Source organism: Microcebus murinus, chromosome 5, assembly GCF_040939455.1.
Source record: "Microcebus murinus isolate Inina chromosome 5, M.murinus_Inina_mat1.0, whole genome shotgun sequence".
Classification (NCBI taxonomy): Eukaryota; Metazoa; Chordata; class Mammalia; order Primates; family Cheirogaleidae; genus Microcebus; species Microcebus murinus.
This window is the reverse complement of record NC_134108.1, coordinates 111,317,660-111,387,568: the sequence shown is the minus strand read 5'-3', so window position 1 is coordinate 111,387,568 and position 69,909 is coordinate 111,317,660. Positions and strand designations below refer to the sequence as shown.

The following is a 69,909-nucleotide window of genomic DNA, read 5'->3' as shown; positions in this document are numbered from 1 at the left end:
AAGGCAAGGTCCTCTCACAGCTGGTGTGTTGGGATCTGCAGCCAAACTCAGTGTAAACGCTGCAAAGACTAAATGCCACCACTAGAGCAAATGCTCCGCGTGTGCTCAGAGAAAAGCTGAGAAGGTCTTAGCAGGGGGTTCGGGAGGACAGAACTGGGTGGGGTCTGTGCAGCAGCCAGGGGCATTCAGAACCACAGCCTTCCACACACACGACTTTAACCCTCATGGGTCTGGTGCCCACAGACAGGGCTGTGTCCTAAGGCAGCCGCAGGGTTGCCTGGGGAGGCGGAATCCTGGGGTGCTGCCTCCACTCAGTGCCCCTCTTAGGGGTGGGGGCTCCTGAGGGTTACAGCCACTGGGCATCGGCATGCACTGATCCCTGTGGATGATTGTGCCCACGTGCCCCCCCGCCATCCCCAGGATTGCCGGGGCTGTGCTGCCCTTTGCCTGGTCCACTGCCACGTCCTGGGAGGAGGGACTGTCCCCAGTGCACCCCAGTGGGGTCCAGCTGCCGGGCCTGGGGCTCCCCTGACATTCTGTGTTCCCCAAAGGGGCAAGAGTGCTGGGTCACAGTGGTGTCTGTCACCAACTCCAGGGATCCACGTGAGCCAAGAAACTGGGCGACACACAGGAAACAGGAAGGAGGCAGACACTGCAGCACAGAATCGGTGAAAGGACACATGGGTCACTGAGGCTTCCACAGCCCTAGTCTGCTACTGAGAGCACAGGCAGGGCGTGTCCTTGACAGAAACACAGGAAAAGACCCTGCTGAGCGTGACACCTGTCTGGCGGGGGCAGGAAAAGGACTCACAGAGACCAGGGGGAGGGCCTTGGTAACTCCTCCCTCTCTCCTGAGATCAGGGTCTGGGGCCTGGGCAGGGGATGAAATGCCACTCCCTTCCAGATGCTCCACTGGCTGTGCGGGCTCAGCCGTAAGGGGCCCTTGATTCTGGGGCCGCTTGCCAGGTGCGAGTGCCCTGGGGACGCTGTCAGGGGGTATTTAATGGGCAGACACACCTGTGGAACGGCGCTGTGAGTGTGCAAAGGTGCACTGAGGGAGGACAGAGACCTCCTTGGAGCAGAGGGGAAGGGCTTGTGCTGATATTCACTAAGGACAGTCCATGAGAGAGGTGTCACACTGCCCTGACCACGACTCCTCTGAAGGGACCCGAACCCAGTCGCCCTCGTCCATTTGCCTCCGCTTCATACAAAGGAAAGTAACTGCCTTTCCCCCAAACACCAGAGCCCCTGGGGAGGGGGCTGAGGCCCACAGTGGTGCCACCACCCCCTTCCTGGGATCAGGGTGGCCAGGAGGCCAGGGGTGAAAGGGGAGAGGGCACGTGCCTGACACCAGGGCTCTGTTGTGAACACCGGGGGGAGGGGCCAACCACACCCCACCCTTAAGCACAGGGTTGGGAAGAGAGGGCGTGAGAACCAGCGCAGCCCCCGCGGAGAAGGAGGGTACAAAGCCCAGGGAGGGGCACAGCCGTGGGTGGCCTCTGCCAAAGGCTCCAGACTCGTCACAGGTCTGGGCCCCCAGGCCAGCTGTGGGGGGCTATCGCTCCCCACAAAGGCTTCTGTTGAGAGCGACTGTCAGCGGATCAGCGGGAGCACATTCAGGGTCTCATTCAGGAGCCCAGGGCCCTCTCCCAGCAGGACTGGGCGGCCCCACCCGCCGGCAGGGCGCCCCAGTGGGCTGCTCCTTCCTCCAGCTGCAGGCTCAGGGCTCAAAGCGGGTTCCTGCCACAGATAGTTCTGGAAGCTTCAGCGCCTCTTGTGGTTTTCACAGGCCTCCAGCACCTCTGTAAATCCTGCCTCCCCCCAGGCTTCCAGCTACCCCCTGACTGTGCCCTCCCTTTCCTGCCAGGACCCCGCTGATCACAGTGTGTTCATGCAGAACTGCTGAGAATTTACACATTTATGTCACGGGACTGACATGTCTCTTCCCTTTGCTAATTCCAAAATCTGGCTACTCCAGTCAATGTGGGGAAGGAGGAGTATTCCACAAACAAAGCAGGAAAGTGGGCGAAGGTGGGAACAGTCAACTCGGGCATCTGGGAGCCCCATGTGCAGAGGCTGCCCTGGGCCTTGAGGGGACAAGAGAAAGACGCGGGTCAGTGTGAGAGGCAGCACGGCCAGAGCAGAGTGATGGCAGCTCTCCTAGGAAATAGCACTCAGATAAGGCCCCCAGAGGGATCACATCTGAATATAAAATACACAGAAGGAGGAGCGCTGAGGGCAGGACCGAGACCTGCCATTCTCTGCCCTTGACCCCCGCGGGTTTGGAGAAGGCTCAGCCCTCGGGGGCGTGAGGATCTGACCCGGAGCATACCTGCCCCTAAGAACTGGTACCAGTCACGGCGCCCGAGGGATCCAGACCAACTGCAAATGACAGCGCAGGAACTGTACTGAGCACAGAGAGAGGCGCCCCCCACTCACGCCTGCCCTCCCCGCCCCTGTCCCCACCCGCCCCGCCTCAGAGCAGCACATGCTCAGAATCCAGAGAGAGAGTTTGCGCTCTTATCCTACCACCGCTTCAAAGAGAGGAAATGAGAACAGTAACTGACAGAGCAGGATGGCTGTTTAGGGCAAGGACATCACAGGGAGATCTGGGAGGGAGACACTTTAACCCTTTCATTCCCAGAAAAGGCAGGTTGATCCAGGGAGGGGACCCACAGCCTGGACACTGGGTGTATGTGGAGGGGGACTGGGCCCCTGTCCCGACACCCTCCCACGAGCTCTGCAGGGAGGAGACAGACTCAGCAGCTGAGCAGCTGGAGGAGAGGAGTGAGGGGCCACAGAGAGACAAGGGGCAGCGGGGCAATGTCTGTCTTGCTGGTCCACACAAGGCAGGTCTCAAGCTGTGGACAAAATGACAATGACTAGATTCAGCTCAGCCACTCTGTGTTGTGACACCCTGAGCATCCCCTACCCTCAAATCCGAAAGCCCCCTGCAGCCCAAGCTGTCCCCACTGCCACAGCCCCTGCTGGCCTCAGGCCCTAGGAGCACATTGCAGGAGCCTGTGAGCAGCACACCAGCCTCTGAGACCTGTCACTTCCTGGAGAATAACAACGAAGAGGGCCCAGCACGGCCTGCAGGAGGAGACAACATTGAAGGCAGGATCGTGGAGGGGACAGGCACGGGACTATGCTCCCTCCCTCTTCTGTCCCAGGGGTGAGAGGGTGAGCTTCCCTGGCCACCCCTTCTGTGCTGGTGTTTACAGAGCAGACCCCTCCCGGAGCTCCTATGAGGACAGAAGACCCCGAGAGGTGTCATGCTGGAGAGGGGCCCGAGGGTCTTGCATACCTGGTTAATGTCGCTGCTCAGCTGAGATTAGGAAGTTAAACCCAGGACATAGGGCAGGAGGAAGTGGCAGTGCAGGACCATGCAGTCACTCTCCTGGGTGTCTGTTTGCAGCAATGGTCTTCCCATCAGGGTCCGGAGCACCCAGTATCATGTCCTGAGTGTGCTACCCTGCCGTTGTCACCTGTGAATGGGGCTGGACCTTTTCCTCCTCCCATGCGAACAGCTAGAGGGATCCGTCCACACATACCTGGTACCTACATGTTAATTTATCCTGTATGATTATTTCGTTTAATGTTTTAAACCAAAATCTTGCAAGAAATGAAAAAAAATGGAAGCATGACTCTTTAAAATCTGACTTCATGACTTCATTTTGTATCAAAAAATGTGCAGCAATTTCAGGCTTGGAAATTGTGTAAAGTCAAAAGATAGGAAGATTCTGAAATAATAAGTAAACAAAGATCAGGAAACTATATATATATATATATATATATATATATATATATATATATATATATATTTGTTTTTTTGTTGTTGTTGTTGCCCAGGCTAGAGTGAGTGCCGTGGCATCAGCCTAGCTCACAGCAACCTCAAACTCCTGGGCTCAAGGAATCCTCCTGCCTCAGCCTCCCCAGTACCTGGGACTACAGGCATGCGCCACTATGCCCGGCTAATTTTTTCTATATTAGTTGGCCAATTAATTTCTTTCTATTTATAGTAGACATGGGGTCTTGCTCTTGCTCAGGGTGGTTTCGATCTCCTGACCTCGAGCAATCCGCCCGCCTCGGCCTCCCAGAGAGCTAGGATTACAGGCGTGAGCTACCTCGCCCGGCCTATATATATGTTTTTAATCAAACCTAAAGTGCTGATATCTTTAATAAAGGAAATCCGATGATGCGAGACTCCGATCTGGGTGTCCTGGGCACCTCATCTGCACTGTCCAGAGTCCTCACGGAGGATCGGGGCATGGAGTGCAGAGATGGCCACAAGGGCTGAAGCTCCCTGGTGAAAAGGACCTTCCCTACCCTAGGGCTCGGTGCGAACAGCACGGCTGACTCAGCAGGTCCCCTGCCTCCGGCCTCTGCTGTCACCTGCATGTTCTCGGCCTTCCTGGCTGCCACACTTCTGGTTCCCAGCAGCCTCTTTTCTCACCATGAAGCTCTCCTGATCTGGGACACAGGGATACTTGGCCAGGCAGTGGGCTCTCTGCCAGTCTGCCTGGTCCCCTCGCAGGGTCTTTGGCTTGTCCTCAGCCCACCAGGAACGGGGAGGAGTGACATGCAAGTCATCCACTGGCAGTGGGATCCCTAAAGGTCAGATGGCCCAAAGCCAGATGTCCAGCCCCTGCCACAGCTGAGAATTCCTTCCGGCACATCACAGCGCCAAGGACCAGAGCAGCAGGCGGCCGCAGCCACAGGGGCTGCAGGGCGGTTGGGACGCACTGGGAAGGTGGCTCTGAGAAGGGGATGAAAGGGGCCTGGGCCTTCAGGGCAAACTGACCCTGCTGCAGGGTCCGGAAGAGTCCTTCTGTGCCAGTCCTGGGCAGGGGTTTCCACGCTGCCCCCCCACCTCAGCATAAGTGGCCTGGGCAGCCCCGGTGCCGCACGTGGGGGGTGGGGTGTCTCTGCTCCTCCCCAGAAGGCACCACCACGGGCTCCTGCTGCGGGAGGGGCCTGCTCCCCACAGGCCTGGGGGCCCCATGCTGTGTGTCTGGGCCTGCCCCCCCCCTTGCCGCCAAGTCAGCGTGATCTCTGCTGGGGAGGAGCCCAGGCCCAGCACCTCAAGGTGACCTCCCCTGGGCCTGAGTGACGGTCACATGTGCTGATGGCTGGTCTGAGGGGGAGGCGTGTTGAGACACAGACAGTAGGCTCTCGTGGGTGAGAAACTACATGCCAATCCTGGATCTCAGCCTCCTTGCTAGAGTGCAGCAGCAATTTTCAAAGTTGAAAATAGGTTCCAAGAGAAGCGATTTTCAAAATCACTAATTCTCATTTTATTCAAATGTGTCTCATCTTCTGCTAAGTCACTATTTTGGTTCTAACTTCTGAAATATTATTTTTGAGTTTTAAAATTTCTGTGTCTTTTCTAATTTGGAATCAGATGTATACTTTTCTGACACCTGTGAGCTGCTGTGTTCAGGCATTGGAACCCGCGGCGCTCTGTGAGCGACTGTCATTCCCTTCGTCTCCATGGATTCCACCCGGTGCCTCAGCTTCTGGCTGGGCCAAAGGTTCCCTTTACTCCTGGGGCCAAGGACCAGGGACGCTGCACAGGTGGGCCCAGCACGTCGCTGGTGACACAGGTCACTGCTGTCTTTTCCTGTTTTCCTCCCGACACTCCTCCTCCCTGTCCTCCGCCCCTCACCGCCAGGCCAGCCTCAGTGGCCTGGGCAGAGCCCCAGCCCCGCAGAGAGAAACACGGAGGAGGAGGATGGGGGAGGGGGAGGGGGAGGAGGGCGCTGGGTTCGGACCCCTCTTCTCTGCTATGGGGACACCTCCAGGGGACAGAACTCCAGCTGGGGGAGGTCCTGACGTGCCTCCCCGGGGTCCCCAGTACCTGCCGGCAGTGGCGTGTGGCTGCCTTGCTCCAGGTGCCTGAGCCGCCACTTAGCACCGTGACCCACCCGCGTTCCCGGGCGGCCTCCAGATCCGGAACGTCTCCAGGCCTGTGGTCTTCTGAGCCGCGGTTTGCGCCGCTGCCCAGGTCTGTGGGTCCCGGTTCAGGAACACGAAATCCTCCCCGTCGTGGGCGGACTGAAAGTGTCCCCCGAGGAAGCTCCTGTCCCCGCCACTGCGCAGCCGCGCGGCATCTGCAGGTGAGGGGCCTGGGTCGGGTCAGCGGGAGGCTGGGCGGGGGAGGGGAGGCAGGCCGCTGTGGCCCCGCCCGCCCCCCGCGCCCGTGTCCTCCCTAAAACGCTAAAGTCAGTCTAGTTTGAAAAGAAACCTGAAGCAAAATGTCACTTGCCCTGTGAGGGGTCCGCGTGAGGCCCGCCCTCCCACACCTGGGGGACACTGGCCCGTCCGTGTGCTGTGAGGGGCGATTCCTGTGCCCGCTTCCTGATGTCACTCACCGGCCCTGGCGGCTGTACCTGCCCGGGACCCTCGGGCGCGTGGTGTCCATCCCCTGTGGTCCTCCTAGCGCCCACGGCCCTGGCCCACCCTGTCCGCCCGCGGCTTCACGCTCGGATGCTTGTGGTCGCAGCCGAGTCCCAGGCAGGCGACGCCAGGACTCCAGGGGCGCCTGGCTGAGCCGGCCCGAGGACTCGGTACTAGAGGGAGTGCTGGCCCGGGGCCACCCGGAACCGCCAATTCCGGGGGCGGAGGAGAGGACAGGGAGCCCGTGACCCGGCCCTGCTCCCCTCGGGTCTCCCCACCCGCCACCCCTGTCGGCGCTGGAGACGCTCAGATTTGAGCCAGAGACTGCGCTCGTCTTCCTGACGGTGACATGATCTGTCCGCGAGTCTCCCGGAAACGTGGGCCAGTGATCCCCCGCCCCCGCTTCTCTCCGCCCGGCCTCTCTCCCTGGGCTGCCGGCCCTCCCGCGCTGGAGGAGCGGCGGCGAGCAGGGGCGCTGGGGCGGACCGTGGGGCGGACCGTGGGGCGGACCGTGGGGCGGCACCGTGGGGAGGACCGTGGGGCGGCACCGTGGGGCGGGACCGTGGGGCGGCACCGTGGGGCGGGACCGTGGGGCGGCACCGTGGGGCGGACCGTGGGGCGGCACCGTGGGGAGGACCGTGGGGCGGCACCGTGGGGCGGGACCGTGGGGCGGCACCGTGGGGCGGGACCGTGGGGCGGCACCGTGGGGCGGACCGTGGGGCGGGACCGTGGGGCGGACCGTGGGGCGGGACCGTGGGGAGGACCATGGGGTGGCACTGTGGGCCGTGACCGTGGGGAGGACCATGGGGCGGGACGGTGGGGCGGGTCCATGGGGCGGGCTGGGGGGAGGACCATGGGGCAGCACCGTAGGGAGGACCGTGGGGCGGGACCGTGGGGCAGACCATGGGGCGGACCGTGGGGCGAGACCGTGGGGCGAGACCGTGGGGCGGGACCGTGGGGCGGGACCGTGGGGCGGGACCGTGGGGCAAAGCCAGCTCCATCGCCAGTTGTCATGGCACCCTCCTTCCTTCCTATCCCATCATCTGCGGAAGGGAAGAATAACGGTCGGCCCCACGGACGGGTCCTGGGGTAAATGAACTAGTGTGCTTGCAGTGCTAAGGGCGCTGGCTGACACACAGCACAGTGACGGTGTCAGATGTGATCGCTACTGTCGTTTCTTTAGTCCTTTTCCCTGAGCCCTTCCCCTTCTCTTTGGGGTCCCAAAGAGATTCACCCTGTGCGAAGGTGAGGTCGGCAGGAGCCCGGCACCTGGGGCTCGCGGTGGGTCTTCCTTCCAGAAAAGGGAACCAACCCCTGGAGGAGCCGTAGCTAGTGAGTCGCTCCGAGCCGTTCGTTTACTGTAGAAAGACCCCGGGCGGGAGCGACTGCGTGGGAGTAGGACACGCACGGCGCGCAGGGTCCATTTGCTCTGCAGAATGTTCCTCACTCTCTGCCTTTCAGACAGCCTCGCGACAGACCGCAGACCTCCGGCTCTCCTTTGACGCCCTCGGGCTCTGGAGTGAAGGGGTGAGACGCTCTTCCTCCTGCCCTCCCAGCTCTTATGTCGCATCACAGTCGCATGTGGCATATCCGGATTGTTTCTTAGAAGTTACATCTATTGACGGATAACTTCATCATGGGGCAGAGATTATCCAGCATTTTGTTTTTATTCCCTCTATAAATACACTACATTATATCATTGTCGTCACAAACATTTCAGTATACCTAAAACATAAAAGCTCTTAAAAACATGGTATCATTATTGTTTCCAAAAAATTTGCAATAACTTCTTTTTTTATTTGAAAATATTATAGGGGTACAAAGGTTTTTGGATATATGGACTGCTTTTTTAAAAATTTAAAATAGGGGTGGGGGCTGTGAGGAGGGGTGCTGGGTCGCCCCTCTTGTTGTTGTGATCTATGCCTGGCGCCTAGCGCAACCACCTGGTAACCCTGAGTCAGGGGACATCTGTGTCCTTAAGGCCACGTGTTCTGGAATTTGTGGCCATTGCTGTAATGCCTGGGTGGTTATGTACAGGGAACTAACTTTAATTTTTAGAGCATAAAAATAAACTGACCGGTGCATTCGTCACTCGAGCCATGCAGCCGTCTTTGTGTGTGCGTCTGTGTTTCCTTTTGTGTTCTGTGTTCATCCCCGTCCTGTAAATGTGCCATGGCAGCACGGGAACAACCGTGTAATGAAGTCACCGAAAAGAAAACCTTTGTTCTCACAGAAAGCTCGTTCCCGCATGGGTGCCAAGAGACCTCCCAGCAAGAGGTAAAAGGGACAGTGCTCTCAGGGTGGGGAGAGAGGCGGCGGGGACCCAGGGATCCCTGTGGAGCTGAAGGACTTTGGAGTTGAAAGGACTCTTAGTGACAGTCTTGCCTGCGGGTTTCAAGCGTTTTCTTTCCATCGTGTCAAACGTGGAGGGATTTTGTCCCTCAGACTCTCACCGGGATCCCGGGACAGAAAAGAGATCCAGGCTAGGCGGTGGCTGAGTGTGTCCCCTCCCCGGAGCCCCTGAGAGGGTCCCGGTGTGAAGGGCTCTGGGGACACAGCCCGGAACTGTCCCCTGGGTCCCACTGATTTGCACACTGACGCCCAGAGAGGTGGAGTGACCTGCCGAGGTGACACCTGGGTCCAGCGTCCTGCCCATTGGTCAGGTGTGGCCATGGATGAAGGGCCATGGATGAAGGGCCATGGATGAAGGCAGGGCGGGCGGAGGTGAGGGCGCCGCTGCCTGCCTTCCGGAGCCCTCCCCGAAGCCCCGGGCCTTTTCCGCTCGTCCTCTGACTCTGGACAAAAAGTGTTTGCAACCGAAGGCAAGATAGGAATTTCCCTGGAGAGCGAAGAGAGTTGCCATAGCGGGAAACACTCGTCTCAGGAGTTCGCGTCCTGCTTGGCGCGCAGGGACAGCCTGTGGTGTTGGCCGCCTCGCCCAGCCCCACGTGCGGGGAAAGGGCCCCGGCCTCCCCCCGGCGGGGTGCGCGTGAACCGGATTAGCTGGTATCCCTAAAGCTCTTAGAATTAAAGAAGAAAAAAAAGAAAAAAAGAAGCAATCTAGTGCAGAGGGATTTTGTGAGAATTCCATGAGATGATATTCATATTAATACAATGTCCAGCCCATAACAAGTAATCAAGAAATAGCAACGTTTGTAAATATCACTGGGATCTGTCCATTTTATTGGTGAAGGGATGAATGAATTACCCTTAGTGCTTCCTAAATGACCTCTTCGCAGCTCCAGAGAAGTCTCTACTTCCCGCTCCTGGGGGTGGCGGAACGTTCCGGACTGAGTGCTCCTGCCCCTCCGACCCGTGCGAGGCCCTGCCCCGCGGGCGGCTGTGCTCGGGCTGAGGCCTGCCAAGGAAGGACGAGCTTTAGTGACCAGACGTGCCGGACAGAGCATCAAGCTCTGCCGGTGCTGGGGAGGGCGCGTGCCCGCCGGCCAGTCTGCTTCCCTGGGCAGCAGAGGGGAGGCCAGCGCTCCGCCCGGCCAGGCCCGCCCGCTCGCTCCCAGGCGGCCCCCAGGCCGGGAAGAGCGCCGGCGGACACCGGGCTGACCGGCACCTCGGTCTCGGACTTCCAGCCCCCACACTGTGAGAAAAGTAATTTCTGCGGTTTGAGCCACCCAGCGCCAGCTGGCCGAGTCGGGCGGGCTGGGTCCCTGCAGCCGAGCACGGCCGCTCTCCCCCGCCTCCCTCCGCTGCAGGCCTCGCCCCGCAGGGAGCTGCGCCTGCGCTCTCCGTTCTGGGTCGTTTGGGGGCTCATCACGGGGCGCTGCTCTGTTCCCGTCTCTGCTCTGGGCTCCTGCAGGCTGTGGGGCGGCGCCATGGGCCTTGGGCAGGGCTGTGCAGCTGACCTCTCACAGGCGATGCCCTGGGTGAGCCGAGGTAGTTCCTTCTGGAAAGCGTGGCCTGGGAGGGGTGGGCTGGAGGAATGCCCGGCTCCCCAGGGCTGGGCCCCAGATGGGGCTGAGCGGCTGCTGTCCCAGCCAGGCTGCTCCTCCCGACTCTGCCGGCAGGGTGGGGCTGCTGCGGGCCAAGCAGTGGGGAAGAGGGAGGGAGCTGACCAGGAGGTGCCTGGGGGACGTGGCCAGCGTCAGCCACTGTCCTCAGAGTGTTGTGGCCCGCTTGCAGGACGGGGGATGACACACATAAAGACATAGACATAGAAGGCGGACACAAGAGAATTGGCTGCAGTCCCAGGAAAATAAAGTGCACAGACACAGGACGGTGGAAGACTGCAGCACCCTAAAGCGCCAGTCGTTTCACTTTTATACTGTTTAATTGGACAAGCGTCCCGCAGCTATTTTCTCATGACAGCTATTTTCCCAGCTACTTTCGGACACGTGACTTCCCACTGGCCAACAGCACCTGCTCCTCTATCATAGCACAAGAGATGCCCCTCAACGCTTGATACCATTTGCGGATAACAAGACGCCTTGGCTTAGTTGCATAGCTCGACAAGAAGATGTTTTCATTCTGTCTTCTGTTGTCTGGCACTGCGTGAGGATGACAGACAGCCTTGGCTCGCATGCGAGACCACAGGTCCTTGGCCATTTGCCCGGAGGAACAGTTCTCTCTGCTGGTCAACAAGTCACGTCCTTGTTGTGGGAACAAGCAATGGGCTCCCGTTCTGCTGACTTTGGGTCTCCAGGACTGGGGCAACATTACAGGTTACCCCTTTTCCATGAAGAACGACAATTAAGTCCCTGAGAAAAGACTTAAACATTTTAGCAAACACATATAATCATGGATTGACAATCGTCCATTTTAAATTGAGAAACTGTGGGAAGAAGTTAAAGACATTACAAATGAGTTATTTATTTATTTATTTCTGATAAGAAATCATGTGCTGGGATCTAATATAAGGAAAGGATCTATTAAAATATATTTAAAAAGTAAGTCCAAAAAAGAATGATTGGCAGGATAAGTGAAATAAGCAAAGCAAGTGCTTGGCCTTTAGAAAACGTCCCCAAGCCCCAGTAGATCCAAAGGGTTCGTGAGTCTGAGTATTTCTTTGTCTTTCTGCCTCTCTGGCCAAACTTTATGAACACTTGCTGGGGGAGGCCAGTGGCACGTGCTTTCAGTGGGCTCGGTGTTTTCCCCACGCGAGGAGGAAGCCCTAAGGCGGCAGGTGGCTGGGCTCAGGGCAGGGCAGCAGGTGGCCAGCTGGGGCTTCAGGACCTGCGCAGGGGGCACTTTCCCATGGGTGACGGGGAGACCCAGGGAGGGTCAGAGGCCCCGAGCAGCCCAGTGCGGGCAGGGTGGGCTGCCGCACACCATGAGGCAGCCTGAGGTGCTGAGACTTGCAGCTGATCAGCTGGCTGGGCTGCCCTGCCCTTTCCACAGGGACCCTCCCTGGGTGTTTGGTAGACACCAAAGGAAGTGAAATGTCCAATCCCGCCTGTGCCGACGGTGAGGCTGGGGGTGACTCCCTTGGGTCCTGGGTCCCCAGCCTGGCACAGTCATGGGCCAAGCGCTGCCCGTTCCTCACCTGCCCTCCTCACGGGGCCTCGGGCCTGGCCAGGCTTTGGGCATGAGCAGAGTGTGTGCCCTGAAGTGTGTCTGGTCCCCAACAGCCTGCCCTCCAAGGTTTGCAATCCTGGTGGGAGAGGCAGGCAGTGAGAACAAAGGACCTGCACCTGCGGTGGGCGGTGCCGTGGACACGCGCCAGGCAGCGCCGGGAAGCAGCTGCAGCCTCGAAGTGGGTGTCTCTAGCCCGGTCCTCTCCTCGGGCCTCAGACCCACCCCCTCTACCAAGATGGCAGGCAAGGGAACCCAGAGGCCTCTGAACCCCAAATCTGGTTGCCTGCTCCAGCCGCTCCTTCCCCCATCCTGGCAAAGGCATTACCCATCGCTTAGGCCATGCAGAGTCTGAATGTGTCCCCCAAATTCATGGGCTGTAACTCAATCCCCAATGCAGCAGTGTTGAGAGGTGGGGGCCTTCTGGGGGCCTAGATCACTGGGGCTTCGCCCTCGTAAATGGATCAGTGTCACGATAAAAGGGCCTGGTGGAAGGAGTTCCTCCCTGCTGCCCTTGCACCCTCCTAGTGTGAGGACACCGCGTCTGTCCCTCCCGGGGATGCAGCATCCGGCGCCATGGGGGAGGCCGACCGCAGCCACCAGACCTGCCGGTGCCTTTTGGGTTTGGGATTTGGGGTTTCCCAGCCTCCTGAACATGAATAATGAATTTCCGTTCTGTTTTGTGATGTTTGTGGTATCCTGTTACAGCAGCACGAGGTGCACTAAGACGGCCTGGAAATTGGGCATTGCTGCTTTCTGTCACCTTTCACACTGCCCTCAAGGGTACTCCTGGAGGTTGAAGGAAACCAAAATATTCTGGGCACTGTTGATTGGAAGGAGGTCAAAACGAAGGGGACACTTTGCCCATCCCCCGGCTTGCCTGATGGTGGGACAGCATTTTACGGGGACAGAAGGTCTTCCTGTCCCCCTCTCTGCCCCTTGGCCCGGCTTGCTTTACGGAGCTTCCTCTCTTCCCGGCAGCTCGGGCAGCACAGGGGGTGGAGCGGGAGTGCAGGCAGGGGCTCTGCCGGCCCCCAGCATGGGCTGGCCTCCGGCTTTGGACCTGGGCACATCAAGGGCTTTGCTGTGGGGACAGAGCCCGGTGCCTTCCCTTTCTCCTGCCCCACTTCAGAGCTGCCCTGGCCTGCCCGCCCGCCTCTCCCCTCCCGGGGCACCGATTCCCCGCTCACTGGCCTTGGCCTCGGGTCGGTCGTTGGTGTCCTTGTTTCTGTGGGTGGAGGCTGTCATCTGGCAGCCACTGGGAAGGTGTCAGGTAGGGATACCACCTACCCACCGCTGCCCCAGGCCCCTGACCTTGTCCTTTGCTGTGTTGTTTCTTCCCTGCCTGTCCCCACCCCATCCATCCTCCATCCTTTCCGTCCCTGCTTTGTGACCTGGGAGACTGAGGCCTGCGGACGGTTCACCCTGGGACCCGTCGCTGCTGCTTCTCGGGGTTTGTCAATGGCTGTGCTGCAGGGACAGCGGCAATGCGAGGAGAGGGGAGGGATTTCTCCCTGCGGTCAGGGTCTGCCGCCCTCTGCCCCCTGCAGCTTGTCCCTGGCTCCTCCTCCCCTTGCCCCTTCAGTGGGCACAGTGGCCCCTGCTGCCTGCGACTCCCTGCAGCGCCCGCACCTGCCTGGCACAGCAGCTTCCTTCCAGCGGGGACAGGCGGCTGCAGCTCCCCGCTGGGACCCTCCACCGCTCTTCCCTCTTCTCTCTCCGCCCTGGGAGCTGGGGGTAGGCAAGAGCTGAATGTCCCGTGGGGTGGGGACCCTGCTCCCCTGTGTCAGGACTGGGCTCTTTCTCAGCAGGAACCGCAGGGCAGAGAGCTCAGCTTCCCTCTCCCCTCCCACCCTCCTGGGATTCAGCCTTTAACCGCCTGCACCATTGACCCTCTGCTTCCGACTGTCTCAGAGTCAGTGTCTCCTCAGCAAGGACGATGTCATGTCAGCGAAGAAGACAGCGTCCCAGAGAGGTCAGGGGTCAGCCAGCCATGTCCAGGGAATTCGGAATTTTATCTGGGTCAAAGCAGGGAAACTGAGGGTGCTTCGCTAGCTCCTTGGCCCAGGACAGAAGCCCTCCTCTCCGTCCCCTCTCGCCTCCCTGGGTTGAGGGCCCTGCAGTTCTTGCCCACGTTGCTTTGTGACTTTCCCCAGCATGTGTCCTGTCAGCTGGTCAGACTGTGAGGCTGCTCAGGGCAGGAGGTTTCTTCGCTGTCTCCCCCAGATGCATGCAGCTGGCTGTCAATTAATGCTCACCAACCTAGTTGTGCAGGCATTGTGTCCCGTAACCTCCCAGTGGGGATTCCGTGCAGGGGAGGGGTGGTAGGCAGAGCAGAGCTTTCGGATTGGGGGAAAACGGCAGAGCCAAGGTCTGGCTTGGGCATTTTGGGAAGACAGGGACGCAGAGGTGTGTGTTGTCAGTGGGGGCGTCACCCTCGTTCTCGGGGCAGCAGCAACATTGGGGAGCAATGTGGGACAGATGAATGAGTGTAGATAGAGACACTGGCATTGTCCCACCATGTCCCTCTGTGAGAACTCAACTTTCTTTTTTTGTAATTTCAATTTTTTTTCCTGAGACAGAGTCTCGTTCTGTCACCCCAGGTAGAGTGCAGTGGTGCCATCATAGCTCACTGCAGCCTCAAACTCCTGGCCTCAAGAATCCTCCTGCCTCAGCCTCCTCAGCAGCTGGGAATATAGGTGGGCACCAGCACTTCCAGCTAATTTTTTCCCTCTTTTTAATAGAGACAGGGTCTGGCTCTTGCTCAGGCTGCTCTGGAACTCCTGAGCTCAAGCTGTCCCTCTGCCTTAGTCTCACAGAGCGCTAGGATTACAGGTGTGAGCCACCGCACCTGCCCAGGCTCTGTTGTCTTGATAAATGAATATGAATAAAAGCTAATAAGGACAGTGCAGCAATAAGTGAAAAATCCTAAGTGAGTAATTATTGAATGAAGTCGTGGAATCTGCACAGAGCCGTTTGAGGCTGGCACTCAGGTTAGCTGAGTTTCACAGGTGGGCACAGAGGCCCGGAGCAGGAAGCAGCGTGCCCGGGTCCCATGACTGCCACGTGGGAGGGGGGTCTGGTCCGGGGGCAGCTCCAGAGTTGGTGCTCTGGCCACAGTGACCTCCGGCTTCCAGCCCCGCCAGCCTTTCCTGAGCTCTGAAAATTTTTTCTAAGTTGAGGTTGTACAGAATCAGGAGCACTAATCTGCAGTGTCCGCCACAATAGTTAGTTGCCCACGCTACACCTAAGTGAGCACCTTCCAGGTCAAAATACGGAGCATTCTCGCCGCCCCTGCAGTCCCCCGCTGTCCTCGCTGGGCTTCTGTCCTCACAGACTTGTTCTGCCTCGTCTTCGCCTTCATACATTTGGAATGCTGCAGCCTGTGGTCTTTGTGCCTGTTCCTTCGCTCAGTCCACATTTCTAAGGTTTCTTTTGTGCTTCCCCCCGCCCCTCCCTGCGCACCTCTGCGGGAAGTGCTCTCATCTGCCACGCGCTGGCCGCCAGGGGGCAGCAGAGGCCAGGGGACCCGGCGGCCGGGGAGCCTTACTCCCCTCGCCCGCCCAGCAGCCTCCTTCTGGCGCCTCCGGGCGGCCCCTGCGGCTGGGTCCTGCCTCCTCCTCTGAGACCTGCCGCTTTGGAGAAGGTTTCCGGAGCAGAGGTTTGGAGCAAGGATCTCCAAATTCGTGAGCGCCCTTCTTTCAGTGATATATTCTGAACACGCAGCCAACAAATATGCACAGACATACAGGCCATGTGCACAAACACAGATCACACATGAGAAGGGGCGAGATTAAGCCTTTACAATAGAAATTGTAATGTGCTCTCTGCCTTCCCTCCTGGGACCCCCTGGGCTGCGCCCCCTCTGGTGCCCGTCCCGTCCCGTGTAGAGCTCCGCCGGGCTTGGTGCAGCCCTGGCCCGAGAGCTGGGCAACAGGACCGTGTGAGCCTGGGCGGGCTCCCTCACATTCCTCATGCTTCCTCTGCGCTCAGCCGTAAAGGAGCACAGCAAGAGCCACAGTATTATACAGAATATTCATATTCACGGAAGTCAAGTCCGCAGTTCAGAGTCCGATGACGCGCAGGGGCGGTGGGCCTGATGGTTTGAAGGTGGTCACTAGACTGCAGGGTGCTGGCCTCGGGCCTCAGCCCCGCCCCTCCTGTGAGAGGACACCCTGGCAGGCGCCTGGCACCCTGGGGACGGTGAGGATCAGCCCGCCAGGGTAGGACAGGCCTCTCCAGCGCCACGGCCCCAGATCTCTGCCCTCTGACTCTCTCGGGGACAGAGAACACGGTCAGAGACCTCCATGCCTTCTCCCGTAACTTGGCTCTCAAACTCCTCCCACTAGGACTTGCCTGTGGCACCTTGAGCACGATGGGTCTGACCCAGGTGGGATCGGGAGGGTCAGCAAGTCCTTCCCGGGACACCCACCTGGACAGGACACGTGCTGTCTGCACTCACCCACTGACACCCTCTGCCTGCTGTGGCATCTCATCGCCAGACGTGTCAGGGCTGAGGCCAGGACGACCCCACCCCTGCCTTTTCCCTTCCTTCTTCCTCCCCTTCCCGACCCCCACTCTCTCCCGCTTTTCCTTTATCCCTCCCTTCCTTCCTTTGTGCTCTTTCCTTTCTCTTGACATCTTTGTTTTCTGCTGCTTTTGTTCCTTTTTATTTTTGCTTATTTATTAGGCTAATTTATTAAATTTATTTGTAGATACAAATAATCTAGAAAATGTATTAGATTTTCTAGAAGAATGTTTTTTGGACGGGTGTGCTGGCTCATGCCTGTGATCTCAGCACTTTGGGAGGCCACGGTGGGAGGATGCCCTGAGTCCAGGAGTTCAAGGTTGCAATGAGCTGTGACCGCACCACTGCACTGCGGCCCGGGCAGTAGAGTGAGGTCCTGTCTCCACATGCACACAGAAAGGCTCTTTCCCTCTGGCCTCATTCCTTTGTCGTTATACATCTCAGAAATTGGGTGGAAGCGATGTCCCCTCACCTCCCCTGCCATCTCAGATTTGGAAGCAGGTGGACTGCCCATTCAGAGGGTGGTGGGACAGGTGTCCCAGGCCAGGAGGGTCCAGCTGCCCTCCCTCCTCTGGCCGTGGCTGGGGCAGGCCCTGAGTCCTCAGAGAGGGAGAGAGGCGGAAGTCTGTGAGACACCTTGGTGGGCCATTTCGGTTGTGGAGATGAAAGCCTTGCCTGGCAGAGTCTCTCCCATCAGAGGCAGATGGCCAGAGGAAGGTGGCCACTGCCCCGCCCCTGGGGCTCTGCTCGGCAGGCCGACAGCCTGGAGCTCAGCCCTCCAGCCAGGTCCTGATGGGGGAGATTGAAGGGACAAATTTAAAGTTGAAACAAAAACCACTACCTTGTGTGCATGTGTGTGTGTTTGCTTCTTCTTTTTTTTATTTCGGCATATTATGGGGGTACAGATTTTAAGGTTTCAATAAATGCCCATTCCCTCCTCCCCCCACAAGTCTGAGTCTCCAGCATGACCATCCCCCGGATGGTGCACATCTCACTCATTATATATGTATATACCTGCCCGCTCCCCCCTCCCTCCTGCCCAATACCCTATTACTGTAGTACCTATGTGTCCACTTAGGTGCTGCTCAGTTAATACCAAATTGCTGGTGAGTATATGTGGTGCTTGTTTTTCCATTCTTGGGAAACTTCACTTAATAGTATGGGTTCCAGCTCTAACCAGGAAAATATAAGGTGTTCATTTTCACCGTTGTTTCTTAGAGCTGAATAGTACTTCATGGTATACATATACCACATTTTATTGATCCATTATTGGATTCATGGGCACTTGGGCTGTTTCCACAGCCTTGCAATTATGAATTGTGCTGCTATAAACATTCGAGTGCAGGTGTCTTTTTTGTAGTGTGTCATTGGATTTTTGGGTAGATGCCCAGCAATGGGATTGCTGGATCAAATGGTAGATTCACTTGGATTGCTTTAATGTATCTCCATATTGCTTTCCACAGAGGTTGAACTAGTTTGCAGTCCCACCAGCAGTGTAGGAGTGTTCCTCTCTCTCCACATCCACGCCAGCATTTATTGTTTGGAGACTTTTTGATAAAGGCCATTCTCACTGGAATTAAGTGATATCTCATTGTGGTTTTGATTTGCATTTCCCTGATGATTAGAGATGTTGAGCATTTTTTCATATGTTTGTTGGCCATTCTTCTGTCTTCTTTAGAAAAGATTCTGTTCAAGTCCTTTGCCCACTTTTTAATAGGGTTATATGATTTTTTCTTGCTGATTTTCCTGAGTTCTAAGTATATTCTAGTTATCAGCCCCTTATCGGATGCGTAGGATGCAAAAATTTTCTCCCATTCTGTAGGTTGTCTGTTTACTTTCATGACTATTTCTTTGGCTGTGCAGAAGCTTTGTAGTTTGATCATGTCCCATTTATTTATTTTTTTTGCTGCTGTGATTGCCTTTGGGGACTTCTTCATAAACTCTTTGCCTAGGCCGATGTCTAAGAGAGTGTTTCCAACATTTTACTCTAGAATTCTAATAGTTTCATACCTTAGGTTTAAGTCTGATATCCAGTGTGAGTTGATTTTTGTGAGAGGTGAAAGGTGTGGGTCCTGTTTTAGCCTTCTACAAATGGCTATCCAGTTTTCCCAGCACCATTTATTGAAAAGGGATTCTTGGGGGGGAATGGGCATTTATTGAAACCTTAAAATCTGTACCCCCATAATTTGCCGAAATAAAAAGAGAGAGAGAGAGAGAGAGAGAGAGAGAGAGAGAGAGAGAGAGAGAGAGAGAGAAAGAGAGAGAGAGAGAGAGAGAAAGAAATTGCAAAATCTGTGTCCACAAAAAGCCTGGTTTAATTATGAAAAGCATTATTCCTTATGACAGCCCATAAAAGAATTCTATCTGAAAAAAAAAAAAAGAAAAGGGATTCTTTTCCCCAGTGTATGTTTTTGTCTGCTTTGTCAAAGATTAGATGGGTATATGAGGATGGTTTTATATCAGGATACTCACATCTGTTCCACTGGTCAATATTCCTATTTTTGTGCCAATACCATATTGATTTAATTACTACATCTTTGTAGTATAGTTTCATATCTGGTATATTAATGCCTCTCAATTTGTTTTTGTTGCCTAGAATTGCGTTTGATATTCGGGGTCTTCTTTGGATCCATACGAAGCGTAAAATTATTTTTTTCTGTATCTGTGAAGAATGCTGATGGGATTTTAATAGGTATTGCATTGAATCTGTAGATCAGTTTGGGTAGTATAGACATTTTAATGATGTTGAGTCTGCCAATCCATGAGCATGGTATGGATTTCCATCTGTTTACATCCTCTGCTATTTCCTTCCTCAGTGTTGCATAGTTCTCCCTGTTGAGGTCTTTTACCTCCTTGGTTAAGTATATTCGTAGGTACTTTAATTTCTTTGTTGCTATTGTGAAGGGAATTGAGTCTTTTATTTGGTTCTCAATTAGATTGTTGTTGGTGTATATGAATGCCTCTGATTTCAGTGTATTGATTTTGTATCCTGAGACTTTACTAAATTCATTGATCAGTTCCAGGAGTTTCTTGGTTGAATCTTTGGGGTTTTCTAGATACAATATCATATCATCAGCAAACAGTGAAAGTTTGATCTCTTCTGCCCCTATTTGGATACCTTTAATTCCATTTTCCTGTCTGATTGCTGTAGCCAGGACTTCCAGCACTATGTTGAATAGAAGTGGAGATAGTGGGCAGCCTTGTCTGGTTCCAGTTCTAACTGGGAATGCTTTCAATTTTTCCCCATTCAGTATGATGTTGGCTATGGGTCTGTCATATATGGCTTAAATCATTTTTAGGTTTGTCCCTTGTATGCCTATTTTCTTAAGTGTTCGTATCATGAAAGGGTGTTGAATTTTATCAAAAGCTTTTTCTGCATCTATTGAAAGAATCATGTGGTCTTTGTTTTTGCTTCTGTTTATGTGGTGAATTGCATTTATAGATTTATGTATGTTGAACCATCCCTGCATCCCTGGGATGAAGCCCACTTGGTCATGATGGATTATTTTTTTGATAAGCGTCTGGATTCAGTTAGCTAAGATTCTGTTGAAAATTTTTGCATCTATATTCATTAGGGATATTGGTCTGTGGTTTTCTTTTTTTGTTGGATCCTTTCCTGGTTTTGGTATCAGAGTAATATTCGCTTCATAAAAGGTGTCGGGGAGGTTTCTGTTCTTCTCGATGTTGTGGAATAGTTTCTGCAAGATAGGTACTAGTTCTTCTTTGTAAGTGTGGTAAAATTCGGGCGTGAAACCATCTGGACCGGGACTTTTCTTTTTAGGGAATTTTTAAATTGCTGTTTCTATTTCAGCTGTTGAGATTGGTCTGTTCAGGGAATCTATTTCTTCCTGGTTGAGCCTAGGGAGGCTGTGTGTTTCTAGAAATTTATCCATTTCCTCCACATTTTCCAGTTTGTGTGAATAAAGATTTTTGTAGTATTCATAAATTATATCTTGTATCTCTTTGAGATGAGTTGTGATATCTCCTTTTTTGTTCCTGATGGAGCTTATTAGAGATTTCTCTTTTCTGCTTTTCGTTGGCTTAGCCAATGGTGTGTCAATTTTGTTTATTTTTTCAAAGAACCAACTTTTTTTTTTGTTAATCTCCTGAATAGCTTCCCCGTTTTCAATTTTGTTTAGTTCTGATTTGATCTTGTTGATTTCACTTCTTCTGCTGAGTTTGGGGTTGGTCTGTTCTTCTTTTTCCAGCTCTTTGAGTCGTTTCATTAGATTGTCTATTTGTGATCTTTTTGACTTTTGGTTATAGGCATTTATGGAGATAAACTTTCCTCTCAGAACTGCTTTAGCTGTGTCCCAGAGGAATTGAAAACTTGTCTATCCATTCTCATTTTGTTCATAGAATTTTTTTATTTCCATCTTGATTTCTTCATTTATGAAGAAATCATTTAGTAGGAGGCTGTTTAATTTCCACGTTTTTGTGTAGAAATGTGAGTTTCCATTAGGGTTGATTTCCACTTTTATTTCACTGTGATCTGAGAAGGTACATGGTATGATTTCTATTTTTTGAAATTTCTTGAGACTTACTTTGTGTCCTAGGATATAGTGAATCTTAGAGAATGTCCCGTGAGCTGATGAGAAGAACGTATATTCAGTGGATTTTGGGTAGAATGTCCTGTAAATGTCAGTCAGACCCAATTATTCCAGAGTTTTGTTTAATTCCATTATTTCTTTTTTTTTTTCTTTTTCTTTTCTTTTTTTTTTTTTTTGAGACAGAGTCTCGCTTTGTTGCCCAGGCTAGAGTGAGTGCCGTGGCATCAGCCTAGCTCACAGCAACCTCAAACTCCTGGGCTCAAGCAATCCTCCTACCTCAGCCTCCCGAGTAGCTGGGACTACAGGCATGCACCACCATGCCCGGCTAATTTTTTCTATATGTATTAGTTGGTCAATTAATTTCTTTCTATTTTTGGTAGAGACGCGGTCTTGCTCAGGCTGGTTTCAAACTCCTGACCTCGAGCAATCCGCCCGCCTCGGCCTCCTAGAGTGCTAGGATTACAGGCGTGAGCCACCGCGCCCAGCCTAATTCCATTATTTATTAATTTTCTGTTTGGAGGATCTGTCTTGTGCTGTCATTGGGGTGCTGAAATCTCTGGTGATTATGGAGTTGCTATTAATCAATTTGCTTAGATCCAGTAAGTTTTGCTTTATGAAACTGGATGCACCTAAGTTGGGTGCATATATATTTAAAATTGTTATCTCTTCTTGTTGAAGTATGCCCTTCACCATTATATAATGACCCTCTTTGTCTTTCACTACTTTTGTTGGTTTAAAAACTAAATCGTCTGAAATTAGAACTGCCACGCCAGCCTTCTTTTGGCTTCCACTCGCCTGGAATACTGATCTCCACCCTTTTACTTTTAGTCTATATGCATCCTTGCAGGTTAGATGTGTTTCCTTAAGACAGCATATAGTTGGCCTGTATTTTCTTATCCATTCAGCCAGCCTGTGTCTCTTGAGTGGAGAGTTTAAGCCATTCACATTTATTGAGAGAACTGATAGGTAAGGTAGATTATTGTTCATGTTGTTGAGTTGGATGTTGCTGCTTTGATTTCTCTCTTGAGCCATTGTAATATCTGGCCTTTAATCTTTGGGTTTTGGTTGTTTTTATATTTGTGAGTTTTTATTATTTTTTTCCATACTCAAAAGACTGTTTTGAGTACTTCTTGTAGGGCTGGTCTTGTCTTGGTGAATTCTCTGAGACTTTGCTTATCTGAGAATGTCTTTATTTCTCCTTCATATATGAAGCTTAGTTTCGCAGGGAATAAGATTCTAGGCTGGGCATTTTTTTGTTTCAGAAGAGTGAGAATGCGGCCCCAGTCTCTCCTTGCTTGTGAAGTCTCAGTAGAGAAATCTGGTGTTATTCGAATTGGCTTTCCATTGTATGTTACTTGCGTCTTTCGAAGGGCCTCTTTAGTTGATATTTTGGTCAGTCTGATGACTGCATGTCGTGACATCTTCCTGTTTGCATTGAATCTCCCAGGGGTCCTCTGAGCTTCTTGAACTTGTATATCGAGATTTTGAGCAAGGCCTGGGAAATTTTCCTCTATTATATCTTCAAATAGCTTGCCCAACCCTTGAGAGTTGTCTTCTTCCCCTTCTGGTAACCCTATGACCCTCACATTAGGTTTCTTCACATAATCCCACATCTCTTATAGGCTTTGCTCTTTTCTCTTGTTTCTCTGCTCTATCTCTGTGACTGTTTTATTTAGTTGGAGGGTGTTATCTTCAGTCTCTGAGATTCTTTCTTCTGTTTGATCCACCCTGTTCTTGAGACTTTCCACTGTATTTTGTACTTCCCTGAATCTATTCTTCATTTCCAGAAGTTTGGTTAAACTTTTCTTCATTGTGTCTATTTCTTTAGTGAACTTTTGTTCTAGGCCCTGGAGGCTTTTTGTGGTTTCTTTATGTTGGTTATTGAGTTGTTGTTGCAGGTTGGTGAGTGTTCTCATGATCCACATATGAAATTCCTCTTCTGTCATTTTGGTTGCCTGATTTTGGTTGGTGTCCGTTTCTAGGGGGCTGGTGCTCCTCTTTGGGGGTGTATTTTCCGTTTGGTTCTTCATATTTCCAGAGTTCCTTCGCTTATTTCTTTCCATGTCAATCAGTTGTTGTTTCTTTTCTTTAGGCTTTTGTTTGGGTATTCACACGCCTTGTTTAGGTTCTGAGCCGGTAGGTGGTGTCTGTGGGTGAGATTCTACCACTCCCTGTATGATGAGTCAGTAGGTGCCGTGAAAAGGCTGTGCAGGATGCTCTCCCTGCCAGTAGGTGGCGCTTTCTTGGAGGAACAGGCTACGCTGTTGTTTTTGTGTCCTGTTATCAGCTCTTGTTCCTGTAGAGAGGCACTCTAGTGCCTCAGGTGGTTGGTGGGGCCCTAGGACTTCCAGGTGTGTCCTTTTCTCCCCTTCAGTGAGGTCGGAGATTCTGGGTGGAGCTGGGTTGGGTAAGCCTGCCCTCAGGCACCACCAATGCCATTAGCAGGGGTCAAAGTTCTGTTCTCTGCTTCCAAGAAAAGCTGTCAGGGAGGGGCTGGAATGGCCCCGCTCAGCCAGAAAGTCTGCGTGTGGGGTGGGGCTGTCTGAGACCAGCAGTCTGGAGCAGGCCTCATTTCTTTCCACCGTCCCCCACTCTGCAGCTACTCCTGGGCCTCTGCCAGCAGGCCAGACCACACGCCACCAGGCCTCCCCTGACTGTGATGCAGGCCAGGAGGTTCCCTGTGCAGGAATGACACCTGGGCTGGGCGTACGGCCTCCTTTTGGGAGGAGGGTTGCCCTCTAGGACACTGATCTGTCCCTGAAGGCACACACACCTCAGTAGGCTGTTCACGTATATCCCTTCTGTGCCCTGGGCAATGCGAGACCTGGTCTGACCTCTGGGTCCCAGAGTTCAAACTAAATCCCCACCAGGGAGAGGAGTGCTGGTTCCAATTCACCCACAGGGAGCCCAAACTGGGTCTATGTCTCTCAGCCTCAGAGTCTGCCCCGTTCTCCTGGGATCACCTGGCCAGCAATACCTGGGAGGGCCGGTGGGTAGGGAGCTCACAGTTCAGAGTTCCCCTTAGTCAGCTGTAGGGTCCCAAAAGGGAAGGTCCCGTTCCTTGGAGGTGCCTCCGTCTGGTGGCTGTATTGTCTCTCTGGGCAGCCGCGGGTAGGGTTGGGGAAGGGGAGGAGGAGGCAATATGGCACCTACCACGCCGCTCCGGTCTGTGCACAGGGAGGTGCCCCGAGGGAGTTGGGAGCCTGGTGCCGTGTCTGCTACAGGGTTACCACTCGCTGGCGGCGGCCGTCTCTGGGCTGGTGTCTGCAGGTCTCTCCATGCGCTGAGGAGCCCACTAGCAGTCCCACATGCAGGGGAAGGGAAAGGTGACTGAGCCACCTACCCTTCCTGCTGGTCTCCAGGCTGCTCCGGCGGTCTCAGCTTCCAGGTCTCATCTGCAACCTCCTCCCGTGGAGTCTCCCCGGGTCTCAGGTACCCCTCCTTCCAGCCCTCATCCGCTGTATGCTCCTCTTCTTGCTTCTTTTTTCTAGTTTCTGCTAGAATCTGTCTTTCCTGCAGAGACACTCTGTCTGGTGGTGTTTCTCGTCCGCCATCTTGATCCTCCCCTTGCTTATTTTTCTTGTTCATTTTTTCCCAGGAATAAAATGTCAGAAAACAGTTTCTCAAAATTTTCCTTGCATCAGACAATATAACCCAGTGCACTCAATGAAGTTTAGCTGATTGCACCTTTAAGAAAAGGAACTGAATTCTATTAACAGTCGTATTTAAAATCACTATACATATTGTTTTATGGCCTAGACATTTCTCTGAATCTCTTTCAAAAGCACTTGAAACAACTAAACAATAAGAGGTATTATGTGTCTGGGAAAAAGGGAAGTAAAACATTAACCCGATTACCACAGCATCATTTATGTTTTATTAAATTTAATATATTTAATTTATCTTTTTATTGCCTTTATCTTGAACTTTTAAATTTTTTTCTTCATTGTTTTAATCTGTCGCCATGGTCCGGCAGTCAGAATCATTTATGTTTTGAGTAAGAAAATGCGTTGGAGGCGTCGTGCACAGTGTCTGCGGTTGAAGCAGCTGGAAATGGTCCTATGGGGGTGGGGCAGGCAGTGAGGTTTGCAGTCTGATGTCCTTCCCCCTGTGTTCTGACCTGGGCTTGGTCACTCCCTCCCCCTCCCAACCTTTGGCTCAAAGAGCTGGGGCTGAGATAAGGGCTGAGATAAGGGTGAGATAAGCTTTCTGGCCAGACAGGATCAGGCATCTCAGAGTCCAAGGTTCCTCCTGCTCCTTTGTGACTCTGAGCTGCCTGCAGCTGGGGGCTGGGCTGGTGCACGGGTGGGGCGTCCCGGGGGCCCCTTGCTCCCCTGGGAGGCTACTGGGTTAATGTGACTAGTTGGGAGGGCTCCCGTCTTTATTTCTGCCTGTAGCTGAGCAAACGAAGTGGGATAAATATAATTTGTGTGGCCAGTTCCTGACGCGTAGTAGGAGTTCAGTGCAATTTGTTTTCTTCTTCCTGTCATTTCATAAGGTTTCCCTGCTGTGTCCAGGCCTTGGGAAGGCTCCGTGGGGCAGGGGTTGGCGCTGGCAGCGGGGGTGGTGGAGGCTGTCCCTACTGTCAGTGGGACATTCCACGGGGCGTTTCGGGGGACTGGTACCCTCTTGCTGCCTGCCTGTGCTGTTTCCTTCCCGGCAGCGCCTGGTGTTCAGAGGGCAGGGCAGACGCCGCCCAGGCTGCGTTCCAGAGCTTTCCCTTTCAGATGCTGGAAGGAGCCAGACGGGGCTGGCTATCCGGCTGGGGGCACACAGTGGGGGTCCAGGGCTGTGCTGCTTCTCTGCTCTTCTGGGAAGCCCCTGCCCCTCAGAGGTGAGGCGTCCTGGGCCCCCGCGCTGGAGCCGGAAGCCAGGCGGGGCTGTGAGCGCAGCTCTCCTCAGGTGCAGACTCAGGGCAGGAGCGGGGCTGTGACGGCTCCTGGCTCGGACGCTCTCAAGTGCTGCCTTTGGAGATGCTTAGGAAGTCGCGGCCTTTCAAACTGGAAACAGAGAAAAGCAGGTAAGTTGCCTGTAAAGCCACCTGTGGGCCAGGGGGAGAAAGCCAGGGAGCCGCCGGCTGTAGGAGGAGGCTGGGAATGTGGTGGGGGGCGGGGGGAGGTGGCGGCTGGAGAATATTCTTGCTTTAGGAGACCCAGAGAGCTTAGTGAGGCTGCGCCTCACTTTATCTCTCTGATATTTCTGTAGGGCTAGGTAATGGCATTACCAGGACTAGGCCCTGTTCTATTCATTACGACCCTGGGAGGGAGATGCTCTTACTGTCCCCATTCTGCACAGGTGAGGAAACTGAGGCACAGAAGGTCAAGACACTTACCCAAGGTGGTCACGGGGGGCGTGGCGAGCGCCGGGGAGCCAGGCGTCAGCCCCTGGAGCCTGGGCCTTCCGGGACCACAGGCTGCCTCTTCCCTCTCCCTAACAGGAGCTGGTTTAGGCACCTTTACTCTGCCCAGGGCTCTTTTGTGTCCTGTGCTGTTCTGTCTCCCACCCCAGTCCTTCGCCTCTGGGGCAGAGACCTTCCTCAGAGAGACGGCCAGGTGGGAATGTCCCTGGGGAGTTGCCGGTCACCTGCCGAATGCAGGTCAACGTCCTGGCACGAGAGAGGAGGCCTGGGGTGGATCAAGGTTAGGTCACCAACAAGCAAAGGAAGCAGGGCTGGCTGCTCCGCAGCTGGACGGGCATCCCACCGAGGATGGCGTCTGGTTGTGACTTCTCAGGTGACACCCTGGTCACCATGGGGGCTGACAGCACAGCCAGCAAGCGGGCGCTGGCATGTCCTCCGTGGCTGGGGCCTGAGTCTGGGCCCCGTGTCCGGGGATGGGGATCACCGTGTTGTTGAACGGTGGGAGGTGAAGGCACGCTTTCCCCCAGGGGACCCAGGTGCCAAGAAAGGGCTTTGCCGTGGCTGTGGCTGGGGCCGGAAGGGAAGCCAAACCTGACAGTTCCCTAACTCACAGAGTCTTCCGGAAGGGCTGGGAGGCGGCCAGCGTGTCTTTGCTGCTATCAAAGTGCGGCCACTGCCTCCTCCGCGTGGTGGCCAGTAGGAAATGCCTCGCCGCCGTGGGGGTTGGCACAGGCCTGGGCCGCGTCTCCCCTCTGAGGCTCCAGGGCGCTGGGCCCGCCCTGCCTCCCGCCCCATCTCTCTCCCCAGCTCGGAGGAGATGGAGAATTGCTCCAGCCACCTTCTGCTCTGCTGTCTGGCCTCCCTGCTTCTCGTCCTCCAGCTGCCCACCTGGGCGTCCGCAGGTGAGCGTGCCCATCCCCCTCCCGGTCCGCCTGGGGGCTCCCGCCTGGATGGTAGGCCCGGGAGCACCCGGCCTAGCAAGATCGCTGCTCCACAGCCGCTGATCGGAAGTTAAATTTTAAGAGTCATTAAACCTTAAAATTGCCATGAGGGATCTTGACAGTTGTCCAATGATGACTTCTTTTATGTTTTAAAAAGCCAAATATGAAAAACTTAAAAATACCTCTTCCCATCAGCTTTGGTTTTCCTGCTTTCCTGGTATTTGAAGCATTCGATCCTTCATTCATTCAGTGTCCTGATAGCGAAGGGCTGCCCACTATGTGTTAGGGGCTGTTCCAGCAACAAAGCAGGCCGAGCCCCTTCTCGTCGGAGCCACGCCTGGCGGGGGCAGGGCATCCTGCAAGGGACAACCCAGTGGGAGTCTGTGCGAGAGGACGAGTGTGATGAGAGATGAAGGAGGGTGGGTGTGGGCAGGCCGCAGTGCTCAGCGAGGGTCAGTGGGCGGTGAGGCGGGGACCAGGGCCTGGGGGAGTGGGGGTGAGCCGTGGGGTCTCTGGGAAAGCCGGGTCCCTTGCGGGGAGCAGCGGCACGCAGCTGGCAGCGGCCGGTGTTGAGGAACGCGGGGCGAGCACCGCTGGAGCCAGCGAGGGGCAGACAAGCAGGACTTGGGACAGAGAAGGACTTGGGGTCACCCCGTCAGGCCTGTGGGGCACTGCAGGGAACTGGGGAGCCGTGGAGGGCTTTGAGCAGAGTAGGGGCACGGTTAGGGGGTCGCCGACAGGCGCCTGGGGAGAGGACACTTATGGGGAGACTGGTCCACCGGGGAGACTGTGGTGGCCCTGGCCGGGGTGGGCAGCTCAGGGAGGAGAGGTGGCTCTGTGGAGGCCCGCCGTGACTTGTGCTGCGGAAGAGTCGTGCTGTGCAGGCCCGCCGGGCCGCGGAGGGCCAGGCGCCGCGGGAGCCCTGGCGAGCTTCCTGCATCACGCAGAGAGGACTTAACTCGCGGCCCCCTTGAGGCGTGAGGGCGGGTTTGGAGCGGAAGCAGCACTGACCCTAGGTTGTCAGCGCACATGGATTCGGCGGAGGAAAACATGGGCAGAAACATTAAACTTAGGAAGGGAGCGGGACGTCCTGGGCGCGGCTGAGTGGTCGGTTCTGGCGCAGGCCGCGCGCGCTCTTCCGTCAGTTTTCAGGCTTGTCCCGAGCCAGGTTAGAGCTGGGGTCCCTGGGCCGACAGTCTCCGCGGCCAGGGGAGCTCCCTAGCGGGGCTGAGCCAGGGGCCGTGGGGTGGGGCTCAGCCACCCGTGTTTCCCCAGCCCTCCGGGGCTCCGGCGCCTGCGCCCAGTGCGAGTCCCCAGGGGCAGAGTCCTCCCTGGACGGGGCTGGGGCCAGCAGCACGGCTGGCGGGGGAGGCCCCTTGCCTTGTCTCTGGGCCACGTCCCTGGCTGCAGGCTTCGGCCAGATTCAGCGATTACTGCTCGAATCACCGGCTCAGGGTGGCCCCTCCGCACTGGCGGCCTGAGCCCCGCTTTCTCTCTCCGCGTCGGGGTCCACAGACGAGTTCCTGGTGATTGGACCGTGGGAGCCCGTCGTGGCGGTGCTGGGTGGCGACGCCACGCTGCCCTGCTCGCTCTCCCCGGCCTCGAGTGCGGAGGACATGGAGCTGCGCTGGTTCCGCGGCAGGTTCTCGGACGCGGTGTTGGTCTACCGCAACCGCCGCGAGCAGAGCGCGGAGCTGATGGCCCAGTACGCAGGGCGGACCTCGCTGGTGACCGGCGGCCTCGCCCGCGGGGAGGCTGCGGTGCGCATCAGCCACGTCCGCGCTTCTGACCACGGAATGTACACCTGCTTCTTCAGAAAGGGAGCCTTCTACGAGGAGGCCACTTTGGAACTGAAGGTGGCAGGTTGGTGACTTGATCTGTGTTCTAGAGTCCTGGAGTGTCGGAGTGGGCGGAACCTCATTTTGAATAGTCCCTCGTTTTATAGATAAGTAGAAGGACACTCATTCACTCATTTATTTATTCAGTACAAATAAATTCAACACAAATAAATAAATTCAATGCAAATAAATAAATACATACAAATATATAGGGCCCCTGAAATGTGCCAGGCCTGGAGAGCAGATCTGGGGACACAGAGAGTTTGGAGGGGCAAGGGGGGACTTCATAGAGTCCCAGGGGGTTGTTTTGACCACTTGTTTAGTGGTAGAAAGATTGCTAATTACGCATCAGTTTCCTGTTGCTGTGAAATGAACAGTCACAAAATCTCCGTGGCATATAGGAATAAACATTTGATTTAGGCATGAACTAATCTGGACTGGCCTTGGCTAATCTAGCTGGGCTTACTTGTGTAGCTTTTGTCCGCTGAAGAGGTCACCATGTGGAGCATGGCTGGGTTTGTTTACATATCGATGGCCGGTTGGATGTTGGCTAACATATGACAGGTTCAGCTGGAAAGGCTGGGATGGCCAGGCCATGTTCCGTGAGTCCCATCCTCCAGTGGCCAGCCCAAGCTTGTCCTTCCCGTGGGATCAGCAGAGGGCAAGCCGTGGTGCCAGGGCCTTTCCAACCTCTACGTGAGTCACCCTTGCGAACCTCCCATTGGCCAAATCAAGTCACATGACTGAGCCCGACCCAGAGTGTGAAGCCACTAAGAAGGACGTGGCACAGGGTGAGCTGGGCATAAAGAAAGGTGAAGAACACAGGATATTTTTGTATCAATGTACCGGATATGGGACAGAATTATGAACTCAGGTCTGGAATTTGAGTTTGAAGTGCATGGGAGGCATCGTGGCAGAGGCACGCCACAGAGATGCAGTTGTAAGGGAAGGAAGTTCTGTTGGGGGTTGTGGAGCTATGCAGGTTTGGAGGTGGTTCACAGAGAGAGGCAGAGGCCATGCAAAACGGTGTCCCGGGGGAGTGTGTGAGGTGGGGAGAGTGGAGGTGAAGGTGGGACCCGGGACCAAATTCCTCCTCTTCCTCTGAGCCTTTCTCCCTGTTGGCGGCAGAGAACAGCCGACTGGCCTTGTGCTCCTTCCCTCTGTTCCCTGTGGCAGGGCCACTGCGTCACCCTTCCCGGGGGCGTCCTTCCCACAGGACCCCAGAGTGCAAATGACTGGCTCCCCTTGGACTTGGGCGACACCTGGGCACTGCTGGTCCGGGTCTGACCCACATGGCTTCCCTCTCGCAGGCGTGGGCTCTGCCCCCCACGTGCGCATCGACGGGCCAGAGGACGGCGGGGTCCGCGTGCTGTGCACGGCCTCGGGCTGGTTCCCGAAGCCGCAGGTGCGGTGGAGGGACGTCAGCGGAGAGAGGTTCCTGGGCTTCTCCGAGGCCCACGCCCAGGACGCCGAGGAGCTGTTCAGTGTGGAGGCGGCGCTGGTGGTGAGAGACAGCTCTGTGGGGAACGTGACCTGCTCCGTCCTCAACCCCGTCCTGGGCCAGGAGAAGGCCACGGCCGTTTTCATCCCAGGTCAGCGCCGCTCCTCGCTCCCAGCGGGGCTGGGGGGCAGTGCTGTCCCTGAGTGTGCAGGGCCGCTGTCCGGCTGGGCCCCTGACCGGTCTCCGCTGGGCCACAGAGCCCTTCTTCCCGCAGGCCTCTCCCTGGAAGCCAGCGTTCGCTGTGACCATGGTCACGTTGGGTGTCCTGCTGCTCGGGGCTGGATATTTTATTCAGAGAGAACGCGCCACAAAGTTGCAGGAGCGGCAGGAAGGGGAGAAGCTGCACCGGGAGAAGGAGGAGGACCGGAAGGCAAGGGAGCAGGCGCGGAAGGCAGGCGGTAAGGCAGGACGGCCAGGGCTGGCCAGGGCCGCAGCTCGTGCCCAGATCCGTGGGCAGCTCTAGCGACACCCGGCCCCAGGCCCAGCCAGGTGTCTGAGGAGGTGCAGAGAGGACGGCTGGAGCTGCGGCTCGGTGGCTCTGGGGCAGGCCCTTCCTAGGACGCAGCAGAGGGTTCCCGTGGGTTCTGCAGGCACGGGCCTCCCTTTCTCAGGGCCGGGAGCTCACGCTTTCTTTCATCTTTCAGATGAACTCCAGGCAGATCTCGGTAAGTTCTACTTTCCCTTTTGCACTCTGTGTCCCCTTTGTAAGACACATTCTGGTTCTTCGCTTACCTGCCTGCCTCCTTGTGTTGCCTTTCAGAGAGGAGGAAGGAGGCTTACATGGTGGGTGAGTGACTCTCCACATGTCCCTTGGCCCCTTGTCCCACCTACACGCAGGTATGCCCTCTCCTTATTTCTGTTAGGCACAGACATGTGGACCCCGTCCCTGGGGACAGAAGTGGAAGCTGGCAGGAGGTGGAACCCTGCTCATGGGCTCCCCGGGGCTGGGCAGCTGTTTCTTGCCCAGTGCTTGGGAACCCGCGTGGGACAGTGGCTCCTGGAGTCTGTTATGCATCCTGGGGCTGTTCCAACCCTGGCCTGTCCACCGTGTCGTCAGTTTCTTAGTCTTCAGTGCATCTAGCTCTCAGTCTGAACCTGAAAGCCCAAAGCCAGAAGCTCTGATATTTCATGAATGAGCTATGTACATAAATTGGGTCATTAAGTTCAGGGGTGTGACCTCCTGCCTGCCCCTAACCCAAAACACCACGCAGTGGGCGCTGGGGCTCGCGCCTCCAATTCTAGCACTTTGGGAGGATTCCTTGAGGCCAGGAATTGAGACCAGCCTGAGCAGCATAGCAAGGCCCTGTCACAACACAACACAACACAACACAACAACACAACACAACACAACACGACACAACACAACACGTCTAGGGAGCCCCCTGTGCAGGTCCTGAAGGTGCTGGTCCGAAAGCGGAGAGGGGAGGACAGGACACCGGCCACACGTGGGAGCGAGCGGGGCGAGCCGGCCGATCCCCAGAAGCTTCTCTCTAGAAACTGACTGTGAAAGGCTGGCCACCTTCGCCCAGATGTCACCTCACATCCTGTCCTCAAATCATTCTTCCTTTCTGGTCATTCCCAAATCTGCCAGAAAAAGCCTGGGTATAATAATGCTTTCTCACAATTATGAAGTAATGGAAGTTTTATTCCCTAAATATTTTCACACATAGTATATACTATTTTATTCGTAGCAGCACAACTGAGCATAGAATGGGAATTTTTGAGGTCGTTGAGGCACAGACAGCCATTTGACAGCCCAAATCCACACAATAGCTGGACAACGTGCACGCAGCCCGTTGTGCAGGTTCCTGACCCGCGTCCAGGAGTTCCCACTGCACCTGCCGGCAGCCGCTCCCTTACGAGTCTCCCCTTGGGAACAAAGGGCGGCCAGAGCCGGTAGGATCACCCTGCACAGGCTCGTTCTGGCTGAGGTGTCACCAGGGTGTGTTCCTTTTCAGCCTGGAGGAAGGCCCAGCTGTATGCAGGTAAGCGGCTCTGCTATTTCCTCTACCCGCACCCCCCCCACCCCGTGCTGTCTCCTTTCTGTCAGGGTCCCCACCCAGGATGGGATAGGTGTCCTGCTCTCTGTCAGGGTCCCCACCCAGGATGGGATAGGTGTCCTGCTCTCTGTCCGGGTCCCCACCCAGGATGGGATGGGTGTCCTCCTCTCTGTCAGGGGTCCCCACCCAGCATGGGATAGGTGTCCTGCTCTCTGTCAGGGTCCCCACCCAGGATGGGATAGGTGTCCTGCTCTCTGTCAGGGTCCCCACCCAGGATGGGATAGGTGTCCTGCTCTCTGTCAGGGTCCCCACCCAGGATGGGATAGGTGTCCTCTTCTCTGTCAGGGTCCCCACCCAGGATGGGATAGGTGTCCTGCTCTCTGTCAGGGTCCCCACCCAGGATGGGATAGGTGTCCTGCTCTCTGTCCGGGTCCCCACCCAGGATGGGATAGGTGTCCTGCTCTCTGTCAGGGTCCCCACCCAGGATGGGAGAGGTGTCCTGCTCTCTGTCAGGGTCCCCACCCAGGATGGGATAGGTGTCCTCCTCTCTGTCAGAGTCCCCACCCAGGATGGGATAGGTGTCCTCTTCTCTGTCAGGGTCCCCACCCAGGATGGGATAGGTGTCCTGCTCTCTGTCGGGGTTCCAACGCAGGATGGGGTAGGTGTCCTGCTCTCTGTCACCCTGGCAGCCTCCGTGGGAAGACTGCAAGGTCTCCTCCTTGGGAGCGCAAAGCTGCCCACTCTGGCCCACCCTCCACGCATGCGCTTACGGCGAGCAACACCCTCTGAACCACGGTCAACTTCACTTCTCACTGTGGTGACAGCAGAGTTCAGTTGTGAGCAAAGCTGGAGCAGGGTAACGACTGTGTAGAGCAGGAGTTGCTGGTCTGAAGATTTTAGAAGTCAGGCTTGGGTTTCAGGGGTCAGATCTTCCTTTTCTGCATTCCTCCTTCCCCAAAATTTCTACGCTTTTTGGTCTGGTTTTGGTTTTCCTGTTTCTCTCTGGTCCTCTGCCTCTGGATTATTGGTCTTCTCTTGGCTTCCTCATGCCCTGACTTGCTGTCTAAGCTAGATATCTTCTTCCAAGCATCCTTGGGAGCTCAGGAATTAGTTGCTTTAGAGCAAATGTTCTAAATCTGGGGACCAGAGCCCCCAGGATGTTTATGGCCCTGAGGTGGGGTCTGGGAACCACCTGACATTATGTACAAAATTCTGTGTATGTGTTTGTGTTATAGGCACAAAAAAGCAACTTATAATTGTTCACAACCATTTTCTCTTCATTTAGGAGAATCTTGTTTTGCTTGATGGGCTTGGCTCTTGGTTGGGATTTTTAGGGGTAATGTGTGAAGATTTTAAGAGAAGAAAGCTAGGGACGTCAAAGTTGTTTACCGTGGGAAGCCAATCGGGGAAGAAAAGACTAGGTAGGGAAGAGAGAGGAGACAAGAAGGAAAGGAGCGTGGCCAAGATTGGCTTTTGAGGTTTTGGGTGGCCCAGAGTGGTGGAGGAGACTGGAAATCACAGCCGTGGTGGTCTGAGTTGGGAAGTGTGAAGACTGTTTGCAGGTCACTTGGGTGTATGAAATGTAATTAACTCCCTGATACCTCGTTGGGAGTTTTCAGTAAAGACACATTTATTTTGAAGCCATTTTGAAGTATACACGTGAGTTTGCCTCCAGCTACGAGGCCATCTAGCCTCCTGGCCGCAGCGGAGCAGGAGTATAGCATGGGTCCCAGTGCGATGAAGGGCTGTCTGGAGAGCGCTTAGCGCAGGGGTCTGGGGTCTGAGCCTCTGAGCCTGTGTGACGTGTCCTCCCCTGCCCCGGATGACTGTGCTCACGGTCAGGGGTAGAGACTTGAGACAGAGAGGGTGAGCCACAGCACGCAAGAGCCTGGGGAGCAGGGGCCTGAGGAGCCGCCCAGGGAGTGTGGTTCTCCCTGGATTTTCTTAACAAAGAATGAGGGTCAGAGAGATTTCTTTTACCATCTCCCCCTTTTCTGCTGAATTAGTCTATGTGTTTTAATGTACATCTTACATACACTTTTATTTGGTAATGTTTATCTTTACCCTGGAATCAACATTTCATATTGGCAGGCTGACAGTGTGAGCTGGACAAATGCCTGATCTCATCTTATTCATAAAATTGGAACAATAATCTGTAACCTAAAGGTTTGCTGTGGAAATTAAGTGAAGAATGCATTAGCGTGCACAGCATAGCCCCTGGTACTCTGCAGTCTCATACTCATATGCCAGATTTCTTTTCTCCTCCTCCTCCCTGTCTTTCTCTTCTCCCACCTCCTTCTCCTCCTCTTTCTTCTTCTTTGGTTATCTGTATCAGTTGTAATAAAGAAAATTATAGTCAAGTATCAACTGATGTCTTGATGAGAAATGAGTAAAGTTCACTTTTTTCAAAGGGTCATCTGGGGTACTCAACTGTTTTATGTGATCCTCTTTCAATTAAGCAATCAATACAGATGGCAATACCAATTGTACCTGGGTAAGTGGCAATGATGGTCACAAATTTACACCATGTGCAAGATAAATGTTTACTTATGGTTTATTGTTCTAATCTTGGTTCCCAAGCCTCCATCCTGTTGGAGGCAAAAGCTGTCCAGTTGAAGACATTTTGGAGTCTTATGACATATGTAGGTTTTGCTTTCTTTGGTGATCTTTCTTCTTCCCCAAAAAGACGTTGGAGGAGATTATATGGCTTAGGAGTGTGGGGGGAGGGGACTCTGTCCTTCCCCCTTAGTCATTTCAGGTTCTCACTCTGGGGAGGCTAGTTTGATCTGGTTTATGTTCCTTGAGTTGGTGTCTGCTGAGAAGGGGCAGGTCCCATCTGGCTGGTTGGGGGCATTGTTAGTCCCCCCTCCCCTGACCCTGAGGTGAAGTTCATAGTCTGGGTCACTTGTCTGTGGTTGCAAAATTGATGCACCTTATGGCTTCTTCCTCTTGACCCCAGGCCTGGTCCAGTGGCTCTCTGGGCATCTCTCTGCCTCTCCACCTTCCAGCAGAGCATGTGAGATTTCCTGGGTCCTCAGCTGTCCATGTGCAGTTGATGGAGAACCTCATCCTCTCTCGACACCTTCCCCTGCTAGTGCCCTATGCCATGGAGGATGTGTTCCATGTTCCACCCCATGTGGGCTTATTAGCTTTCTCTAGTATTTGCTACCATGACAAATCACCACACACTTAGTGGCTTAAACCAACACAAACTTATTATCTGACAGCACTGTAGGTCAGAAGTCCAGTAACGTGTGGACAAGGCTGCGTTCCATTCTGGAGGCTCTTGTCTGTTCCAGCTTCTGGAGACCATCTGCATCCCGTGACTTGTGGGCCCATTCTTCCATTTTCAAAACCAGCCACGCACCATGTATCTGCCCCTGCTTCTGTGATTACATCTATTTCTCCTACTACAGCCAAGAAAGGCCTCCGCTTTCAAGAGTTTGTGTGATTAGTTTGGGGTCACTTGGATAATCCGGGGTAATCTCCCCATCTCAAGGTCCTTAATCTTACTCACATTTGTAAAGTCTCCCTGGCCATGTATGTAACATATTTACACACTCCAGGGCTTCAGTATGGACATCATTGGGGGCCTATCATGGCAGGGTTTCTCCTGGGAGCTTTCAACCCTTTGGGCAACTCTTGGGGGAGCCAAATGACCAGATCCAGTATGTTTGGGTTCTCCGGTCTACATAGGGATGTTTTTGCTTCCGTCAGTCCATGAAGAGGGGAGGAGAGGTCATTATCCTCTGCCCTCTCACTGGATATATGTGTTTCCTGATTTGAAATTCTTTCTCTCCCATCCTACAAGCCTCTCTATTTCCTCCTACCTGGGCAAGATTTCTCTTATTCTACACCTTGAGTTTCCAGGCATTCTACAGTCATGGTTTCCAGGCATTTCCCAGGTTCAGTCAGCTAGATGCAGTTCTGTCTCTGCTCACGGTTACAGGCTACCTACCGTGTTTCCCTGAAAATAAGACCTACCCATAAAGTAAGTCCTAGCAGGATTTCTAGCATTTGTGCAATGTAAACCCTACCCCGAAAATGAGACCTAGTGATGGGCATGGCTATGCAGCGTATCTGCACAACCCATGCATTTCATCGCTGAGCAGTAAAGAAGATGAGCAGCCCTTCTCATCTGCCCCACGAGAGCTCTAGTGCTCAACATCAGAGATTGGGGCCAATGGTTCTACAGGAAATAGAGTCACAAGAAATTCAGGATGGAATTTGGGGTTTGGAGAGTTATGATGATGTTCCAGAAGAAGATGACTTAACTATATTTGAATAAATGGAGATTTTTGTACTGTACATAAAAAAAATAACACATCCCTGGAAAAGTATCCCTCAGGTGTGTTCTTGAGGAAAAATAAATATAAGACCCTGTCTTATTTTCGGGGAAACATGGTACAAAGCCAGCTCAGTTCTTCATAAGTAAGTGGAGGTCGTAGAAATTTCAGTCTCCTCCATGCCTTCTCAAATAACCCTAGCTCTCAGGAAGCTTGAATGGCGAGGGACCTGAGGAAGCATAATTTGACAGTGAAATCTGGGCAAGGACCTTTCTGTTCAGGTCGGTGTCCAGTCTCTCAATGGCTGGGTGCTAAGCTTTATGGCTTAGTCCTCATCCTGTAGGCTGCAGCATGATCAATGTGTGTGTGTGTGTGTGTGCGTGTGTGTGTGAGAGAGAGAGAGAAAGAGAGAGAGATTGATACATATCAGTTGAATGTTTTCCAACACACTTTTCCCTATAACTTCTGTGTCACTGTTTCAGAAGACTAGGTGTTTATTTTGATGTGTACAATCTCTGCACATCCCTGATATGAACTGTGTGCTTCTCTTGCAGATTGGCGGACGGAACAGTTCCAGGCCTGTGAGTGACTACGTGTTCTTTCTGGGTGCCCCTTCTGCTGCCCCTTTGTCTTTTGGCTGCTTCTTATGTTCTCTGTGATTACCCAGGTGCTGGCACCATCAATGGTGGTGGGGTGGGTGGTGGAGTTGACTGTCACAAAGCTGGGCCTGGTCCTCAGCAGGCTGTGACATATCTACCATCAAATCCATCTCCTGGTTTCTTCCTCGGCTTGGAGAGCGTGGACTAGAGTCACACGACTCTCATCTCAGGGTTCCCCCTCCCTTCCCCGTGCAGCTAAGCTGGGGGCCGAGGGGTATGTGCACCCTTGTTACGGGGCAGGGGAGGGCCTGCGTGATTGGTGTCTCTCTCCGCAGGGTCTGTCACTCTGAATGCAGGCTCTGCCCATTCCAACCTGGCCATCTCTCAGGACAAGAAGAGTGTGACCTTGAGGGACACCTGTGGTGATTCACAGGGCATCTTCAGTGTCTGGGGCCTCGAGGGCATCCCGGCAGGGCGACGTTACTGGGAGGTGGAGGTCAGGCATGGAGACAACTGTCGGTGGGCTCTGGGGGTCTGTAGGGAAGATGTGAAACGTACAGAGTGGTACAAAGAGTGTCCAGAAAAGGGGTTCTGGGTTATGGGGCGGTTTGATGACGGATATTGCGCCTGTACTAATCCTGACACTGAGCTGCGCCTTAGGCAGGCTCCCCATAGAGTGGGAGTTTTCCTGGACTACAGCGAAGGGGATGTCTCCTTCTATAACATGACTGATGGCTCCCATATTTTCTCCTTCCCTCCAGCTTCCTTCTCTGGGACACTCTTTCCATACTTCAGGCTTATGTCAGGAGATGTGTCCCTGACCCTCTGCTCCGTGGTGGGTTGGCCCAAGGGGCTCCCTGTGCCCCATCACATTTCTTCTTCTCTGGAGGAGCCGGAGAGCTCCCCGGGGGAGGGGTTCGGCTCAGGCTCAGGTGTTGGTGGTGCTCCCCCAGGGGTGGAGTCGCCACTGCTCCCCTGCGGCCCTGAGGCTGTGCCCGTCTAGGGCCATCACGGTCCCTGACCCCTCCCTGTGTGGCTCTTCCGGGAGCTGCAAAACCTCTGAGCTGAGCCCTGGGCGGCCCTGGGAGCCTCGTGCTGTTCTGAGTGCAGAGCCCGGGCAGGTGGTTATGAAGACAGTCGGTCCGTGCCTGTGTTCAGATCGCAGAAGATAACAGTTGACTGTTGTTGGAACTGGTCTGTGGTAGGCAGAATTTAACCAGGAGAAGTCATTGTTCTTTTGATATTAAAAAATATTTCAGCTTTGCGCAATGGCAGTATTGTAGCCAATGAGGTTTATCTGAGGTGTGATTATTTCTAATTGAAAACTTTTCACAATACCCCACAGTGACAACTTGCAATATGGTCAGCACTGGCAATTTTTGATGGTTCCTACGGGGACTGATTTAAAAAAAAAAACAAGAGAAAGAAACAAATATTTCATGGGGTTTTTATACTGTTTGGGTATGAAAGGGCTGAGGGCTGAATTCCTCTGCAGAATAAAGGGGAATTCACTTTATCCAACCTGCGTTTGTGCAGAGGCCCTGGCGGCTGGGGTGGTCGAGTTTGGATTACGTGACCAGAAGGGTCGGCCGTTTGTTAGAGCGGGAGACCGTAGGACCACAGAACAAAGAGACGGGGTCATGGGTCCAAGTCCCAGAGCACCGACACGGCGGCCTCTATTGGGACAAAGACCCCGAGCACTGTGGGATGGAGCCCTTTATGCCCTCGGTGCAGAACCTGTCCACATGCTTGCCCTTTACATTGATTGGTTGGCCCCTTGTGCCCATGCGCTTGACCTTCACATTGATTGGCCCCTTGTGCCCACGTGCTTGACATTCATTGGCCCCTTGTGCCCGCGCGCTTGCCCTTTACATTGATTGGTAGGCTCCTTGTGCCCACGCGCTTGCCCTTTACATTGATTGGTTGGCCCCTTGTGCCCACGCGCTTGATCTTTACATTGATTGGCCCTTTGTGCCCACGCGCTTGACCTTTACATTGATTGGTCCCTTGTGCCCACGCGCTTGACCTTCACATTGATTGGTTGGCCCCTTGTGCCCACACGCTTGACCTTTACATTGATTGGTCCCTTGTGCCCACACGTTTGACCTTTTGTTTCATCCCCAAAATTTACTGTGATCGGCCTCCTCAAACCAACTTCCTAAAAACAAGCAATATACACAAACTAAATGAAAGCAATTAGCCTGAAGCTTCATATTCCCCCCTTCTTTTGGTCCTTAAGAGCATTCCTGCTCGTCCTTGGGGTCTCTGACCTCTTGCATCTCTACGCAGTCACGCCCAAGGCTTTGATATTGCTGCCGCAATACCATTAATTGAACAGCACTTATCCGTTCTTTAATGAAAGCTATTAACCTATTTAATACACATGGTCCCAAAGTGAGAATTAGGAGGAGCACAATGAGTGGACCTAATAGTGTGGACAACAAAGTAGTTAACCAAGGGCAGCTATTAAACCATGATTCAAACCATCTTTGTTGTTCATTTATTTATTTATTTTTATTTCAGAATATTATGGGGGTACAGATTTAAGGTCTTCATAAATGCCCATTTCCCCCCTCTCCCCACAAGTCTGAGTCTCCAGCATGACCATCCCCCAGATGGTGCACAACTCACTCATTATATATGTATATACCCGTGCCCTCCCCCCTCCCACCTGCCCAATACCCTATTACTGTAGGACCTATGTGTCCACTTAGGTGCTGCTCAGTTAATACCAATTTGCTGGTGAGTATATGTGGTGCTTGTTTTTCCATTCTTGGGAAACTTCACTTAGTAGTATGGGTTCCAGCTCTAACCAGGAAAATGTAAGATGTGCTATATCACTGTTGTTTCTTAGGGCTGAATAGTACTCCATGGTATACATATACCACATTTTATTAATCCATTCTTGGATTGATGGGCACTTGGGCTGTTTCCACAGCCTTGCAGTTATGAATTGTGCTGCTATAAACATTCGAGTACAGGTGTCTTTTTTGTAGAGTGTCATTGGATCTTTTGGGTAGATGCCCAGCAATGGGATTGCTGGATCAAATGGTAGATTCACTTAGATCACTTTAAGGTATCTCCATATTGCTTTCCACAGAGGCTGAACTAGTTTGTTGTCCCACCAGCAGTGTAGGAATGTTCCTTTCTTTCTGCATCCACGCCAGCATTTATTGTTTGGAGACTTTTTGATACAGGCCATTCTCACTGGGGTTAAGTGATATCTCATTGTGGTTTTGATTTGCATTTCCCTGATGATTAGAAATGTTGAGCATTTTTTCATATGTTTGTTGGCCATTCTTCTATCTTCTCTAGAAAAGTTTCTGTTCAAGTCCTTTGCCCACTTTTTAATAGGGTTATTTGATTTTTTCTTGCTGATTTTCGTGAGTTCAAAGTATATTCTAGTTATCAGCCCCTTATCAGATGTGTAAGATGCAAAAATTTTCTCCCATTCTGTAGGTTTTCTGTTTACTTTCCTGACTATTTCTTTGGCTGTGCAGAAGCATTTTAGTTTGATCATGTCCCATTTATTTATTTTTGCTGCTGCTGTGATTGCCTTTGGGGAATTCTTCATAAACTCTTTGCCTAGGCCAATGTCTAGGAGAGTGTTTGCAACACTTTCCTCTAGAATTCTAATAGTTTCATACCTTAGGTTTAAGTCTGTTATCCAGCGTGTGGTGATTTTTGTGAGAGGTGAAAGGTGTGGGCCCTGTTTTCGCCTTCTACAGGTGGCTATCCAGTTTTCCAGCACCATTTATTGAAAAGGGATTCTTTTCCCCAGTGTAGGTTTTTGCCCGCTTTGTCAAAGATTAGATGGCTATATGAGGATGGTTTTATATCAGGATTCTCACATCTGTTCCACTGGTCCATATCCTGTTTTTGTGCCAATACCAGATTGATTTAATTACTACAGCTTTGTAGTATAGTTTGATATCTGGCGTATTAATGCCTCCCATTTTGTTTTTGTTGACTAGAATTGCATTTTTTTTTTTTTTTGAGATAGAGTCTCGCTTTGTTGTCCAGGCTATAGTGAGTGCCGTGGCGTCAGCCTAGCTCACAGCAACCTCAAACTCCTGGGCTCGAGCAATCCTTCTGCCTCAGCCTCCCGAGTAGCTGGGACTACAGGCATGCGCCACCATGCCCAGCTAATTTTTCATATATATATCAGTTGGCCAATTAATTTCTTTCTATTTATAGTAGAGACGGGGTCTCGCTCTTGCTCAGGCTGGTTTTGAAGTCCTGACCTTGAGCAATCCGCCTGCCTCGGCCTCCCAAGAGCTAGGATTACAGGCGTGAGCCACCGCGCCCGGCCTAGAATTGCTTTTGATATTCGGGGTCTTATTTGGATCCATACAAAACGTAAAATAATTTTTTCTATATCTGTGAAGAATGCTGATGGGATTTTAATAGGTATTGCATTGAATCTGTAGATCAGTTTGGGTAGTATGGACATTTTAATGATTTTGAGTGTGGCGATCCATGAGCATGGTATGGATTTCCATCTGTTTACATCCTCTGCTATTTCCTTCCTCAGTGTTGCATAGTTCTCCCTGTTGAGGTCTTTTACCTCCTTGGTTAAGTATATTCCTAGGTACTTTAATTTCTTTGTTGGTATTGTGAAGGTAATTGAGTCTTTGATTTGGTTCTCAATTAGATTGTTGTTGATATATATGAATGTCTCTGATTTCAGTGTATTGATTTTGTATCCTGAGACTTTACTAAATTCATTGATCAGTTCCAGGAGTTTCTTGGTTGAATCTTTGGGGTTTTCTAGATACAATATCATATCATCAGCAAACAGTGAAAGTTTGATCTCTTCTGCCCCTATTTGGATACCTTTAATTCCACTTTCCTGTCTGATTGCTGTAGCCAGGACTCCCAGCACTATGTTTTTTTTTTTTTTTTTTTTTTTTTTTTTTTCTTTTCAGCACTGAAATCCCAGGAACCAGCACTATGTTGAACAGAAGTGGAGATAGTGGGCAGCCTTGTCTGGTTCCAGTTCTAAGTGGGAATGATTTCAATTTTTCCCATTCAGTATGATGTTGGCTATAGGTCTGTCATATATGGCTTGTATCATTTTTAGGTATGTCCCTTCTATGCCTATTTTCTTAAGTGTTTGTATCATGAAAGGGTGTTGAATTTTGTCAAAAGCTTATTCTGCATCTATTGAAAGAATCATGTGGTCTTTGTTTTTGCTTCTGTTTATGTGGTGAATTGCATTTATAGATTTATGTATGTTGAACCATCCCTGCATCCCTGGGATGAAGCCCACTTGGTCGTGATGGATTATTTTTTTGATAAGCATCTGGATTCAGTTAGCTAAGATTTTGTTGAAAATTTTTGCATCTATATTCATTAGGGATATTGGTCTGTAGTTTGCTTTTTTTATTGCATCTTTTCCTGGTTTTTGTATCAGAGTAATATTTGCTTCATAAAAGGTGTCAGGGAGGTTTCCGTTCTTCTCAATGTTGCGGAATAGTTTCTGCAAGATAGGTACTAGTTCTTCTTTGTAAGTGTGGTAAAATTTGGGTGTGAAACCATCTGGACCGGGACTTTTCTTTTTAGGGAGATTTTTAATTGCTGTTTCTATTTCAGCTGTTGAGATTGGTCTGTTCAGGAAATCTGTTTCTTCCTTGTTGAGCCTAGGGAGGCTGTGTGTTTCTAGAAATTTGTCCATTTCCTCCACATTTTCCAGTTTTTATGCATAATGATTTTTGTAGTATTCATAAATTATATCTTGTATCTCTTTGGGATCAGTTGTGATATCTCCTTTTTTGTTCCTGATGGAGCTTATTAGAGATTTCTCTTTTCTGCTTTTCGTTAGCTTAGCCAATGGCGAGTCAGTTTTGTTTATTTTTTCAAATAACCAACTTTTTGTTTTATTAATCTCCTGAATAGCTTCCCTGTTTTCAATTTCATTTAATTCTGATTTGATCTTGTTGATTTCACTTCTTCTGCTGGGTTTGGGGTTGGTCCGTTGTTCTTTTTCCAGGTCTTTGAGTCGTTTCGTTAGATTGTCTATTTGTGATCTTTATGTCTTTTGGTTACAGGCATTTATGGAGATAAACTTTCCTCTCAGAACTGCTTTAGCTGTGTTCCAGAGGAGTTGATAACTTGTCCCTCCATTGTCATTATCTTCATAGAATTTTTTTATTTCCATCTTGATTTCGTCATTTATGAAGTAATCATTTATTAGGAGATTGTTTAATTTCCACATTTTTGTGTAGAAATGTGAGTTTCTGTTAGAGTTGATTTCTACTTTTATTCCACTGTGATCCGTGAAGGTACATGGCATGGTTTCTATTTTTTGAAATTTCTTGAGATTTACTTTGTGTCTTAGGATATGGTCAATCTTAGAGAATGTCTCGTGAGCTGATGAGAAGAACGTATATTCAGTGGATTTGGGGTAGAATGTCCTGTAAATATCAATCAGACCAGTTGTTCCAGAGTTTTATTTAAGTCCATTACTTCTTTATTAATTTCCTGTTTGGAGGATCTGTCTTGTGCTGTCATTGGTGTGTTGAAATCTCTGGTGATTTTGGAGTTGCTATTAATCCATTTGCTTAGATCCAGTAAGGTTTGCTTTATGAAACTGGGTGCACCTAAGTTGGGTGCATATATATTTAAAATTGTTATCTCTTCTTGTTGAAGTGTGCCCCTTCACCATTATATAATGACCCTCTTTGTCTTTTACTACTTTTGTTGGTTTAAAAACTAAATCGTCTGAAATTAGAACTGCCATGCCAGCCTTCTTTTGGCTTCCACTCGCCTGGAATACTGATCTCCACCCTTTTACTTTTAGTCTATATGCATCCTTGCAGGTTAGATGTGTTTCCTGAAGACAGCATATACTTGGCCTGTATTTTCTTATCCATTCAGCCAGCCTATGTCTCTTGAGTGGAGAGTTTAAGCCATTCACATTTATTGAGAATGTTCATGTTGTTGAGTTGGATGTTGCTGCTTTGATTTCTCTCTTGAGCCATTGTAATATCTGGCCTTTAATCTTTGGGTTTTGGTTGTTTTTATATTTGTGAGTTTTTATTATTTTTTTCCATACTCAAAAGACTGTTTTGAGTCTTCTTGTAGGGCTGGTCTTGTCTTGGTGAATTCTCTGAGACTTTGCTTGTCTGAGAATGTCTTTATTTCTCCTTCATATATGAAGCTTAGTTTCTCAGGGAATAAGATTCTAGGCTGGGCATTTTTTTGTTTCAGAAGAGTGAGAATGGGGCCCCAGTCTCTTCTTGCTTGTGAAGTCTCAGTAGAGAAGTCTGGTGTTATTCGAATTGGCTTTCCCTTGTATGTTACTTACTTGTTTTGTCTTACAGCTCTTAGAAGGGCCTCTTTAGTTGATATTTTAGTAAGTCTGATGACTGTATGTTGTGACGTCTTCCTGTTTGCATTGAATCTCCCAGGGGTCCTCTGAGCTTCTTGAACTTGTATATCGAGATTTTGAGCAAGGCCTGGGAAATTTTCCTCTATTATATCTTCAAATAGCTTGCCCAACCCTTGAGAGTTGTCTTCTTCCCCTTCTGGTAACCCTATGACCCTCACATTAGGTTTCTTCACATAATCCCACATCTCTTATAGGCTTTGCTCTTTTCTCTTGTTTCTCTGCTCTATCTCTGTGACTGTTTTATTTAGTTGGAGGGTGTTATCTTCAGTCTCTGAGATTCTTTCTTCTGTTTGATCCACCCTGTTCTTGAGACTTTCCACTGTATTTTGTACTTCCCTGAATCTATTCTTCATTTCCAGAAGTTTGGTTAAACTTTTCTTCATTGTGTCTATTTCTTTAGTGAACTTTTGTTCTAGGTCCTGGAGGCTTTTTGTGGTTTCTTTATGTTGGTTATTGAGTTGTTCTTGCAGGTCGGTGAGTGTTCTCATGATCTACATATGAAATTCCTCTTCTGTCATTTTGGTTGCCTGATTTTGGTTGGTGTCCGTTTTTAGGGGGCTGGTGCTCCTGTTTTTGGGTGTGTTTTGTCACGCCCACCTCGCCAGCAAGGAAGACGCTGCAACAGGAGTTCTTCTGACAGTGCTTTAATGGGGTTCCCTTTAGACTTACATGATGCGGAAGACCCAGCCCGGCAGCGCATAGGCTGCTATATACCCTAGAAGCACAACCCCTAAGCTGGGATAGGCCGCTCAGCTGTCGAGCCACCAAAGCATTAGTCCATAGCAGGACCCTTCGTTTGCATGCTTGTGCCACAGGGCAACCGACAATTGCGCGTGCGCTGAACTTGTTTGCTGCTCTAGGCAAAGCCGGAAACAGGCGCCAACTTGTAATGGCGTTGACACTGCGCCCCACATCTCCCCCTGTTTTATTAATTTAATGAGAGCTGAGCAACCATTCAGCACCGTCCTTCGACCGTGCGATCAAGGTTGCAGAGCCTCACTTTCACCAGCAACCACCTAACCTCGTGCAATGAGCACAACTCGGAGGTGTGCAAAGGCTGGCTGTGGGATAGGAGACATGCCTTATTTGGTGCAACGGGAGAGACCCCTCAGAGTGCAAAGGCCATGTCTGCTAAAATACCTGGGGGTAGGAGCGGGCGCAACCCAAAACTAGGCTAACCTTTTAGCATGGTCAACCACACCTGTGCAGACTGTCTCAGTTCAAGCGCAGCAAATGTCTGTGCCAATACCACATGGTCCGTGGCTGCAAGACCGAAACAGAGTCATAGAGCTAGGAGCTTCAACAGAAACAGGAATGTATCTAGGCAAGCGGGTAACAATGGCAGAGGGGTGAGACGTGGCATTCCAACACAATGTATAATTGTACGTATTAGAGGAACAGTTCACATGTGTACCAGAGGGTTTTTCCGTGGATACCACCCAGATAAACGGGGGCCAAACCCAGACAGGTATAGGGGCAAAGGTTGCGTTTTGCCCTCCCGCAATCACCCTCACAGAACCTTTAAAAGAGTCGCTAAGATTCCATGCGAAACTAGCATTCCTTGCCATACCCCCCAGCCACCAATGGACAGGGGAGCCAAGTCCGTGCAGCTTCCGTTAACCCCACACAAAACACAAAGTCCCCTTCAAGGAGAAGGATCTATTTCCCTCCAGTTTACTACTCTGCGTGTCCAACGGCAGGTACGCAGTGCCCAGGGAAACATTAGTAGAAGAGAGGCGGGGGAAAATTGGTGAGTTATGTGTCACAGGCATCGGGAGGGGAAGCACTGACAGGATCCCCCAGCGTGGCTCCGCTGCCATCCTCGCGATCATCCATACTGTCGTCAGGAGGAGTAGCCAGCACGTCTTCATGCTGCTCCAGAGGCTGCTGCACCGTTCTGGTCAGCCGCGTGGGCACCCAGATGGGATTGTCCTGGTCCTGTGGAAAAATACAAATAGCTCCCCTGGATCTCATTATCACTGGATCCGGGCCTTTCCATAGGTTAGACAACACATCTTTCCACTTCACTAATTCTTTCTGTGGCGGAGCAGGCGTGACATGCCTGTCTGCTGCCGAACGTCCCTTGACATCTAAATTTAAAAAATTTAAAGTAAAGAGAGCAAAGGAGAGGCGTCCTTTGGGTGATAGCCCTAGCAGTAGGGCATCTCCCCCTTTTTGTTTTTGTAAGTACATTTTGAGCGTGCCGTGAGCACGCTCCACGATGCCTTGCGCTTGAGGGTTGTAGGGAAGACCGGTACGGTGCTCCACACCCAAGCGAGTGCAAAACTGCTGAAAAGATTTTGAGGTATAAGCCGGGCCATTATCTGTTTTAATAACCCGGGGCTTGCCCCAGGCTGCCCAAGCTTCTAGGCAGTGAATGATAACGTAACTTGCCTTTTCTCCAGCCAGAGGCGTGGCATGAAGGACGCCTGAGCACGTGTCAACAGACACGTGAACATACTGAAGCTTCCCAAAGGATGGGACATGAGTTACATCCATTTGCCACAGTTGTGGAGGACGCAAACCCCTAGGATTTACGCCCATATGAACAACGGTGCGATAAGGAGCACAATTTGGACATTGCAGTACAATCTCACGAGCATCTGCACGTGTGATGCTGAACTTAAGTCGTAAGGTTTCAGCTGGCACATGATAAAGTTTATGAAAGTCTATGGCGGCGGCGTGGCCATCAGACACCCAGAGGGCGCGAGTGGCGCGATCTGCCATAGCATTTCCTGCAGCCATAGGTCCAGGTAACAAGGAATGAGCTCTGATATGCTGAATGGAAAATGGGTTTTTCCTATTTTGAATAGTATTCCTAATTTCTGTAAATACAGAAAAGACAGTACTCTTGGCAAGAATGTGAAAGGAGTTCTCTAACTGTTTAACTGCGTTGACCACATAAAAGGAGTCTGAGATGATGTTGATAGGTTCAGTGATGGTACTGAGAACCAGACCGACTACGGCACACTCTACTAGCTGAGGAGAAGAATAGTTAAACTGTTTGGTATACACCTTGTCCTGAATGACATAGCTCCCAATACCCGTCTTAGAGCCATCGGTATACACATCCAAGGCATCAACCAAAGGTTGCAGCGAAGTTACTCTTGGGAAAATAAACTCGTTCCTCATTGCAAACTGCAACAAGGCATGTCTGGGATAATGGTTGTCAATGCTCCCTGGGAAGGTGCATCTCAATATGGCCCATGCATCAAGAGTGGCACATAAGGTGTTTACCTGATTGGCAGTATATGGACAAATCAGGCTATCAGGGTGACGCCCAAAATGGGATACAGCCAAACTAATACCCTTTAAAGCTATCTCGGCCACACAGGTAGGATAATGGCCAATCACCTTTCCTGGAGAGGCTTGAGGATGCACCCATAAAAGGGGACCATCCTGCCAAAGCACTGCCGTAGGGAGCGTGGGAGAAGGGAGTACACAGAGGGAGAAAGGATCGTGGTGCTGAATGCGCACTAGTTGGGCCTTTTGAATGGCTTCTTCTACCTTATGAAGAGCCTTTAGGGCCTCAGGAGTCAAAGTTCTAGGAGACGTGATGTGTGAGTCTCCCTCTAGAATCTGAAATAATGGCTTCAGTTCTGCTGTGGTAAGACATAAAAAAGGTCGAAGCCAATTGATATCCCCTAGCAGTTTTTGAAAATCGTTTAAGGTCCTCAAAGCATCTCTTCGGATGGACAGTCTTTGAGGCACAATTTTGTCAGGGAGAATGCTACTACCAAGAAACGCGCCTACTTCTCCCTCTTGCACCTTCTCTGGAGCGACCAGCAAGCCTTTTTCCTTCAAGTGAGCCTGAAGGGACGCATAAGCTTGGCGAAGTATGCCATCATCACAATGACACAAGAGAATATCATCCATATAGTGTATAATTCTTACCTTTGAAAACTTTTGCCTAACCGGCTGGATAGCTGAGGCCACATAAAGTTGGCACATAGTGGGACTGTTAGCCATGCCCTGAGGCAAAACCTGCCATTGATATCTTGCATCAGGCTGCTCTTGGTTTATGGAAGGAAGCGTGAATGCAAATCTGCTTTTATCTTGTGGGTGCAAGGGAATAGAGAAAAAACAGTCCTTGATGTCCAAGATGATCAGACTCCAATGTTTAGGCAAAGCTGAGAGAAGGGGCAGTCCTCTTTGAACAGGCCCCATAAGCTGCATCTGGGCATTAATTGCTCTAAGGTCATGCAACAGTCTCCATTTACCAGACCTTTTCTTAATCACAAAAATAGGGGTATTCCAGGGAGATTGAGAGGGTTCAAGATGCCCAAGAGTAAGCTGCTCTTGCACTAGATTATGGGCCGCGAGTAACTTTTCAGAGGGTAAGGGCCACTGAGGCACCCACACTGGCTCCTCTGTATTCCAGGGTATGGGCAGAGGATCCCCAGTGGCCCCTAAGAAAAACCCAGCCCTTGCCTAGAAGGTCGTGGCACAGGCTCTATAGGTTCAGTTCTTCCCTGCAAGTTCCTCCCAAGCCCTTTACCTGGGACACAGCCCATGCTTTTCATCAGCTTTTGACTTTGAACAGAATAGTCATTGGTCAATTTGAAGTCCAATTGCCGTAGCAAATCTCTACCCCAAAGATTCACAGGCAAAGGCAGAACATAAGGTTGAAAACTACCCTCTCTACCCTCATTATCCTTCCATTTCAGGGTCTGGGCGCTGATCACTGGAGAGGATGCATATCCCAATCCCTGCAGAGTCTGAGCTGAGGGGGCCAATGGCCACGTTTTTGGCCACCAGCGTTCAGAAATTATACTAGTGTCAGCTCCCGTATCTAGGAGGCCTGTAAATGTCTTTCCTTGTATGGTTAAGTCCATAGTAGGACGTTCATCTAAATTCAATGACAAATATGCACAGTTTCCTCCAGAGGAGCCAAAACCTTTTTCTCCTCTGATTTTTTGTTTACTAGGGAATAAAGAATGGAGGCTAGGTAAAATTAGCAACTGTGCTATCCGGTCTCCTGGATATATGGAAACTATGCCTCTAGTGGAAGAGCAAAGAATTTTTACTTGCCCTTCAAAATCTGAATCAATAACTCCTGGGTGAATTATTAATCCCTGCAGAGTTGATGAAGACCTGCCGAGGACGAGTCCTACAGTATTATCAGGTAACGGTCCCTTAAAATCAGATGGGACCGTTTGGCACCCCATGAGGGGGGTTAATACTGTTGTGGTGGTGGCACAGAGGCCCAATCCTGCAGAACCTTTAGTGGCTCTCCTTGGCTCCCCGGAGGCGCTAGGAGCGACCTCTCCTGGGTATTCCCCTGCATGGCCCCATATATTTGCGGGCCCTGGGGTCGGGGGCCCCGCCATCCGTTTTTTTGCTTAGGTACAGGCTTTCCATTTTGATCCCGAACTATGGGATTTCCATCCTTATCCTTCATCGAGCGACATTCAGAAGCCCAATGTCGCCCCTTGCCACAGGTAGGGCAAATGCCCGGCTGTTTGTTAGAGGAGCTTCCTTGCTTAGGAGGTGCTCTACATTGCCTTTTAAGGTGCCCAGGTTTGCCACAATTGTAGCAATTGCGTTCCTGCTTTGATTGAGCTGTTAAAACAGCGGCCGCCAGGCCACTATTGGTCAGGGGACCCCCTATCTCTCTGCATGCTTTTAGCCAGGCATTAAGGCCTTTGTTCTTCCAAGGGGCAATTGCATTACGGCATTCCGTAGTGCACTGCTCAAAGGCAAGCTGCTCAATGAGCGGCATGGCTGTGTCTAGATCCCCAAATACCCTTCCTGCTGCCTCTACTAGCCTAGCTACAAAGTCTGAGAATGGTTCAGCAGGGGCCTGGATAATTTTTGTCAAGTTACCCCTGACCTCCCCATGATTGGGCAAGCTCTTCCACGCCTTAATGGCTATGGAGTTGATCTGGGCATATACCTCCTCTGGGTAGGCGACCTGATTGTTGACCCACTGCCCCTGCCCTGTGAGCATGTCAAAATTCCATGCTGGTTGCCCGCGCTGGGCGTTTCTCCGGGATTGCTCCATGCACTCTTCCTGGTTAATAGACTTCCAATCTAAATACTGACCTGTAGTCAGTACTGCCTTGACGAGCTGACTCCAATCTCTGGGCGTCATTGCTGTATTGCCCAGTCTCTCTACCAAAGATAAGGTGTAGGAGGCCCCATGTCCCCAGTTTCGGACAGCCTCCGCCAGCTCTTTCAATTGCTTGGCGTTCACTGGCTCCCAGCCCCTTTGATTATCATTCTCAAAGACAGGAAAGGTAAGAAACAGCTCTTTTCGCTCTTCAGGGAGGATGAATGAGTCACCCTGCCGTGCGCCTCTCTGCCTGGGGCGAACGCTTAGTTCCTCATAAGGTGGGGCATACGGAGGCGGGCGGTACCGCTCATAACCGGCCGCTTCCAGAAAAACTGGTTCCTCTTTCTTTTCTAGTTCCTCATCTGACTCTGGGCTACTGTCGCAGTCTGACTCAGAGTCAGCAGTGTCAGATAAATGTAGATTGTCAAAATCTGGTAAGGGGTCACAATTAGGCAGATCGGGCTGCGCTTTCCCTCCCTGCATTTTCCTTTTTTGAGCTCTATATTCCTTTTTTCCACCTTTTACCGCGGTCCCTCCCCTACTGCTTCTCTCCGAACTTGCGTCTTGCAAATCATTTAAGGCTCTTTGGCTAGCTGCTACGCGCAGGCCTGAACTTTCATCATGCAGGCACTCCATAATTAGGTTGTGAACAAGGAGAGTGCCTGGCTTTAAAAGTCCTGCGCCACGAAGGTCTCACCCTAACTTCTCCCAAGAGGGAATAGTCAAGGAACCCGAGTGGAGGAACCAAGGAGCTACACGGTCCACCTCCTTCAAAAATTTTATGAGGGTCCTTTCCTCACAGTGCACTCCTTGTGATGCTAAGAGGTTCTTAATAGGCCACAAAAAGCGCCGCAGCGGAATATTACCCATTTTTTGGAAGCAGGGGAGTTTTGGCCGTCCCACACGTCAGTTCTGAACTCACCTCTGTCGAGGTCGTCTCCGCTGGTGCTTCAAAGTTGTTTCGGTTCCCGGGTTTCGGCACCACTTGTCGCGCCTGCCTCGCCAGCAAGGAAGACGCGGCAACCGGAGTTCTTCTGACAGTGCTTTAATGGGGTTCCCTTTAGACTTACATGATGCGGAAGACCCAGCCCGGCAGCGCGCAGGCCGCTATATACCCCAGAAGCACAACCCCTAAGCTGGGATAGGCCGCTCAGCTGTCGAGCCACCAAAGCATTAGTCCATAGCAGGACCCTTCGTTTGCATTCTCGCGCCACAGGGCAACCGACAATTGCGCGTGCGCTGAACTTGTTTACTGCTCTAGGCAAAGCCGGAAACAGGCGCCAACTTGTAATGGCGTTGACACCGCACCCCACAGTGTTTTCTATTCGATTCTTCATATTTCCTGAGTTCCTTCACTGATTTCTTCCCATCTCGGTCAGTTGTTGTTTCTTTTCTTTAGGTTTTTGTTTGGGTATTCACACGCCTTGTTTAGGTTCTGAGCCGGTAGGTGGTGTCTGTGGGTGAGATTCGACCACTCCCTGTATAATGAGTCAGTAGGTGCCGTGAAAAGGTTGTGCAGGATGTCCTCCCTGTAAGTAGGTGGCGTTTGCTTGGAGGAACAGGCTACGCTGTTGTTTTTGTGTCCTGTTATCTGCTCTTATTCCTGTTGGGAGGTACTCTAGTGCCTCAGGTGGTTGGTGGGGCCCTGGGACTTCAAGGTGTGTCCTTTTCTCCCCCTCAGTGAGGGCTGGTCTGGGAGTGAGTCTGGGCGGAGCTGGGTTGGGTAAGCCTGCCCTCAGGCACCACCAATGTCATTAGCAGGGGTCAAAGTTCTGTTCTCTGCTTCCAGGAAAAGCTGTCAGGGAGGGGCTGGAATGGCCCCGCTCAATCAGAAAGTCTATGTGTGGGGTTGGGCTGTCTGAGACCCGCCGTCTGGAGCGGGCCTCGCTTCTTTCCACCCTCCCCAACTCTGCAGCTACTCCTGGGCCTCTGCCAGCAGGCCAGACCACACGCCACCAGGCCTCCTCAGACTGTAATGCCAGCAGGGATGCTCCCTGTGCAGGAACGCCACCTGGGCTGGGTGTATGGCCTCCTTTAGGGAGGAGGGTTGCCCTCTAGGACCCTGATCTGTCCCTGAAGATACACACACCTCAGTAGGCTGTTCATGTATATCCCTCTGTGCCCCAGGCAATTCGAGACCTCAGTGCACGGGGTCTGGTCTGCAGGTCTGACCTCTGTGTGCCAGAATTCAAACTGTATCTCCACCAGGGAGAAGAGTGCCGGTCCAAATTCATCCACAAGGAGCCCAAGCTGGGTCTATGTCTCTCAGCCTCAGGGTCTGCACCGTTCTCCTGGGATCACTGTGCCAGCAGCACATGAGAGGGCCGGTGGGTAGGGAGCTCACAGTCTGAGTTCCCCTTAGTCAGCTGTAGGGTCCTACAAGGGAAGGTCCCATTCCCTGGAGGTGCCTCCGGCTGGTGGCTGTATTGTCTCTCTGGGCAGCCGCGGGTAGGGACGGGGCAGGGGAGAAGGAGGCACCTGCCGCGTGGCTCGGGTCTGTGCACACGGAGGTGCCCTGAGGGAGTTGGAAGCCTGGTGCACCGTCCACTACAGGCTCACCGCTCGCTGGCAGCAGCCGTCTCTGGGCTGGTGTCCGCAGGTCTCTCCACCCACTGGGGAGCCCACCGGCATCCCAGATGCAGGGGAGGGGAAAGGTGAATTATCCACCTACCCTTCCCGCTGGTCTCCGGGCTGCTCCCGCGGTCTCAGCTTCCAGTTCTCCTCCATAACCTCCTCCCGTGGAGTCTCCCGTGGTCTCAGGTACCTCTCCTTCTGACCCTTGTCTGCTGTATGCTTGTCTTCTTCTTTTTTGTCATTTCTGCTAGAATCTGTCTTTTCTGCAGAGACACTCTGGCGGTGTTTCTCGTAGGCCCTCTTGATCCTTCATCCTTGTTGTTGTTCACGCTCCTGTTTCCATCGTGCAAGTGCCTCCCTGCCCTAGCCGTAGACTCTCTGACTACCCCAGTGTGGTCTGCATAGAAGCAGCACTCCTCTCCTAGGGCCGCACACAGCCCCCCTGCTGGAGGAACACTAAGTCCAGCCCCCTCCGGTTCTGCAGCACCCCTCAGACAGTGAAGTTAGGGATTTTTCTAAATGGGAGATGGACTCCTCTAGTCTGGCTATATGTTCATCTATTGCGGCCCTTAAGCTATTGAACCCCTTATGTTGCACTGCCAAGGATGAGATACCTGTCCCTGCTCCTATTGCCCCCAGGCCAAAAAGAGTGGCCAAGGTTATAGCTGTAAAAGGCTCTCTTCATCTGTGAACCTCACACGTATGAGGTTACAGTTAGGGGCATACCTGGTTTGTGAGCATGGCCGGACATAAGACATTTCGATAAAAAGAGGTTGTACCTGCCATCTCCACTCTCCATCATTGGTGGTCACACACCTCTAGTCTGCACAGTAGAGAGACTCGATCCCCCCACGTGCGGCTCATCTCTCCTGTTCTAAACCCCGGACATGCATAAAACCCACTCTGGCTCATGGACACTCGCCCCTGGTACTGCCCCCACTTTCCCCTTTATCTCTTCTAGAGGGCTAATTCTTTCTAGGTGTTCAGTGGGGCCGTTTCTGAAGTCTTATTTTAAACTTTATGGGTTTCTGAGTTAGTTATTTTTTTTTTACGTGAGGTCATAGGGCACGTGGGGATTTGAGTCAATGGCTACAGCTGTAGAGACCCTTTCTAGGAACAATACGCCCACAAACAGCCTATGTAGCAAACAAAAAAGGTTACCAGGGCACATCTTTGCAGTTTAGTCCAGTCCTTAGGAGCCACAACCCCAAGTCCAGTCCCAGAAGGAAGACCAGCAGTCTGACGAAGATTTGAGTCAGCAGTCCCATCTAACCCTTTGTCCCCGCAGAGCTGTGGCCTGCGGCTGTCATGCGGGTCATTCTGGTCTTTAACGGGTTTTTGGGGTCTGCTGTTGCCTTCCACTGGTCCTGCTGCCACTCCTGGTCGTCCTCACTGGCAGGTCTCACATGGGAGTGGTGTACCCAAGTCGCCACTCCGTCCACCTTAAGTGCAGTGGGAGTAACAAGAATTATTTGAAAGAGTCCTTTCCATTTAGGCTCTAGGGTTTTACTGTTACGCCGTTTCACCCATACCCAATCCCCTGGCTGATGATGGTGATGCGGGTGTTTATTACTCTCGCTCCTTGGCCCAGTTGTCTGGTAGATGGCCTGGAGGGCCGGCCACACTTGGCTGTGGACACGTTGCAGAGCCTGCACAGCCTGCAGTACCTCTCTAGGGTGCTCTGGGAGGGCCTCAGAGCTCATCTTGGGGATGACTTGTGAAGGCTGGCCCATTGTCAGGCCCTATGCTCTCCGGCAGCCCGTACCTGGGAACTATTTCTTCTAATATTTTCTTTTCTACTATTAGAGCAGTCTCTCCTTTAGTAGGAAAAGTTTCCACCCACCCTGAGAAGGTGTCTACCATGACTAACAAATACCTGTACCCATATTTTTCTGGTCTTACCTCTGTGAAGTCTGTTTCTCAAAATAATCCTGATTGCCTCCCCCTCTCCCTGGTACCTGCATGGGTCCCTCTGGTCCTCCCTGGCTGCATGACCTGGCAGACACGGCAGTTCCGGACAATGTCTTCTGCTGTCTTTCCTTGTGACTTGACTCTGAGCTGTGCAGTGTCCAGCAGCTGTAGCATCTTTTTTTTTTTTTTTTCCGAGATGCGTCGTCTGGTGCAAGTGTCCTGGTAGGCGGTTCCCCAGGGCTTCAGGAACTAGGCGATGCTCTCCATCTTGGAACCAGCCGTCCTTACTCTGTGTAGCCTGCAGTTTTTCTTTGGCCCAGTTTATGTCGGTGCCTGAATAATCCGGTTGGGGGGGCATCTTTCCCATCCCAGGAGGTGGCAAGCTCAAACATAGAACATCGTTAGTGCTGGTTCTCCCGCAGCCCTTTTTGCCTCAGTGTCTGCAGCCAGGTTGCCCCGGGCTTCAAGAGAGTCCCCCTTCTGGTGTCCCGGAATGTGGACTACTGCCACCGCTTTTGGCAACAAAATGACTTCTAGCAGCTGAAGTATTTCAGGCTTATGTTTGGTTTCTCTGCCCTCCGCTGTGATAAAACACCTCTCTCTTTATAGAGAGCCCCATGCGTGTGTGCTGTCCCAAAGGCATAGCGACTGTCGGTGTGTACCGTCAGCCTCTTTCCTTGGGCCCTGCGGAGGGCTTCCGTCAACGCCACCAGTTCCGCCTTCCGGGCCGAGGTCCCCTGTGGAAGGCGTGTTGACAAGCTTGCCCTGCTCATCTACTGTGGCCGCCCCACGTACCTGTGTCCGTCCCGGACGAAGCTGCTCCCGTCGGTGAACCGGTCAGGTCGCTGTTTGGGAGAGGGCGGTCTTTTAGGTCTTTCCGGGCCAGCTGGGTCTCGGCCAGGATCTTGAGGCAGCTACGCTCGGGCGTTTCCGGCCCGGGATCCGGCAGGAGCGTGGCTGGGTTCAGGATGGCAGGAGTCCGGAACTCGATGCAAGAAGCCCGTGGTAGTGAGTCAGCCTCGCATTTGTAATCCGTCGTCCTGGCGGCTGCTTCAGGATCCCCTCTATGGCGTGAGGGGTGGTAGTCTGCAAATGCTGACCCAGGGTGAGCTTATCGGCGTCTTTGACCAGTAAGGCAGCAGCCGCGAGGATTCGCAAGCACGCCGGCCACCCTGCCGCTACCAGATCTAGCTTTTTGGACAGGTACGCCGCTGGGCGCCTCCAAGGTCCTAGCGCCTGCGTGAGTCTGTCTCTTCCTAATAACGGGGTAGGGCATTCTGGAATGACCAGGAGGGCATGACTCACTTGCCCTGAACTCAAGTCTAACTTTCACCGGGTAGTTCATTGGTAGGACTTAGATCCAGTTGCCCCTCGAATATTCTGCCCTTGTGTCCACCAGGAAACTGACTGGGCTCCCCTCTACTTGTAAAGTTACCCTGGGCTCGGGGAGGGGGGCAGAGCCCCATTTTTCCTACTCATCCTCCACCTGTCCCATCAGCATGACCTTTTCGGGGGATCCGTGCCTGTGCCATCCCCCATCTTCTTGGGGCAGTTTTTAGCCCAATGTCCATGCTCTTTGCAGTTGACGCATTGATCTTTCTCTAGCCTTCCTCTTCGGGATCCCTCTCTGCCTCTTGCCCCTAGCTGACACCCTCCCTCACCCCCCACGCCGCCCGTAGCAGCTGGCAGGATCTTGGCCATTTCTTTGTTCGCCCTGCCTGAAACTTTCTATCTTCCAATCTTGGTCTCTCTAACTTCTCTTCGGGCGTTTCCCTGTTATTATATACTCGTTCTGCCACTCCTAGCAAGTCCTGTAGAGTTTTCTCGCACAGCCTATCTATCCTTTGCACCTTTCGCCTAACGTCTGGGGCTGCCTGATTTACAAAGGCCATCATGACGGCCGCTTTACTCTCTTCTACGGTGGGATCTATCGGAGTGTACTGCCGAAAGGCTTCCATAATTCTCTCTAGGTAAGCTGCCGGACTTTCCTCGGGCCCCTGGCGGACATCTCCTACCTTGGCCAAATTTGTCGGCTTTCGTGCCGCTGCCCGGAGACTGGCAGTAGACCCGGAGACTCGCCCTACCTTCAGCCTCTTTACAGTCCCAGGGCGGCCGTTCGAGTGGGAAGGTTTGGTCGATGACCCGTGGGTTGATGGTGGGTCTGCCGTCTTCCCCTGGGACCAGCTTCCGTGCTTCTCCTTGGATTCTCTCTCTTTCCTCAGTTGTAAAAAGAACCTTAAGCAACTGTTGGCAGTTATCCCATGTGGGCTGGTGAGTAAAAAGGGCAGAATCTAAAAGGTGAATTAAATCCCTCGGATTTTCAGAAAAATTAGCCTTTTGGCATTTCCAATTGTAGAGATCACTAGTGGAGAAGGGCCAGTATTGATGCGCCTGTTCTCCATCCGCCCCAGGGGGGCCCACGCCCGTAAAGGGAGCGCCTTTATTGGCTCTGGATCTGGAGTCCGACCAGTTCGCTGCCGGGTGCCCTAGGCCGGGCCCTTTACTGGAGGCCCCGCGCCCTCTACCGGAAGCCCCGCAGCACCCTGAGCCGGTGAAGCCGCCTCAGGATTGTAGGGAGGGGGGGAATTCCACTCCAAATCTATAAGGTCCGGATTGAGATTGGAATGATTGGAATCCGGCAGGACAGGGGGTGACCCCGTGGGGGTAATCCAGTGGGTTGTGGCTTTTGCCCCTCCAGTACCTTTTCAATGAGCGAGGTGTCGAATGACCCTTCCCGTGGCCATCCCACCCCAAAGGTCGGCCACTCTGCCTCGCAAAGGGTGATGAACTGTCCTTTCTTTACCTCCCGGGAAACGCTATGTGCCCTTGCCCTCACATCCTTAAAATGGCCTACCAAGATGGACAAGGGTGTTGACCGGGTCTGTCCCGTGCCTGCGGAGGGGAGGCACAGGAAGTACACCTGGAAGGTCTAATAAAACAAGTAAAATTAGTTCGTCTGATTAGGCGCTGCCGTCGAGGTGTCACCGGCAGTCTCTCTTTCCCCTGCTGCCCGCTGCTGCTGCTTCTCACAAAATGGGCAGCAACACTTGGCCTCGGTCAGATCCTGTTTTAGCTTCCCTGTGATTGGTTCTTACGAGCCATTCAAGGGGGAAAAGAAGAAAAAGGATTATTAATGACAGAGGACGACAGGAACATTCAACCAGGGACTCCAAACGACACAGATAAACATGAAAGACACAAACAATTACCAACCTAGTCCGGACTTGTCCCCGACTCCCTGCTGACCGAGCCTCCAGCTCCTAGGTCAGCCGTAGGGATTTCCCGGGGTCAGAAGACGTCTCCTTCCAACCCCAACCCACGACCCACCAGCGCGTCCACCTAGGTCCTTTGTCGGCCCTGACTACTGGGCTACTCCAGAAAACCTAGTCTCTAGTCACTCCTCCCTCAGTCCTGAATTTTGTTCAGAGGTCTGCGAGATCCCGGACGACCCCAAATGTTAGAGCAGGAGACCGTAGGACCACAGAACAAAGAGACGGGGTCACTGAGGCTGAAATCATCAGAGGAGTTTTATTGACTAGCTCGAGCTAGGGTCCAAGTCCCAGAGCACCGACACGGCGGCCTCTATTGGGACAAAGACCCCGAGCACTGTGGGACGGAGCCCTTTATACCCCAGGTGCAGAACCTGTCCACGCGCTTGACCTTCACATTGATTGGCCCCTTGTGCCCACGCGCTTGCCCTTTTGTTTCATCCCCAAAATTTACTGTGATCGGCCTGCTCAACCCAACTTCCTAAAAACAAGCAATATACATAAACTAAATGAAAGCAATTAGCCTGAGGCTTCACAGTCTAAAACGTCCCGGGAAAGCATAACTGATGGACGTGTAGGAGAAAGGGAATCTGAATGTAATATTGTATTTTATTCCCTTCTTATTCTGGGATGGATGAAACACACCTGCTTTCTCAAAACTCAGTAAATGTCTGTTTCTTGTGGAAAAGTTGTGCTGTGGTAATTCAGGGAATGAAGGATAAAGGCGAGGGTGGCCTTTTGTGTCTACGCGACTGTGGAAAGAAGAGACTTGCTCGCGGGGCAAGCAGTAAGTACCAGGCTAAGACATAAATGCAGAAGAGAATTTTCAGATACTGGGTGAATTGCGGAAAGCTTTGACCGTGAGCATGTTTCCAGGTAGTAAATGCATTGCCTGTTAGCATTTCCAAGTCCAATGGTAAGCGTTAACGGTGTCAATGTAAAGGAAAAAGAAAATGAAAGCCTGAGGCAAACTTAATATAAGTAGAGAGTTTGCTGGGCCATGTTTGAGGACTACAGCCTGGAAACAAGTTGCCCTGAATATACACTCAGATTAGCAGCAGTTACAAGTGGGATTTTTTTTTGAGACAGAGTACAGTGGCATCATAGCTCAGTGCTACCTTAAACTCCTGGGATCAAATGATCCTCCTGCCTCAGCCTCCTGAGCAGCTAGGACTATAGGCACGCACCACCATGCCTGGCTAATGTTTCTATTTTTTGTACAGATGGGGATCTTGCTCTTGCTCAGGCCAGTCTGACCTCACATGATCCTCTGGCCTGGGCTCATAGGCTTCCCAGAGTTCTAGGATTACTGAGTGGGTTTTTAAAGGTAAAGGAAAAGGAAAGGAAGAGGCAAGTTATTTACGGATAATTTGCATTAAAATAATATAAACTGTTGATTGGCTATACATTGTTCCTTGTATCACAAATTTCAGGAACAAGAAGATAATGGATGAGGCAGCCAGTTCGGAAGAAAACGCCTTTAAGTACTTGGCCCTGGGGGAGTGGGCGGTGGTGGGCAGGGTCGGAGTGGTGACTGAAGTCCCATACTCACGTCTCTGCACGGGATACATTTTGCATACCTCGCCAACTCACACTGCTCTGAGCTATTTTTTTTCTCAATGGAAGACCACAGCAAACGGAAAGAAGTAGGACTATTGGGGACTCATACTCTGAGGCATGAAGGTGTGTTCACCGTCCTGCATAGCTGGGATGACAGGCTTGCACCACGGCTCCCGGCTTAATGAGGCGACTTTTGGGAAGGCCCTGGACACCCTCAGGAAGGAGGCAGGTTATCTAGTCTTGTGATTAGAGGGTTGGAACTTTAGCCCCACCTCCTACCTCAGGAGGGGATGGGGCTGGAGGTTGATTTAATTAATCACCAATGTCCAGTGATTTACTCAAGCACGCCTAATAATGAAACCTCCATAGAAACCCTAAAGTGGTTTCAGAGAGTTTCTGGGTTAGTGAACAAGAGTGTGTCCATGTGTCAGGAGGGTGGCATAACCCGAACTCTAAGGGGACAGACGCTTCCGAGCTTGGGACCCTTCCTGATCTCACCTGTGTACATCTTTGTCTGGGTATTCATTTGTATCCTTCACAATATCTTTTATAGTAAACTGGTTAGTAAAGAAAGTGTTTCCCTGGGTTCTATGAGCCATTCTTGGGAACTTCTGATTTATACCTTGTCTGTCAAAAGTACAAGTAATCTGAGGTCCCGTCTGTGACTGGCAGCTGCAGCCAGGGGTGGGAGGCTTGTAGGTCTGAGCCCTTAACCTGTGAGGTCTGTGCTAACTCCTTAATTGAATTAAATTATAGGACACGAGTTGGTGTCTGCAGAAAATTGGAGAATTATTTGGTGTGGATAATCCCACATATTTTGTGTCCTAAGTGTTCTGGGGGTGTTGTGAGAGTGGAGAAAAGACGCCCCATTTAGTTGGGAGCATCACAGATCCCTTTCTACTGCCCAGTGGGCCACAGGTCCCCCTGCTCCAATGAGCCTGAGATCTCAGTCTTGTTGGAGTCCTCCCCCTCGCTTCTTCCTTCTTTGGCTAGTGTTGGGGCACAGAAAATGATTTCCCAAAATATGGCACTTCGGTGTGCTGAGTGCGATTGAGAACTGAAGGGCCTCAGAAATCAGCCTGGGGATCAAGGACCCTCTAACCTGGTCTCAGTCCTCTGCCCCCAGCCCAGGCACAGGGAGAGACTCTATCTGGAATTTCCTCATCTGACCAAGAAAGCTGCTTCCCCAAAGAAACACAATTGCCCTTGTCCCTGCCCTGAAATCTCATTAAAACTATCTGTAGAAAACAAGATTGAGGAATGCAACCCCCCTGGATGGACTTTTCACAAGATAATGTCTGTCTCTCAAGCTCATTCAAATTCCCAAGAGAATCATTTACAAGTTAATTTTTAGCTCCTGGGTACATGGATTCTCCTTAAAAGTCATTTCCTGTCCCTAAAAAGAATCGTCTACATTCTCCGTCTCCACCTCTCCTATGAAAAAGGGTATATAAGCTTTTCCACCCATTGGGTTAGGGGTGATCGCCCTCCCTAGCGGGTTAATGAAATGTGGCATGCCCTTTCTCCTGGTACTCGTCTTTTGTCAGTGGATCATGGAACATTCAGGGCTATTTGGAGGCAAAGGGGAGTTTTCCCTTGGCCCCTACTCTCCTCTGCCTCAGCCCTAGGGGTAGTGTCTGCTCCCTATAGCTGCCATTTCTGTATTCTTCAGAGCTTTCTTTTACCTCTTTTTGTGGTTAACCATATTTACTAGTTAATAACTGTAGTAACATTTCCCTTTATTTTCATTGTATTGAATTTTCCAATGACTGATGTGGTTTTTGTCTCCTGATTAGACTCTGACTGATACAAGCATCTTGTCAACGGAAAAAAGCCAAAGTCTGCAAAATAATTTTAAAGAGATTTATTCTGAGCCAAATTTGAGGACCGAGACCTGGAGCCACTCTCAAGAAGCCTTGAGCAAGTGGGCTCGCTGTGGCTGGGTCACAGTTCAGTTTTATACATTTTCAGAGAGACACGGGTTACAGGCAAAGTCACAAATCAATACATGAGAGGCATACATTGGTTTGGCCCAAAAAGGTGGGACATCTCCAAGCGGGGGCTTACAGGTTATAGGTGGGTTTAAAGATTCTTTGGCTGGCAATTGGCTGAGCGAGTTAGACTTCATCTAGAAGACCAGAAAGGATATGCTTATTTTAAGATAAGGTTGTGGGCACTCTGGGAGGTCCAGACAGGAGGACATTTTAAACTTATAATAGGCGCCTGCTAGGATGTTTTAAGATGCTTTAAATTTAAGAGTAGGCATCTGCTAGGATGCTGGAGTTAAGACAGGGGTTTCTTATCTTTTAGGTGATGTTAATGTCATACCAGAATCAGGTTGGGAAGTAAATCACCGCTTTATTTGGTTAACAAGAGCCGCTTAGTGGGATTTTATCATTTGTCAGCCTGACCCAGCTGGCCTCCTTAGGAAGGAGTTTTTATTAAAAAATCAGAGTTCAGTCCTCAGTTCCCCCTGTTGGCCAAAGATCATTCCATGGAATGCATGTGTAGGCCAACAACCAGCATGAGGTCCCAGGGCGCTAGGAAGGCTCATTCCTAGAGTTGTCTATCTGGTCGCCCTGTGTTGTAGAACAGCCGGTGTTATATCTTAGGGGAGGGACATGACTCCACTTGATTTAGTAGCCAATTGTTAAAGGGGCCAGATAGAGTCAGGCCTCGGGCTTAGTCTAAAAATACTTCTTGGACCAGATCTATTCTGTGAGCTATCATGATCTGGGCCTTTGATTGATTTTTTTTCCTTTTCCTGTATCTGGTATAGCATTCACAGGAGACATATAATAAATAATAATACAGCAATGAGTGTCATAAAAGTACTAAACAGTAGGTGCTCAAGAGAGTCATAGGTAGAATCAGAAAGTAGCAAGCAGCCTCACCAGCCAAAAAATCCTCTGCGTGCATCATCATATTTTTAAATCAGACTTACAATATGTTTACTCTCTTTATCAACAGTCAGTTGAACTTTATGGTAAATTTTATTTGAGGATTGCAAAACTGATACCAATTTAGAATCTAATAAATTTAATTTTTCCTCTGGCCAATTAATCTCCATAGGTATAACATCCTGAGGAGGGTATAAATTGAATTTGAGAAACATTTGATTTTTAATATTTTAAAGGCAAAGTTATAAAACTAATTTACCTACAACTTGTAGCAAAATATAAGCATTATTAACATTTAAGCTAAGGAAATTTAGTAATTTATAGTAAGGTGGCTGATAAATTACTCATATTTCCTTTTGGATAAATCCATAACTGATAAAAATTATACTGAGTAAGTTTTAAGTCTATAGGAAGCAGCAAAAAAACTTTTATGATTGGGATGGCTATCTGCAGCATGTGGCCTGCAAAGACAAAGTATTTTATTTGGTATTCCTTTAGGCGTTTGTGTCCCTCTTTCATCTGGAGGGTCTAAACTGATTCCATCCCTCAGAATTGGCCCTTACAATCTGGCACGCCCCCTCTTCTGTGTATTCCCTGGGCATAGAGGGAGGACATTTGAACAGGGCTTTGGCAGATTCCACGGTTTTAAGGTCCCAGAGATCAAGTAAACTTGCTAATTATTTAAAATTTTTCAGGACTCTGGAAAACAAAACAAAAGAATTAGTAATGTTTTAAATAAAGAGTCTTTATATGAAAATTTAGTTCCATCTCATGAGGTTTCAGTTAGCTATACTCATGGTCACATCAGATTTTTAATTAAAGTTAAAGTCTTGGAACTTTGTTTTGTTTTAGTACAGTGGTATATATAATGTTAGGGACCGACCTTCAGAAAAGCAGAGACATGGAGGATGCAATCACACAAGAGGTGGTTTATTTTCTGGCTAGCCAGGGTCCAAGCCCCAGAGCACCAATGCAGTGGCCACTCTCGCAGGCAAGGACCTCGACCGGAACAATGGCATGCCTTTTATCCCCATGGTGCACAAGCTGACTACGCATGAATCATGTGTTGACCTTCAAAATGATTGGTTGCCCACTATTGCCTTTTGAAATAATTGGCAGGTTGGTTGCCCTCTATTGCCTGATGGGCCAGTCGCCCGTGCTTCAATGACCTCATCCCATAATTCCCCCTACAGCGGTGTAGCAAGCAAGCAATGACCAGAAGCAAAGGTTTGCGGTTAGCTCATTGCCCCACCCAAGTAAATTCCCGACAATTGGAAAAATTCCTCTGTCCTACAAATTCCTCTGCCCTTCCTCTGCCCTACATTAATTTCTAAAGTTATTAGAAACCAATATTTAAGTGGATTTGTCAGTCCTTTCCATGGGCTTTACTTGAAGAAGCCAATTTTAGACTTAGCCAGAAAGAACCACTTTCTGAGATGAATCAAAGTAAAATAATAACTTAAAGATGATAAAACTTGACCAGCCATGGTTACAGACAGTTGACAAACCAAATATATGTTGTATAACATTTTTATTAAAAGAATTTTTGTATAGAGTTGTTTTTCTTTCATCTAGAAGTTTTAATTACCCATACTAATCATAATGTCAACTCTCAGAAAAACCTAGTAAGTTAAAGTAACTTTGAACTGTTAGTCACCAATTTCATTAGTATTCATAAATATAAAACTATGAAGGTATAAACTTAAACTTATATTTAAGAACTGATGTTCTAGTATTTTACCTTATAAATGATCCATTTATAAAGGACATATAATGACATTTTATGATTATCTTTTTTTTAAACTTAACATAATGACTTTAAGATTTTAAATTACATGAAAACTTTATTTGTATTTATTGCATTTGTATTTACCTAATTCATCTATATTAGCAGTTTACTTAGATCCTAACTATTAAATGTTTAAGTTACTTTTTTATTAACCATTTTTATACTCTGTAAATTAGATATATATAACAGAAAATGGATTAAAATACAAACTCAAATCTTATTAGAAACAATAAGCATTTAAATAAGACTTGTTATTTTAAACAAATATAACATCACTTCTAAATTTTGTAAACATAATAGTCATTTTAGAATATCTTGTTTAAAGGTATTAGCTACTTAGATCCTTCTAAAACATCACATCCCCAAACAAAATCTATTGGCATCATAGGGCTTACAATGTCTCTGGCCCCCAAAATTTGGGAGCAAAGGCCACTGTTCTCCTAAAGGCTTGCTGAAAATCTACTGACATTAAAATTAATAGGACTACAGGCATGCGCCACCATGCCTGGCTAATTAAAATTAATAGGATTAATAAGAGAAAGATTTAAAACTTATACATGGACACCGTTAGAATGAACACAAAGATTCAGGGGAAATTGTCTATTTTTTATGTTTAAAGTATGGACAGCTGTGTAGAAAGATGATTGGACAAAAAGGGTATGAGCTAATTCTAACAGGCTTAGTGGCAGAACCAGCCAGGCTTTTATATTTAGATTTTGCTTGGCCTCTGAGTGTGCATTTTTCCCTTCTGGGTGTAGGACAAAGCCCTTTCTGGCATGGGGGTTTTACAGTAAAACAAAGTAAAAACAAAGTAGTTCAGATAATTGCTTTATGGCTATTTTACATAGAATAATTTTAGGTTTTATGGCTAGCTTCAGGGAAGAATTGGCACAAGAGGCAGGCAAGGTCAGAAAATTTTTGCTTCTGAATGCTTTACTTTAAGCTAGTTTTTTTTTTTTTTTTTGGAATGCCATCAACATAAGATCTCCTGACTGTAGACTGAGGAAAAACCTTCAGCACCAATTGTTAGCACCTCAAACAATGATACAAAGTGGTAACACATGCTTTTTACATGAGACTCAAGATTAGGCTGTTTTAAAAAAAACAATCTAAATGGTCCCAAAACAATTTTTAGTGCATAAACTTGAGCACATTTATAGAGTAAGATTACTTTGAGATTCTCATGGATTTTAACCATCATTCACTTTTTATCTTAAAATAAATTGCTATATAAAAATTAATAATTTAGAAATTTTTTTCTAGGCAAAAACTCTGTTACAGTAACACAATGTACTCATAACCAGCTAGATTGTAAAGAGTAGGACAAAAATGGACAAGACCAAGGTAACACTAAAGCTTTCAATTTGAGTTCTTTACAACTTTCAGGACAACTTTGAATCCCTAACAGTACTGTTAATATTAGATGATAGTGAGTCAGACACACCTTGTGCACCTCTCTACAGGCATTCAATCAGTAAACTGTATCTGCAGTTAGGATTAAAAGACCAAAACAAAATGTTTTTTTTTATACACTTTTGATGATTAAATTTTGTTTTTTGCTCTACTTGGTGTATTATTTATTCTAATTTGCTGACACTTAGGCACATTTGCATTTTTACCTTAAAGTTAAACACATAAGTATTTTTGTTGGTAACCCAGATTCAGTTATTATCATTTAACCAAATATTAAATTTACTTTACTTATTAAAAATCACACATTACTTTGTCTTTGGCTGAGTTTACATTTTTATTATTATTATTTTTTTTTTATTTTTCTTTCCAAAGTGACTTACAGATTCATGAGTTTACATTTTTATCAAACCTTTATGTAAGGCTGGTGGCAGGGGCCCCCTCCCCTCCCTAGATGGAAAAAGAAAACGCTTAGTGACCTGACCTGCCAAGGACAAAACTGCCAGGCCCTGCTGAGAGGATCCACACCCAGATGTCCACCTAGATAAGAATGTTTTGGCTCCTGGATTCCACAAACACCTCCAGCCCCTCCTAAAATCCCCAGCTCTTCCCGCCAAAAGTCCCTAGCCAGGCCCAAAGGATATAAAAGGCCTCAGCCCCTTCAAACGGCGGCGACTTCCGGGGCCCCGCTCTTGGGGCCCCAGAACCTCGTCCACGAGTGTATAATAAAGCCACGTGGTTTGGCCCCCCACTCTTTCTCTTTCTGTGTCTCTTTTCTTTTCGCCACCGCCGAAAAACCTTACATTTGGTGCCGAAACCCGGGAGGGGAGTCTTGGCTGCGCCGGCCTGCCTCAGGGCCGTGGTCGCGCCGTCCCCTCTCGTGTCATCCAGACCTCGGACCGGGACCTCCACCGGACGCCAGCCGACCAATTGGCCAGGGTAAGTCCCTCTGCCCTTGTGTTCCTAGCCCAATGAGTCCATTCCAGGTTCTCTGTCCATAGCCCAAGTCAGAGATCCTCCACCATAAGGACCTGAGTGTCTCGGGGACGCCCGAGCCCTTCAGTCAGTCCTTCCATCCGTAAGGATTTACAAGGACCAGAGTGCCTCAGGGACGCCTGATCCCCTCAGTCAGTCCTTTCCAAGGCTCAGAGCCTTCTCTCCAAGGCCTGATCGGTGACCTGGGACGCCGGCTCCCGATCTCATTCTTCCCTCATTGGACTAGGACACCCTGGGCAGTCAATCCTCCAAAATCAAATCTAACACGCCTCTGGGCTGTCTCTTAGCCAATCTTGCAGCCCTGGGCCTCAAGTCTGATATTCGGCCCAAGCGACTCATTTTCTATTGTAACGCCGCCTGGCCGATGTACAAATTAGGCAATGGGTCACAATGGCCTAAAAATGGGACTTTCAATTTCAAAATTTTACAAGATCTCGACAACTTTTGTCACCAAAATGGCAAATGGTGGGAGATCCCTTATGTCCAGGCTTTCTTCCATCTGCGTTCCCGTCCTTCCCTCTGTCAGACCTGTGACCCGTCACAAATCCTCCTTGCACTGAGTCCTCCACCATCCTTCGCCTCTTCTACCTCTCAGCCGAAGGACCCGTTAGAAACCTCTTCCACCTTTTCTGACCCTCCTGACTCCCTTACCTCTCCCCCTGCTCAGCCTCCACTATATCTGGGTCCTCTTCCTCCTCCTCCTCCTCCTCCTAGCGCCCCACCGTCCTCCGCTACTGCTTGCCCTGGCTCTCTGCCAACATCCCCTGTCAGTCACCACGCTCGATCCCACGCAGGGCCCTCAGGCCAAACCCTTCTCTGTCCCCTGACAGAGGTAGCCAGTGCCGAAGAGGTCGTGCACGTCCATGTTCCCTTCTCCCTTTCTGATCTCTCTCAGATTGATAAGCGTTTAGGCTCCTTTTCTAACGACCCCGCAGCCTACACCAAAGAGTTCCGCTATCTTACACAAGCATATGATTTGACCTGGCATGACATTTTTGTTATTCTGGCTTCTACTCTTACTACTGATGAAAAGGAACGTGTCTGGACAGCAGCTCAGGGACATGCTGATCAAGTCCACCTAGCAGACCGCACCATGCCGGTCGGGGCCGAGGCTGTCCCACGCAATGAGCCAGGGTGGGAATACCAGCCAGACACCCCCGCCGGCCGAGATGGTAGAACCCGCCGAGATCGCATGCTGCAATGCATTCTTGCTGGTCTCCAGGCTGCTGCCCATCGGGCAGTTAATTTTAATAAGCTTAGAGAAATCACTCAAAAGCCAGATGAAAATCCCGCGGCCTTCCTCAGCTGCCTTACGGATGCTCTCATCCAATATACCCGCTTAGACCCCACTTCCCCAGCAGGCGCCACCGTCCTTGCAACTCACTTTATCACTCAGTCCTCCTCTGACATTAGACGCAAACTTAAAAAGGCAGAAGAAGGCCCTCAGACCCCCATCCGAGACCTGGTGAACATGGCATTTAAAATCTTTAATTCCCGAGATAAACAGGCAGAGGCCCGAAGGAAAGCCCGTGTCCACCAAAAGGCACACCTGCAAGCCCAAGCCTTGGTTGCAGCCCTGCGGCCGGTGGGGCCTGGAAAGCCATTGACCTCGTCTAAAGCCACCAGCCGCACTCCGCCAGGCACCTGCTTCAAGTGTGGTAAGGAAGGCCACTGGGCCAACAGATGCCCGTAGCCACGTCAGCCCAATAAGCCTTGTCCGGCCTGTGGTCAAGAGGGACACTGGAAGAGTGATTGCCCCTTGGGACAAAGGTCTAGAGGGTCAGTCCTTCCACCCCCAGACCTGCCGTTGACAGTTTTGGGCTTGGCTGCAGAAGACCGACGAAGGCCCGGCTTTGCCACCCCGATCACCCTCGCTGAGCCCAGGGTAACAATAAAGGTAGCGGGTAAGACAGTGTCCTTTCTGGTTAACACGGGGGCTACCTACTCTGTCCTGCCTTCTTTTGCAGGCCCTACTTATCCTTCCCAGGTGTCGGTTATGGGTATTGATGGCAGTCCTTCATGGCCTCCTACTACTGGTCCTCTGACATGTCTTATAGACAACCATCCCATCACCTACTCCTTTCTTATCATGCCCTCCTGTCCTGTTCCACTTTTAGGAAGAGATTTATTAGCCAAATTAGGCACCACACTCCACTTTTCCTCAGGGACATCCGCCCTTCTCCTTCTATCCCTCTCTTCAGATTCCTCACCCCCACCCTCCGCCTCTCCCAAGACGTGCCCTCTCCCGCCTAAAATTGTAGACTCTCGGGTTTGGGACACCTCTACCCCAGTAGTGGCCACACACCACACCCCTGTCCTCATCTGACTCAAAGACCCTTCATCCTTCCCTTCCCGCCCCCAGTTCCCTATGTCAATGACCCACCGCAGAGGTCTAAAACCCATTATAGAACGCCTTCTGTGTGAAAAGCTTTTAATCCCAACTAATTCTCCCTATAACATACCCATTCTCCCGGTAAAGAAGCCAAACGGGTCCTACCGGCTGGTCCAGGACCTGAGGCTCTTTA

General features: G+C 51.0%; 1 protein-coding gene, 1 long non-coding RNA gene and 1 other non-coding gene across 3 annotated transcripts; 2 read left to right on the top strand and 1 right to left on the bottom strand.

Moving 5' to 3' along the window:
* Positions 1-8,219: 8,219 nt before the first annotated feature.
* Positions 8,220-10,502, bottom strand: LOC142870996 (uncharacterized). Its single transcript, XR_012919345.1, has 3 exons — positions 10,260-10,502; positions 9,608-9,757; positions 8,220-9,419 (listed from the first exon to the last, which is right to left on the bottom strand). It is a non-coding gene; the product is annotated as an uncharacterized LOC142870996 (long non-coding RNA).
* A 14,791-nt stretch (positions 10,503-25,293) lies between these two features.
* Positions 25,294-40,198, top strand: LOC105867216 (butyrophilin subfamily 1 member A1-like). Its single transcript, XM_076003454.1, has 10 exons — positions 25,294-26,023; positions 27,170-27,264; positions 28,819-29,166; positions 30,452-30,733; positions 30,840-31,040; positions 31,287-31,307; positions 31,403-31,429; positions 32,601-32,627; positions 37,483-37,509; positions 37,863-40,198. Exons 1-10 carry the CDS (start codon positions 25,977-25,979, stop codon positions 38,528-38,530), a joined length of 1,743 nt encoding a protein of 580 aa, XP_075859569.1. The 5' UTR covers positions 25,294-25,976; the 3' UTR covers positions 38,531-40,198.
* LOC142871170 (U4 spliceosomal RNA) lies at positions 38,785-38,925 on the top strand. Its single transcript, XR_012919439.1, has one exon. It is a non-coding gene; the product is annotated as a U4 spliceosomal RNA (small nuclear RNA).
* Positions 40,199-69,909: the final 29,711 nt, after the last annotated feature.

What these genes read in the sequence shown, in the direction of transcription:
- LOC105867216 (XM_076003454.1), top strand. Translation starts at nt 25,977, where the DNA reads ATGCTTAGGAAGTCGCGGCCTTTCAAACTGGAAACAGAGAAAAGCAG. An exon ending in CACGGCCGTTTTCATCCCAG is followed by an intron (nt 30,734 to 30,839) that starts GTCAGCGCCGCT and finishes GCTGGGCCACAG; the next exon opens with AGCCCTTCTTCCCGCAGGCC. An exon ending in TGAACTCCAGGCAGATCTCG is followed by an intron (nt 31,308 to 31,402) that starts GTAAGTTCTACT and finishes GTTGCCTTTCAG; the next exon opens with AGAGGAGGAAGGAGGCTTAC.